General features: G+C 39.1%; 2 protein-coding genes and 1 long non-coding RNA gene across 4 annotated transcripts; 2 read left to right on the top strand and 1 right to left on the bottom strand.

Moving 5' to 3' along the window:
* Positions 1 to 16,720: 16,720 nt before the first annotated feature.
* Positions 16,721 to 17,154, bottom strand: LOC127526119 (uncharacterized). Its single transcript, XR_007933738.1, has 3 exons — positions 17,081 to 17,154; positions 16,861 to 16,944; positions 16,721 to 16,779 (listed from the first exon to the last, which is right to left on the bottom strand). It is a non-coding gene; the product is annotated as an uncharacterized LOC127526119 (long non-coding RNA).
* Positions 17,155 to 41,391: 24,237 nt separating this feature from the next.
* On the top strand, positions 41,392 to 49,835 carry LOC114667733 (cytochrome c oxidase subunit 5A, mitochondrial-like). Its single transcript, XM_028823154.2, has 5 exons — positions 41,392 to 41,591; positions 43,389 to 43,505; positions 43,699 to 43,820; positions 46,385 to 46,503; positions 49,703 to 49,835. Exons 1-4 carry the CDS (start codon positions 41,519 to 41,521, stop codon positions 46,496 to 46,498), a joined length of 426 nt encoding a protein of 141 aa, XP_028678987.1. The 5' UTR covers positions 41,392 to 41,518; the 3' UTR covers positions 46,499 to 46,503; positions 49,703 to 49,835.
* A 9,880-nt stretch (positions 49,836 to 59,715) lies between these two features.
* Positions 59,716 to 71,820, top strand: scamp5a (secretory carrier membrane protein 5a). 2 transcript variants are annotated; one of them, XM_028823389.2, is made up of 7 exons: positions 59,716 to 60,030; positions 60,549 to 60,601; positions 61,486 to 61,614; positions 62,511 to 62,667; positions 66,456 to 66,557; positions 67,830 to 67,947; positions 69,189 to 71,820. In XM_028823389.2, the coding sequence occupies exons 2-7, from the start codon at positions 60,595 to 60,597 to the stop codon at positions 69,381 to 69,383; spliced, it is 708 nt and encodes a 235-aa protein (XP_028679222.1). In that variant the 5' UTR covers positions 59,716 to 60,030; positions 60,549 to 60,594; the 3' UTR covers positions 69,384 to 71,820. The 2 variants fall into 2 exon arrangements, with proteins under 2 accessions (XP_028679222.1, XP_028679221.1); XM_028823388.2 differs by having other exon boundaries at positions 59,716 to 60,129.
* Positions 71,821 to 72,089: the final 269 nt, after the last annotated feature.

The raw sequence follows: 72,089 nt of genomic DNA, 5'->3' as shown, positions 1-72,089 counted from the left end.
AATCAGTTGAAAAAGAAGGGTTAATTCTGGACATCAAAAATCAGAGGAAAAAAGGGTTAATGCTGGACATCAAAAATCAGAGTGAAAAAGAAGGGTTAATTCTGGACAGCAACAATCAGGGGAAAAAGAAGGGTTAATTCAGGAGAGGAAAAATCAACTGAAAAAGAAGGGTTAATTCAGGAGAGCAAAAATCATGTGAAAAAGAAGGGTTAATTCATGAGAGAAAAAATCATGTGAAAAAGAAGGGTTAATTCAGGAGAAGAAAATGAACTGAAAAAGAAGGGTTAATTGAGGAGAGCAAAAATGAACTGAAAGAGAAGGGTTAATTCTGGACAGCAAAAATCATGTGAAAAATAAGGGTTAATTCAGGAGAAAAAAATGAACTGAAAAAGAAGGGTTAATTCAGGAGAGCAAAAATCATGTGAAAAAGAAGGGTTAATTCAGGAGAGGAAAAATCATGTGAAAAAGAAGGGTTAATTCAGGAGAGAAAAAATCATGTGAAAAAGAAGGGTTAATTCAGGAGAGGAAAAATCAACTGAAAAAGAAGGGTTAATTCAGGAGAGACGAAATCATGTGAAAAAGAAGGGTTAATTCAGGAGAGCAAAAATCGTGAAAAAGAAGGGTTAATTCAGGAGAGCAAAAATCATGTGAAAAAGAAGGGTTAATTCAGGAGAGGAAAAATCATGTGAAAAAGAAGGGTTAATTCAGGAGAGAAAAAATCATGTGAAAAAGAAGGGTTAATTCAGGAGAGGAAAAATCAACTGAAAAAGAAGGGTTAATTCAGGAGAGACGAGATCATGTGAAAAAGAAGGGTTAATTCAGGAGAGCAAAAATCGTGAAAAAGAAGGGTTAATTCAGGAGAGGAAAAATCATGTGAAAAAGAAGGGTTAATACAGGAGAAAAAAATCAGGGGAAAAAGAAGGTTTAATTCTGGACAGCAAAAATTAGGGGAAATAGAAGGGTTAATTCTGGACAGCAAAAATCAGAGGAAAAAGAAGGGTTAATTCTGGACAGCAAAAATCAGGTGAAAAAGAAGGGTTAATTCTGGACAGCAAAAATTAGGGGAAAAAGAAGGGTTAATTCAGGAGAGGAAAAATCAACTGAAAAAGAAGGGTTAATTCAGGAGAGCAAAAATCATGTGAAAAAGAAGGGTTAATTCAGGAGAGAAAAAATCATGTGAAAAAGAAGGGTTAATTCAGGAGAAGAAAATGAACTGAAAAAGAAGGGTTAATTGAGGAGAGCAAAAATGAACTGAAAGAGAAGGGTTAATTCTGGACAGCAAAAATCATGTGAAAAAGAAGGGTTAATTGAGGAGAAAAAAATGAACTGAAAAGAAGGGTTAATTCAGGAGAGCAAAAATCATGTGAAAAAAAGGGTTAATTCAGGAAAGAAAAAATCATGTGAAAAAGAAGGGTTAATTCAGGAGAAAAAAATGAACTGAAAAAGAACGGTTAATTCAGGAGAGCAAAAATCATGTGAAAAAAAGGGTTAATTCAGGAGAGAAAAAATCATGTGAAAAAGAAGGGTTAATTCAGGAGAAAAAAATAACTGAAAAAGAAGGGTTAATTCAGGAGAGCAAAAATGAACTGAAAAAGAAGGGTTAATTCAGGAGAGAAAAAATCATGTGAAAAAGAAGGGTTAATTAAGGAGAAAAAAATGAACTGAAAAAGAAGGGTTAATTCAGGAGAGCAAAAAATAACTGAAAAAGAAGGGTTAATTCATGAGAGGAAAAATCAACTGAAAAAGAAGGGTTAATTCAGGAGAGAAAAAAATCATGTGAAAAAGAAGGGTTAATTCAGGAGAAAAAAATGAACTGAAAAAGAAGGGTTAATTCAGGAGAGAAAAAATCATGTGAAAAAGAAGGGTTAATTCAGGAGAGGAATAATCATTTGAAAAAGAAGGGTTAATTCAGGAGAGAAAAAATCATGTGAAAAAGAAGGGTTAATTAAGGAGAAAAAAATGAACTGAAAAAGAAGGGTTAATTCAGGAGAGCAAAAATGAACTGAAAAAGAAGGGTTAATTCTGGACAGCAAAAATCATGTGAAAAAGAAGGGTTAATTCAGGAGAGCAAAAATGAACTGAAAAAGAAGGGTTAATTCAGGAGAGCAAAAATCATGTGAAAAAGAAGGGTTAATTCAGGAGAGGAAAAATCAACTGAAAAAGAAGGGTTAATTCAGGAGAGAAAAGATCATGTGAAAAAGAAGGGTTAATTCAGGAGAGCAAAAATGAACTGAAAAAGAAGGGTTAATTCAGGAGAAAAAAAATGAACTGAAAAAGAAGGGTTAATTCAGGAGAGCAAAAATCATGTGAAAAAGAAGGGTTAATTCAGGAGAGGAAAAATCATGTGAAAAAGAAGGGTTAAGTCAGGAGAAAAAAATCAGGGGGAAAAAGAAGGGTTAATTCTGGACAGCAAAAATCAGGGAAAAAGAAGGGTTAATTCTGGACAGCAAAAATGAGAGGAAAAAGAAGGGTTAATTCTGGACAGCAAAAATCAGGGGAAAAAGAAGGGTTAATTCTGGACAGCAAAAATGAACTGAAAAAGAAGGGTTAATTCAGGACAGCAAAAATCAGGGGAAAAAGAAGGGTTAATTCAGGACAGCAAAAATCAGGTGAAAAAGAAGGGTTAATTCTGGACAGCAAAAATGAGGTGAAAAAGAAGGGTTAATTCTGGACAGCAAAAATCAGGAGAAAAAGAAGGGTTAATTCAGGACAGAAAAAATCAGGTGAAAAAGAAGGGTTAATTCAGGAGAAAAAAATAACTGAAAAAGAAGGGTTAATTCTGGACAGCAAAAATCAGAGTGAAAAAGAAGGGTTAATTCAGGAGAGAAAAAATCTTGTGAAAAAGAAGGGTTAATTCAGGAGAGGAATAATCAACTGAAAAAGAAGGGTTAATTCAGGAGAGAAAAAATCATGTGAAAAAGAAGGGTTAATTCAGGAGAGAAAAAATCATGTGAAAAAGAAGGGTTAATTAAGGAGAAAAAAATGAACTGAAAAAGAAGGGTTAATTCAGGAGAGCAAAAATGAACTGAAAAAGAAGGGTTAATTCTGGACAGCAAAAATCATGTGAAAAAGAAGGGTTAATTCAGGAGAAAAAAATGAACTGAAAAAGAAGGGTTAATTCAGGAGAGCAAAAATCATGTGAAAAAGAAGGGTTAATTCAGGAAAGAAAAAATCATGTGAAAAAGAAGGGTTAATTCAGGAGAAAAAAATGAACTGAAAAAGAAGGGTTAATTCAGGAGAGCAAAAATCATGTGAAAAAAAAGGGTTAATTCAGGAAAGAAAAAATCATGTGAAAAAGAAGGGTTAATTCAGGAGAAAAAAATGAACTGAAAAAGAAGGGTTAATTCAGGAGAGAAAAATAATGAGAAAAAGAAGGGTTAATTCAGGAGAGAAAAAATCATGTGAAAAAGAAGGGTTAATTCAGGAGAAAAAAATAACTGAAAAAGAAGGGTTAATTCAGGAGAGCAAAAATCATGTGAAAAAGAAGGGTTAATTCAGGAGAAAAAAATGAACTGAAAAAGAAGGGTTAATTCAGGAGAGAAAAAATCATGTGAAAAAGAAGGGTTAATTCAGGAGAAAAAAATGAACTGAAAAAGAAGGGTTAATTCAGGAGAGGAAAAATCAACTGAAAAAGAAGGGTTAATTCAGGAGAGAAAAAATCATGTGAAAAAGAAGGGTTAATTCAGGAGAAAAAAATGAACTGAAAAAGAAGGGTTAATTCAGGAGAGAAAAATCTTGTGAAAAAGAAGGGTTAATTCAGGAGAGGAAAAATCAACTGAAAAAGAAGGGTTAATTCAGGAGAGAAAAAATCATGTGAAAAAGAAGGGTTAATTCAGGAGAGAAAAAATCATGTGAAAAAGAAGGGTTAATTAATGAGAAAAAAATGAACTGAAAAAGAAGGGTTAATTCAGGAGAGCAAAAATGAACTGAAAGAGAAGGGTTACTTCTGGACAGCAAAAATCATGTGAAAAAGAAGGGTTAATTCAGGAGAAAAAAATGAACTGAAAAAGAAGGGTTCATTCAGGAGAGCAAAAATCATGTGAAAAAAAGGGTTAATTCAGGAAAGAAAAAATCATGTGAAAAAGAAGGGTTAATTCATGAGAAAAAAATGAACTGAAAAAGAAGGGTTAATTCAGGAGATAAAAAATAATGAGAAAAAGAAGGGTTAATTCAGGAGAGAAAAAATCATTTGAAAAAGAAGGGTTAATTCAGGAGAAAAAAATAACTGAAAAAGAAGGGTTAATTCAGGAGAGCAAAAATGAACTGAAAAAGAAGGGTTAATTCAGGAGAGAAAAAATCATGTGAAAAAGAAGGGTTAATTAAGGAGAAAAAAATGAACTGAAAAAGAAGGGTTAATTCAGGAGAGCAAAAATGAACTGAAAAAGAAGGGTTAATTCTGGACAGCAAAAATCATGTGAAAAAGAAGGGTTAATTCAGGAGAGCAAAAATGAACTGAAAAAGAAGGGTTAATTCAGGAGAGCAAAAATCATGTGAAAAAGAAGGGTTAATTCAGGAGAGGAAAAATCATGTGAAAAAGAAGGGTTAATTCAGGAGAAAAAAATGAACTGAAAAAGAAGGGTTAATTCAGGAGAGGAAAAATCAACTGAAAAAGAAGGGTTAATTCAGGAGAGACGAAATCATGTGAAAAAGAAGGGTTAATTCAGGAGAGCAAAAATCGTGAAAAAGAAGGGTTAATTCAGGAGAGGAAAAATCATGTGAAAAAGAAGGGTTAAGTCAGGAGAAAAAAATCAGGGGAAAAAGAAGGGTTAATTCTGGACAGCAAAAATGAGAGGAAAAAGAAGGGTTAATTCTGGACAGCAAAAATCAGGGGAAAAGAAGGGTTAATTCAGGACAGAAAAAATCAGTTGAAAAAGAAGGGTTAATTCTGGACAGCAAAAATCAGAGGAAAAAAAGGGTTAATGCTGGACAGCAAAAATCAGAGTGAAAAAGAAGGGTTAATTCTGGACAGCAAAAATCAGGGGAAAAAGAAGGGTTAATGCAGGACAGCAAAAATCAGAGTGAAAAAGAAGGGTTAATTCTGGACAGCAAAAATCATGTGAAAAAGAAGGGTTAATTCTGACAGCAAAAATCATGTGAAAAAGAAGGGTTAATTCAGGAGAAGAAAAATCAACTGAAAAAGAAGGGTTAATTGAGGAGAGCAAAAATCAACTGAAAAGAAGGGTTAATTCTGGACAGCAAAAATCAGAGTGAAAAAGAAGGGTTAATTCTGGACAGCAAAAATGAACTGAAAAAGAAGGGTTAATTCTGGACAGCAAAAATCAGGTGAAAAGAAGGGTTAATTCAGGAGAGGAAAAATCATGTGAAAAAGAAGGGTTAATTCAGGAGAGAAAAAATCATGTGAAAAAGAAGGGTTAATTCAGGAGAAGAAAATGAACTGAAAAAGAAGGGTTAATTGAGGAGAGCAAAAATGAACTGAAAGAGAAGGGTTAATTCTGGACAGCAAAAATCATGTGAAAAAGAAGGGTTAATTTAGGAGAAAAAAATGAACTGAAAAGAAGGGTTAATTCAGGAGAGCAAAAATCATGTGAAAAAGAAGGGTTAATTCAGGAAAGAAAAAATCATGTGAAAAAGAAGGGTTAATTCAGGAGAGAAAAAATAACTGAAAAAGAAGGGTTAATTCAGGAGAAAAAAATGAACTGAAAAAGAAGGGTTAATTCAGGAGAGAAAAAATCTTGTGAAAAAGAAGGGTTAATTCAGGAGAGGAAAAATCAACTGAAAAAGAAGGGTTAATTCAGGAGAGAAAAAAATCATGTGAAAAAGAAGGGTTAATTCAGGAGAGAAAAAATCATGTGAAAAAGAAGGGTTAATTAAGGAGAAAAAAATGAACTGAAAAAGAAGGGTTAATTCAGGAGAGCAAAAATGAACTGAAAAAGAAGGGTTAATTCTGGACAGCAAAAATCATGTGAAAAAGAAGGGTTAATTCAGGAGAAAAAAATGAACTGAAAAAGAAGGGTTAATTCAGGAGAGCAAAATTCATGTGAAAAAGAAGGGTTAATTCAGGAGAAAAAAATCATGTGAAAAAGAAGGGTTAATTCAGGAGAAAAAAATGAACTGAAAAAGAAGGGTTAATTCAGGAGAGGAAAAATCAACTGAAAAAGAAGGGTTAATTCAGGAGAAAAAAATAACTGAAAAAGAAGGGTTAATTCAGGAGAGCAAAAATGAACTGAAAAAGAAGGGTTAATTCTGGACAGCAAAAATCATGTGAAAAAGAAGGGTTAATTCAGGAGAAAAAAATCAACTGAAAAAGAAGGTTTAATTGAGGAGAGCAAAAATGAACTGAAATAGAAGGGTTAATTCTGGACAGCAAAAATCATGTGAAAAAGAAGGGTTAATTTAGGAGAAAAAAATGAACTGAAAAGAAGGGTTAATTCAGGAGAGCAAAAATCATGTGAAAAAAAGGGTTAATTCAGGAGAGAAAAAATCATGTGAAAAAGAAGGGTTAATTCAGGAGAAAAAAATAACTGAAAAAGAAGGGTTAATTCAGGAGAGGAAAAATGAACTGAAAAAGAAGGGTTAATTCAGGAGAGAAAAAATCATGTGAAAAAGAAGGGTTAATTCAGGAGAGGAATAATCAACTGAAAAAGAAGGGTTAATTCAGGAGAGAAAAAATCATGTGAAAAAGAAGGGTTAATTCAGGAGAGAAAAAATCATGTGAAAAAGAAGGGTTAATTAAGGAGAAAAAAATGAACTGAAAAAGAAGGGTTAATTCAGGAGAGCAAAAATGAACTGAAAAAGAAGGGTTAATTCTGGACAGCAAAAATCATGTGAAAAAGAAGGGTTAATTCAGGAGAGCAAAAATGAACTGAAAAAGAAGGGTTAATTCAGGAGAGGAAAAATCATGTGAAAAAGAAGGGTTAATTCAGGAGAGGAAAAATCATGTGAAAAAGAAGGGTTAATTCAGGAGAGGAAAAATGAACTGAAAAAGAAGGGTTAATTCAGGAGAGAAGAAATCATGTGAAAAAGAAGGGTTAATTCAGGAGAGCAAAAATCGTGAAAAAGAAGGGTTAATTCAGGAGAAAAAAATCAGGGGAAAAAGAAGGGTTAATTCTGGACAGCAAAAATCAGGGGAAAAAGAAGGGTTAATTCTGGACAGCAAAAATCAGAGGAAAAAGAAGGGTTAATTCTGGACAGCAAAAATCAGGTGAAAAAGAAGGGTTAATTCTGGACAGCAAAAATGAGAGGAAAAAGAAGGGTTAATTCTGGACAGCAAAAATCAGGGAAAAAAGAAGGGTTAATTCTGGACAGCAAAAATCAGAGGAAAAAGAAGGGTTAATTCTGGACAGCAAAAATCAGGGGAAAAAGAAGTGTTAATTGAGGACAGCAAAAATCAGGTGAAAAAGAAGGGTTAATTCTGGACAGCAAAAATCAGGGGAAAAAGAAGGGTTAATTCAGGACAGCAAAAATCAGGTGAAAAAGAAGGGTTAATTCTGGACAGCAAAAATCAGAGGAAAAAGAAGGGTTAATTCTGGACAGCAAAAATCAGAGGAAAAAGAAGGGTTAATTCTGGACAGCAAAAATCAGGTGAAAAAGAAGGGTTAATTCTGGACAGCAAAAATCAGGGGAAAAAGAAGGGTTAATTCTGGACAGCAAAAATCAGGGGAAAAAGAAGGGTTAATTCTGGACAGCAAAAATCAGGGGGAAAAAGAAGGGTTAATTGAGGACAGCAAAAATCAGGTGAAAAAGAAGGGTTAATTCTGGACAGCAAAAATCAGAGGAAAAAGAAGGGTTAATTCTGGACAGCAAAAATCAGAGTGAAAAAGAAGGGTTAAATCTGGACAGCAAAAATCAGAGGGAAAAGAAGGGTTAATTCTGGACAGCAAAAATCAGGGGAAAAAGAAGGGTTAATTCTGGACAGCAAAAATCAGGGAGAAAAGAAGGGTTAATTCTGGACAGCAAAAATCAGGGGAAAAAGAAGTGTTAATTGAGGACAGCAAAAATCAGGTGAAAAAGAAGGGTTAATTCTGGACAGCAAAAATCAGGGGAAAAAGAAGGGTTAATTCTGGACAGCAAAAATCAGAGGAAAAAGAAGGGTTAATTCTGGACAGCAAAAATCAGAGGAAAAAGAAGGGTTAATTCTGGACAGCAAAAATCAGGGGAAAAAGAAGGGTTAACCCCTTAACCGCCCTCTGCCGGATATATCCGGCATCGTAGCTTTATTGCTGACGCTTTACTGCCGGAACTATCCGGCACATTTGCCTGTGGTTATGTGAATGCCTTGCGCGTAGTATAACTGACAGTTTGGCGTGGGTATTATTACTACATTGTATTTCGACAACTCTGCGGTTGTATTGGCCGCTCACGTGATGTGATTCGAAAGTGAAAGCTGTGAATATGGCGAAACGTAAACTGACTTCAAGTGAGGTTTTGCAGGCGATTTTGGACAATAATTCTGATCATGATTGTAGCAGTTCTGAAGAAGATTTTAGCGACAATGATGATCAGCAACGTGCACTGCATGATACTGTGAATGACGACGCATCGGATGATGGCGATGAGTGGGTGTATCCCCAGCATCTCAGCTGGACTGCTGCCCGTTATCTGAGCCAGATGTGAAAGATCCAAACCGTGACCGCTTGTTCAAGCTACGTCCTTTGATTGACCATTTATTTCAAACATTTCAGCAGGTATTTCAGCAGGTAAATACTGCTTGAATAAATGTAAAGTAAAAAAACGAAAATTGTTCAGATTTCTCCTGGCATGGGGAATATTTAGGGAGTTGGCGGTTAAAGGGTTAAGGAGACTGTGGAAGATTTTGAGAAGGGTCCGGCTGCAGGTCGCAGACTTGGCCTTCCACGCCCCCGGCCTTCCACGACACGCCCCCAACATTTAGCGTCTGTCCTCTGACACATTGATTTACTTGCAAGAAAGTAACGTTGATTAACCCTGTAACCCTAAAAGATGATAAAATCGTTATTAATATGCCTTCGTCAGATCATGAGACCAGAATCCGACTTTCTGTTAATATTATTATTGTTGTAGTTCTTTTTAGAGTGAAAAAACTCAATTTCATAACACGATTCAGGGTTCGATAGTTAAAGAAAGAGGACATATTTTTTTAGATTAAGGTAACACCATACTAAATATCCATGTGGTTGTTCTAACTTCTATTATAGTGAATTGTATCATTTAAAATACTTGAAATTATTGTTACATTATTTCTGGAACCTCCTTCAATAAAAGGGAAAGTTCCGTTAATGACATTAATTTATTATGTTGCAAAATGAGTGATGATCAAAGCCATGTAAAAGAAAAGAAAAACAAAAACGCTTTTAAAATTGTTTGTATTGTACATTGTTTAAAATAATACAGCATAAGTGGGGACCTTCGTCCTCTAATGTCTGTCTTGAAATGTGTTTTCTTAATTTTATTCTACACTGCAGTTACAATACTGATAAATTTCAAGTGGTGTTGTTAAACTTTCAGACGTTTTCCTTGTTTTTAACTTTAATGCATAATTGTTTTCCCTGTGAATATTAAAGGAGCGTCAGAGACATACTGCATAAAAATAAATGCATGTTTTGGTAAATAGTTTTAAAATTATATCACATGAGTGAGTAAGGTTTTTTAATACTTGAAGTATGATTCTGTATTTTGAAAACCGTTGGTGGCATCGCTGCTGGCTCGCAGAAAGGAGACCCCAGGTTTATATCTCTTGTTCTCCCTGAGTGGAATCAGCATGCTCTCCTCGTGTCTGCATGGTTTCCTCCTGGTGCTCTGGTTTTCTTCCTCAGACGTAAAGGTTAGGTGTATTGGTGTTGCTAAAAATTGGCACTAGTGTGTGTTTGGTGTGTGTATGTCCGCCCTGCAATGCAAGGGCTCCCTGACGAGGGTTTGTTCCTGCCTTGCTGGCTTAGATAGGCTTCAGCACCCTACCCGGTGACCCTGTTCAGGACTGAGTGTTTCAATCATTGAATGAATGAATTAAATCTTGGTTACCATTAAACAATTTATTATGGTTATATATGAATTTTTACAGAGTGTAAAAATATGTTTTAAACTTTTGGTTAAGATGCCTCCATTCAGATACAAGAAATATCCTTTTCTCTGGAATGGCTTGCCTTATTATGTTAGATCTACTCCAATACTGACCATTTTAAGTCAAAGTCAATGAAGTCTTATCTCTTCTCACTAGCACTTGACCCTGTAAGACGCTGACATTATGTTTGTATAAGTTAGGTCATGTACAGTATATGCATGATTATAAATACAGTATGTATGTATGACTGTGGACATTTAGAGTTTATCTTTTATGTAATGGTGATTCTTGCAGTTATGTGATGTGTACATACTGTATATTTTAACTGCTTCTTTTACCATGTTTGTACAGCATTTCAGTTCAGTTTTTGCTGTTGAAAATGCTGTTTATAAATAAAATTTGCCTTGCCTTAAAAACATTATTTTAATGCATAACAATAATAAATGCAGATCTGAGACAATAGCTTAAAAAATAAAGCTGGTTTGCAACATTTATTACGAAAAAATTAAACAAAATATAAAAAAAGAACTAGAATTATAGGTAATAGAACAATGAGGGACATGTACGTTCATGTTACATTTTGTTACAAAACACAGTAATTTTTCTTTTTCCACTCATATTATCTAAAAACAAATGCATATCTTCCATATCTGAAAAAAGGAAGGTCAATGGTTCAAGGACATATTCCCTCTCCTCTTCTTCTTGAACTTCAGTTAACAAATCAGATTTTTGAAGGGCCTCCTCTATGTCGTCCTTCTCCATTGAGAGTAATGAAGGGAGTGAGACTTGCCCTTTGAAGACAGAATTATTCTCAGTACACCACTTCTCTGCCTCCAGAAGATGCTGAAGAATTTTGTGTTGCTGTAATATTTTGCTGAGAAGCTAGATTGCTTACTTTTCTCTCTCTCTTGCGCTGACTATCTGTGATCCTGACGTATGGGGTGTGAGCAGGGGGGCTGTTCGCACACCTAGACGATACGGACGCTCGTCTAAAAATGCTGAAAGATTATCTTCACGTTGCTATCTTTTGTAAAGCTGATTCCTGAAAATACATGCTGCACAGTGCTTCGCATACTTAAAAGCTCGAAGGGCACGTATTGATTTTTGACTGAAAAACAAACTCTCCCTCTCTCTCTCTTTGTCTGCTCCTGACGGAGGGGGTGTGAGCTGCCGCCTTCAACAGCTTTGTGCCGCGGTGCTTCGCATACTTAAAAGCCAAACAGACATATTGATTTGTTTCTTCCTTTGAAGAGGAAGATATGTTTGCATTCTTTTAATTGTGAGACAGAACTGTCATCTCTGTCTTGTCATGGGCACAGTTTAAACTTTTGAAAGAGGCAAATGTTTGTTTGCAGTGTTTGAATAACGTTCCTGTCTCTCTACACAAATCTGTGACCCAAGCATGACAATATAAAAATAACCATATAAACATATGGTTTCTACTTCGCGGATATTCTTATTTCGCGGGTGGCTCTGGAACGCAACCCCCGCGATGGATGTATAAGCCGGATTTATGTATAAGCCGATATTCTATTTTTTCATTTTCACAACTTTTTTCCTTAGATAAGCCGCGGCTTATTGACAAGAACTTAGGGTACATAAAGTCTTAGTTCTTGCAATAGGTAGTTTCAGCACATAAAGTGTAATCAATAGCTTCAGGCAATGTAAGAGTTAAATATGAAAGGCTAATGCCCATATCCTCTCTTTAAAGTAATCAGTAAGGCCACCAATTTTTACAAAACCTGAGGTTTTGGAATGAGCCAAGTAAATAAGAGATGAAGACTTTTGTGGCCAGAAAGCAGCAATATACTTCTTACATTGTAAGCTAATGATGGAAAGGTAATCATGTCCTTTAGGAGATTACCTGTGCCAATAGACTCAAGGACACACTAGCAGAATTTACAACTCAGAGAGTAGGAATGGGACAGTTAAATACACAGATACAGTAAGTGGAAGATGGTGGTCGCTCCTTTGGCAAGATGGCTGATATGACTTTTGGATCAAGGTAATGGCAGCTGATGATGGGGCTATTACATCCATTAGAAACTTAGCAATGTTTATTAGGCATTCGGAAATATTGGTGACTAGGAAAAAACGCAGGAATGCTGAGTCAGATAATGATGAGAAAAATATACAGAGTGAGGTAATCTTGTGATACATTATTAACATTGCTGTATTGGATCACTATATTATTAATACATCCATCCATCCATCCATTCTCCAACCTGCTATATCCTAACTACAGGGTCACGGGGGTCTGTTGGAACCAATCCCAGCCAACACAGGGCGCAAGGCAGGAAACAAACCCCGGGCAGGGTGCCAGCCCACCGCAGGGCACACACACACACACACACACACACACACACACACCAGGGACAATTTAGAATTGCCAATGCACCTAACCTGCATGTCTTTGGACTGTGGGAGGAAACCCACGCACACACGGGGAGAACATGCAAACTCCGCACAGGGAGGACCCAGGAAGCGAACCCGGGTCTCTTTACTGCAAAGCAGCAGCGCTACCCACTGCGCCACTGTGCCGCCCATTATTAATACACAATCCATTTAAAATTTTCTATTTTAAGTGTTGTATTTCTGTGTCACAAGAAGTACTAGGGTGTTGTACCATGTTAGCCATTATGAATGTAGTGAGAAGTCAAGCAAAATGACCCTTTTTATTGGAAAACTAAAAAGATTACACTATGCGAGCTTTTGAGGCAAATCAGGCCCCTTTTTCAGGCAAAATGTAATACAGAAACTGGAGTTCCCTGTGTATATATAGACACCAGGACAAATAACCACATTAAAAAAACCTTTCAGTGAGACATCTTAGATATAAAAAATAAACAGACCACTCCAGACTAAGATTCGTTTAATTAGAGAGAAGAACAGTGTATGGTCAAGATCTTTGACTAAGATAACTGTCGAACAAAGTCTTTTGAAGTTTCTGATGAGTTGAGAGAAAAGCCAAGCAAAATGACACATTTTGTGTACCAACTAAAAAGATTACAATATGCAAGCTTTCGAGGCAACTCAGGCCCCTTCTTCAGGCAAGATGTAATGTGATTTGATGAGTTGAGGTAAAACAGGCTTTAAGTTTTTTAGGCTTTGACTCCTACTGGTTAATGAGTAACAGTATGCATCTGAGACAAACATTACAAGTTTTTTTCTTACATTTTATTCACTATATAGTCAGCATTTTAAGCCAACATCAACAAAATGTAATCCATCTATCTTATGTAAGTTTATAAAATGAGGTGTCTGAACCTGCTCATTGGTGCCCTGTGCTAGATGTTGGAAAAGAGAGGCTGACGCTTCTTCTAAAAGAAAAGATTTGAAACATTCATTAACACAGTGCTAAGGAATAGCGAGACATTTTGTTCACTTCAGATGTAGTTCAAGTCTTTACCCATCTTCTGTTTTTTCATTAATGGCTCCATATAGTCTAGACCTGAAAACAGAAAAAAGCATAATATTTACTTAGGGAAATGTTACTAAATGAACCAAAAGAACATACACAAAAATGACACTGTCCAAGCTGTGCATCATTTCTGCACCTTCTAATTTTTTCTTATGTTCTTGGTCATCATTTAGAAGGGCATTTGCTAAATCAGTCCATCCATCCATCCATTTTCCAACCCGCTGAATCTGAACACAGGGTCACGGGGGTCTGCTGGAGTCAATCCCAGCAAAAACAAAACACCAATCCCGGGCAGGGTGCCAACCCACCGCAGGACACACACAAACACACCCACACACCAAGGCCAATTTAGAATCACCAATCCACCTAACCTGCATGTCTTTGGACTGTGGGAGGAAACCGGAGCGCCTGGAGGAAACCCACGCAGACACAGGGAGAACATGCAAACTCCACGCAGGGTGGACCCGGGAAGCGAACCCGGATCTCCTAACTGCGAGGCAGCAGCGCTACCACTGCGCCACCGTGCCGCCCCTAACTCTGTCCAATATGAGTATTTCCTTCAGTGATTTAAAAAAACAGCATTAAATATAACTGATACAGGTCCCGACCCCTGCAGCTAGGGGGTCCGGGGCAGAGCTCCGGCCGCCAAGCGATTTGCTGCATTCTGAGCTGCAAAAATGCGTTTTCCCCACATCTACAACCATCACTTTTTGACGATTTCTGTTTGACACTGACAACCGTAACCGTAACACACTGACAGGGGCCAAATTTGCAGCCTGTCATCACAGACTGTTGTACAAGGCCCTCAGTGAAGGGTATGAGTGATGGAGGTCGGAATGGGCCCGCAGAATTGTCATTAGTGACGATACATTAACAGATAAAGCTACATTTTTGCCAGCTTTTGCTGTTTCCACCAGGCAGCATGTGGAGGAAAATAGCTAGGCCAAGCACTCTTTTTTTTCCTTTTTATATTTTTTATAAATTTTTTTATTTTATGAAGATGAGATCCAAATTAATTTATTTTTACATTTTTATTCGGTTTTAATGCTTGTTTTCATACTTTCGAGATATTCAGATTTCCGTATAAAATAACTTACCGCCTTGGAGCCGGCAACAGGCGCACGGGCCTGAGTGAAGCGTAATGAAGATTGGAGTGCCGAGTGGAGATGTCCATTAGGTGATGGAATATGTTGCCTGTGAATTATATATATAAAAAAATTAGTAATAGAGGTTGGAGTGAAGGAGTCTGTTGCTCCATTGGGCCCTCCGCAGCAGCGTCGCGCATCACAGGAAAAAAAAAACCCTGGGGTGCAGTGGGCCCCCTCCAGCTGTGGGCCTGAAGCGGTCGCTTCGTTCGCTTCGCCCTAAGGCCGGCTCTGTGGGTAAGCATAAATGCGACATTACCGCAGAACTGACAAAAAAGTTATTAAAGGAAATTTAAACTTCATGTACCCCTTGGGGCTTGAATTCTCAAGCAACATTATACACCACCACTTCCTCAAAGCTGGTATGTAATTATAAAGAGGATCAAGCATAATCAAGTTATTAAAACTAAGTTTTATGTTATAAAAATATTTATGAAACCCATTACAAACATGCATTTAAAATAACTGGATTTTGAAAGGTAGGTATTTCTGGAACATCAAAACCACTAGGGACAGCAGGCTTAAAGTAAAACAAACAAACAAAAAATTATATAAATAAAATTAACGTAACTCAACACAATATCCAACACAAATTGTAGAAGGTTTCAAAAACGGGTACCCACAACCAGATACAATCCTGCCTCCACAAATACTGCAATGAAATAAGAGTGAACTAAAGTTGAAACATACCTCATTAAAGTCAAAGGGGGCCTCAAGGATGATATACAGCGCATTCTATAGAGAAATACTACATAATGTTTATTTAGAAACCTGGACACAACATTATATACAGACATACACAAAAATAATGTTAAAATATGAAATGGTCATACCATCAACATGAAAATTCCACAGTCATTGCTATTCATCTGACTTGGAAGGCCCTAATACAAGGAGCAAAAAATGAATCAAAGAAAAAAAAATACTGATCTAAAGTGTGTCTAAGTATCAAAGAAAAAAAAAGCTTAATTATGATATTTACAATGTCAAATCCTGATCATGATTTCCATTGTCCAGGAGACACATGTTGGGCAATTCTCCTGCAAGAAAAAAATAAGTAAACATGCGTAAGGCATTTTTACATTAACAATAAAAGTTTTCTTCATGAGTATATTAGCAAATATTAAATTACTATAACCAAATAATATTAATATATTATTATATGAGTAAACAGAAAGTAAATTCATACAAAAGGACTTTTTAAAGTGACAAGATTATCTAAAGTTCTTCAACAAGAAACACGTTTTTTGAACTGAACAACATGCTGGATTAGAACCTTCACCAGAACAGAACTTCATACTTCATTTAAACACCAAAATTCTCTTGGCCGCAAACACAAATGAGTCAAATAAAAAACCTGCACACAGCGACATAAGATATGTCACCAAATCCTTCTGGGTCATCTCTCTTCACATAAAAATAATCCAGAAAATATATTTCTTTCTGCTTTGGCTTCAACACCTATTATGTGATAGGCAGAATTTATTGAATCAAGCAGTAAGTCGCAATCCATTCTCTTTTTTCATACATTTTGCAGGTGTATCTGTAGATGAGGATATGTCAATAAAAAATTCTCTTGGCAATCTAAAGCCATAATTATGGGAATAATATAGTTTACAGCTTTGTAATAGGTTTGTATGTTAATCTTAATTGCTATAATGGGGATTATAAATGTTCTGAAATTTAAATGTGCAATGGAGAAACTAACTGATTTAAGGAATGATCAAAGTGCATTTGTTTTAATATTCTTCTGCTGCCACCTGAAACTACATATCTAGCATTATTAGGTGATATAATATTGGTTTGCAATGTCCCATTCTATTTGCTTGTATGACACTAGTACAATAAAATGTATTGCCTATAATCCATATTTGTAGCTGTTTCACCTGCTTATTCCTATATCTGTTTAATCGCCCAAGATTATATATGTAGAAGGGAAGGGGGAAGGAAGTGCTAAACTGCTGTACCTGACAAGAGTGAAGAGTGTTTGGGTTTTGAGGCATTCTGTTAAAGTTTGTGTAATTAAGCATAAAAGGGAAAATAGGGTCACATACAACTGTATGCAGCAAAAATGTCTAGTCAAAAAGTTTAAGATTAATTTCAAAGAAGGTGAATACATAGAAAAAATATATTTACTGTAAACATACACATAGTCTATAATGTCTTGAAGGAGTCCAAATTGGTATTACTAGTGCATCCTTCATGTGAGAATTGGCCTAAAATGAGAACAAATTGGTTAGTACTTTGAATATTGCAAAAATGATGGTCTCATTATATATGAAATGATAAATTCTTACAGGTAAACTTTGCAATGGATCAAGATTTCTTGGAGGCCCCCAAGTGGCAGTGACATACAAATCTCCCATGTAAATGTCTTTCCCCTGCACAGAACAATTCAAAACCTAAATGTATAAATTTAGTTTCTTCTGTATATCAAAATATCAGTACAAACATCAAAAATAGAAATATTTCACCATCCTCAGTGGAAGTATATATTCATTAATAGTAGGAACATACCTTTAGACTCGAAATTTGTTGCACCAAGTGTAAGCATGCATTACCAATTTATAAAACAGAAGCTAAATGTTAAGAATTATTTACAACATGCCATATAATGCAATAATTGCTTGACAACTTACAGTGGATTCCATTGAAGATTTTGGTCCAATTGTCTTAAAATCTGATCTTGTCAACCAGACTCCTTCCACTTCCAAAAGTATCTCAGTCTGTGACAGTTTGGTTTCCATTACAAAGCTGATTTGTGGCAAAATAGCAAATGACCATTGCACAATTTCCATTAAACATACAAATTTCCTTTAACATAAACTGCCCACATCTTAATATTACACATATGCTGTGGCATAGCATGCTTCAAGTACATAAATCCCCAAGATATTCTGTTTGCTTTCACATTCTGCAGACTTGTGAGACCTTCACAATGAATTCCACATTGACCTGGAATACACACAAAACAGTATTAGTTTAGGTTGCAACTCACACTTACACTCACAAATTTGTCATTTTCACCATTAAATGTGACTGCAGTGGCTGGACAGGCTGCGTGAAATGTTCCTGAGTGACTTATTGAATGCACTGGGGATGTGATTGCTTGATGAACAGCTGATGGAGATGGAGGAGAAGGAGCTAAAGAAGCTGCTTGAAGAGCTGCAAAACAATTTTTTCAACTAAAAGAGGACACATTTCAATACAATATTTTTGAACATGACATGATAATAGATAGATAGATAGATACCTAGAACTGCCTTTCCATTAGAATCGAAGGCAATTTTACTTCCTGGACAAATCTTTCTCAGCTCAGCCAGCGCATTCTGATTGACACTCTGATTGTGTTGCTGTATAATGGATCTCATCAGGAACCCATGAGCAGACGGAAAGAGCATATTCAGAAAATAATTGTTTTTCAGCATCTCTGCAAAAAGCTGCTCTGCCCTCTGAGAATTTATCCACCCTTGCAATTCTGGAACCAATGAAATTCTTCTCAGCACATCCTTCTCATCCTTTGTGTTGTATTGGTGGAATGTATCATACAGAGTATAGTGCTCAGCGGATCCTGTGACAGGATGACCATTTGAATCAGGTGTGACTTTTTTTAGCATTGAGCCAAGGCAAATTTATTTTTAATTTTTCTTTAACTGCCATTTCAATGTTGTCACAGGTTGCCTGTGCTAGTTGTCCTTCATTTGAATTAAATAAAGGTCTCTCTGGCTCCCGCAACTTGCAGTGGTTTACCAAACCCCTGGCAAAGTCATAAACAACCACAATTTGGAATATGCATCCAGGACAGCAACATATCAACATAGTCTCTTGGACTTTCTGCCCTGATCTTGAATTTAACAGAGTAGACTACTCCACATGGACACATGATCACTGCCCAGCCAACTTTTCAAACATAAAACAGAATCAACATAAGTATTGCTGTATATAAAATCATCAGATATAAATAGCTTTTAACACCAAAAACAAGACATATTAACAAACCTCCACTCACCTAATGCACCCCAAACCTTCTGAAACACCTTGTCATATGTGCTTCGAGTTTGCATTTTTGCCCTTAAGCGCATGACAAGATCCATTTTTGATCCCTTAGAGTCAAGCTTGCATTGTTTACAAAGTTTTCTGATGGTGTTAACCTTTAGAAATGACAATAATGAGAAAGTAGCACCTTCTAATAACAAAAACTACTCATACTGTTGTGTATAGTAATTTACCTTTAAATTCATGACTTCATTTGTGAGACAATCCTCTGTAATATCAATGTCACCTTCATCTTGGGACTTATTTGACACATGTACTTTAGCATACTCTGTGTTAGCAACAATGTGACTTGATCTGGTTTGGGGTCCTATCCAGGGTGCCTACTAATGGTAACTTGGCAAAATGACAAAAGGACTATCACGGTTGCCTGGAAAAAGGGAAAAGACTTCAAAATGGACCCTTTCGAATTACATTCAGGCAGCTGTTAACAAATAAAAATGTCATGAGCTTACATTTCACAAAGCCTCTACCAAGAATTTCTCTTTCCACGAACTTCCAATAGTCTTCCATATCCACCTCCCCTTTAAAATCTGGTGGGGGTTCTTTCACGTCACTTGCTGAAAAAAAAAAGATTTTTATTATAATGACTCATTGTTGTTTATTGCCATACTATCCCTCGAGCACAGAAACTCTAGGACTGAAGTCCTGCTGTCCTCTGCAAAGAACGGCTCAACCAGGCATGCATGTACTCAGGAAGTCCTTACCAGCCATTTTAAAGACACCCTTTTTGTGTAAGTCCTTGATAACAATAGGAGGATGATGCCCACAGTTCACACAAGAGAAATTATAATCATGGGACATCACTGCCTCAAAATGTAGGTATGTATGCAATATGGCATTATGACTTGGGTAGGGCACTTCATTAGTTTTTTCAAGGCTGCTTATGACCCTTTCAACAGCTGTGAGACTCTAAATGTGGAGAAAAAAAACATGTTCAGGCACTAAGACAAGAATATATATATATATTTCAGAAACTTTTCTAAAATCCAGCAGTCACAATGTACATACAGACAGCATTCCCAGTATGAAATACAGTAATGCTAAAATGTAATGGTAAATTACATATATCTTTATTACATTGCTATGAGAAAAATAATAAAAATAAAACAATTTTGTACTCATACAATCATCCAAGGTTGATATTAAATTGGACACTCCCTCAATGTGAATAAAAAAGTACATGGGCCCCATTGATTTTGGCCCAGTGCATTTATGGGTCCAAGTGGAGTGCACTTGTAATAAACTACAATTATGGGTAAAGGTATAATTGCAAATAATGTGTTTTTGCTTCCATCCATAATTTATCTACTTCCTGTCTTATACTGATTAAGTACAATGTCTAGTATACATTTTGGACAGCACAGGTGAGTGAGGGAGTAGTCACAGTAAGTGATCAACACAGGAAAGTATTTCCATTACATTAAGAATGTAAAACTAAGCTATAATGTGTTTCGACTATATCAGGGGTGGGCAAAGTCATTCCTGGAGGGCCGCAGTGGCCGTTGGTTTTTGTTCCAACCCAGTTGTTTAATCAGAAAACAATCCTTGCCAATAATTACATTTCATGGCTTGTTAGTGCTTTAACTCTGCTATGTCAAGTCATTCTCATATCCTAGATTTTTTTTCCATTCTAAGGATATCATCCAAATATTTTGAAGTGTAAGACGGATGAGTAATTCTCAATCCTTCACTTTTTTCTCTTCTCTTTCCTTCCAAGTATTTAATTAAACCAAATAGTGCACGATAAATACACACAGGTGTAAAGGGTAACAAGCAAAATGGATAACTGCTGGTTTCTTTTGTCGTTTGCATCTTATTGCTAATAAGGAGCAATTAAAAACCAAGAATGCAGCTGTTTAAGACTTAAATAAGCAATAAGAGTTCAAAAACTTAACGAGGGACATAACTAAAATGAAGCAGAAGTGTTTCTAGAGCAATAAGTGCTTCTTATTAAACAATTGGGTTGGAACAAAAACCTGCAGCCTCTGTGGCCCTCCAGGAATGACTTTGACCACCCCTGGACTATATGGTTTTGGTTTTAATTATTTTTAAAATCTTCTGTGTACTAAACTCTACCTGGTAAAATCTACTGAGATGAATGCCTTTATTTAGATTGGTAAAGAACCTGAATTGAATTAAGCAAAAAAAGACACAGATATGATATGGTCATCAAAATTATGTAAGCCATCTTTTCATTCTTGATAACAGAAGAAACTGTCACAAAGTCCACATCGTCTGTAATATGTGGAAACATCTAAAAAAAAAAGAAAGAAAATCAAGCAAAAATAATTCAAAATAATAATAATAATAATAATAATAAAATTCATTACATTTATATAGTGTTTTTTTCAGTACTCAAAGTCAATGTAAAACTACAATATGAATATGCTAGATAGGTAGCTGTACACATGGAGGTGCTATAGTTTTGCACATCACATCAAATAAATAAGAAATCTTATTTTATGAGATCAAAGACAACAACAGAATACAAATAATACTTAAAAAACACTTACATATTTGACAAAAAACTGTTTACAACATAATATGACAAACCTGTAACAATACCAGAGAATATGATGACCTTTCCTTTATGGGTAATAGGAATTGGATCAGACAAAGGAACCTTCCCAGGTCAGTGGGCAAAAAATGTCTCATATGGAATCAGGTGCATTGGGAAGTCACCCATTTTTGGTGTGGCACAAACTTCACAAGGCAAACCATATGGGATTGTTTTATTCCTCTGAATGTACTGCACAAGTCTCACAAGTAAATTGCCTCTAGGAGGATAGCAAACATCTCATGACTGTTGTTCAGAATCATAGGAGCCACTGTAAATGGTGACAGAGTCAAAAACATCATTTCCTGTTGTCTTAACTTTTTTAAAGTGTTCAGGGCGTGTTTGAAATAAATGCCATTTAGATATAGCCTTGTGTATACATGACGATACAGGCTTGCAAAAGGCACAGTGCCAGGTATTCAATTTCTTGTTATAATGGACCATCACCCTTCCCAGGCGAGACCTGAATGATATATGTGGTTCAAACACTGATAGATATATTTGTGATTTTTCTTCTCCAAGAGAAATGTCTTTACTTAATGGCGTCTGCTGTGTTTCTGCCATCGGTTTACGATGTAAACATGTTTTCATTATCTCTTTACCAAACCATTTTGCTTGTATCATTCTAGTTAATACTTCTTCCTGAAGTGTAATGTCTGGCATAGCAGTAACTGGAGAGAGGCCAAAGACCTCAGATGGAAGCATTCAAATCCCATGAATCCACTCCTTTGAGAAAATTCTGATGCTCGTTTGCATTTCTCTAATTCGCAGATCATAACATGTTTAGCTCCCCATGTGCACTTTTGAACTTGAATGGGGTATCTAGGTCCAGTGGAAGTTTTTGCCACTGCAAAAATGCCCCTTCTAGAATCAATACAATCTGAAGGAAGCCTATTATATTCATTTATTTCAATGTTTGTTGAGGAATGTTGTCTTTTTATATGTAACTTGAGATTTTTTTTTGTACAACCTCACATTACAAAAGGAACAAAATGTCTTCTTGTCTTTTGCATATTGTAGAATTTGTGATCCTCTAAAACTAGTGACAGGTGCTGCTGAACTGACATTGATGGTAGCAATGGAGGGCACAGTCTCTTAGGGAGAAGTACTGGGGATATTCTCTCTGGTGGGCACAGCTGTGATAGTCTCTCTGGTTGGCACAGCAGGGGAAGTCTCTCTGGTGGGCAAAGTGGGGGCAGTCTCTGTTGCGGGCACAGCGGGGGAAGTCTCTCTGGCAGGCACAGCGAGGGCAGTCTCTCTGGCGGGCATGGGTGTGACCAATTTTTGACATTTTTGTAAGTGAGTTAAAAACCTTTGTCTTTTGACAATGATGCACCAGAACTCTGCTCACATCGCGTCGTTTCGTACCGCAAGCCGCAAGTAGTAAGTCTGTGATAAGTGGAATACCGCTACACTTTGCACTCACTGGACGGAAGGACAAGCCCGACCGCTTTTATATAGTGTCTTGATGATATATATATAAATATATATATATATATATATATATATATATATATATATATATATATATATATATATATATATATATTGTGATATGTGGCCGGCTTGGCATTCCGGCCAATACCCCCAGGCCGCCAGGTGGAGCTTCACCTGCAGCATGGACATGCCCCGAGTTCCAGCAGGGACTCATGGACTATGTAGTTTTTATGCGCAGCCCTGCTGGATGCCTTGGGGACCACCAGGAGTCGCTGTAGGGAAACCCGGGGACTCTTATATACCCTATGATCCGGAAGTACGTCATAATCCCAGGACAGGAGGAAACGATGTACTTCCGGGGTAAAGAAAAGGACTGTTTACCCTGACCCGGAAGGAATACGGACTTGTGGGTTGTGCCAGGAACCCCTTCCGGGTCAGGGAGTATAAAAGGACTATGGGTAAGCCCAGACACTGAGCTGAGCTGGGAGGTAGGGTGGCAACGTGTCTGGGAGTGGTGGTATTGTGTATGGATTATTGTTTATTGATTAGATATATGAGTGTTGTAGTATATAGGGTGCTTAGTGCACATATTAGTCTAATTAAACGTGATATTTGGACTTTTATATGGTGTCTGATGTCTGCTCAGAGGGTTCAAGGGGTCACGGAGGCCTTAATCTCTCACAGTGGCGTAGTCGGCAGGATTCTCTGGCCGTCCGGTTTTGGCAGAGGACCTGAATTCAAATAAATTTCTGTGGGGAGAGAACCCTAAGCAGATAACGTCGGAGCACCCGAAGGTTGAAGAAACACTCCAATTTAAAAGCGCTGCTATAGTGAGCCTTATACAGATCATGATGGGGAAGAAATCGGGAAAGAAGAAGGGCAATCCCGACTGGGTGAAAAACATGACGGAAGCCGAAATGACCTGGACTTACCTGACTGGGAGTGAAGAAGATCGAGCAATAATAAAAGCGGAGCAAGCTCGAGTGGCCCAGCAGCAAGAACGCTATCGGCCATCGGTCGTGTCTGAATCCCAAAAAGGGTTAGGAACCCAGCTGCCAAGTGTGGAGGTATGTGCAGGGAAAACGCCTGAGGTTTCGGGGATGTTTTCTTATTTTACAGAGACATGCTTCCAGAAAGCAGACGGTGCATTGGATACCTGCGTCGTACCTTGGCTAGATGGCCGCGATACTCGGAAGGCAGGCCAGGCTGGGAGTAGGCACTTCACAAGCCCATTCGCGGATCCTGACCACGTGACCTCACGTGATGGATTGTGGGAAGGAGAAGGTCAACTCCAGTCCATAGGTGAGGTCGTCGTTTCCCCAGTGGATCAAAGCTCCCTGAAAGGGAAGGGGGTGGCGAGCGAAGCAGCGCCGAAATTAAAAAAAGGAAAGGAGGAGAGGGACGTGACTGAACGGGCTGCAGATAACTTTGAAAACGCAGACCGCAGTCGGCCGCTGGAGGCTACCCGATCCTATTTTGACTCCAACTTCCCAGGAGTCTTTGCGGGACTCTGAGCACGTGCCGACAACGGACGTGCCCATTGGCTCTCGGCCGGTAGCAGCGCCCAGGCCATCTGAACTGCAAGACTCCAATGACCAGAAGCCTCCGCGAAGCCCAGCAGAGCACGTGATCGGAATGGACGTGCTCATTGGCTCCCGGTCGGCAGGTGAGTCAAATACGGAACCGAACTTACCTCCGGTCGAAATAAATAATGTTTTGGACATACGGGATCTCGAGAAGTTGCTCGGATCCGTGAGTCTGTTTTTACAGGACTTAAAAAACTTAAAAGAACGCGTGGAAGAGCTGGGAGCTACAGCCGAGGCGCCGCTAAAGGGACTGCTGGAATACCTGCGACGATTAGGCCGAGAAGCCCCGTTCTCGTGTGATGCAGCGGTACAGGTAAGCCCGAGCCGTACCGTATATATTAAAGGGACACAGTGCGATCCGGCACCGCGGTTAATAAGTAGCGGTTGCCAAAGCGCTGTTTGCCTGACAGTGGAGAATGGCATGGTGACTGAGTGGACGGGTGAAGGTCCGATCGAACCGAGACAGCGGTACGAGATGGCTTACCGGAGCGATACCGACCTCGAGACCCCGTCCCGCGTGAAGAGGGAGTTGTCGCTGGTTAATGGAGGGGCGGAAGAGGTGCCAATCAAACCGGGGCGGCTGAAAAGTGCTGTTACCCGGGGCGAGGGGTTACCAATGACGCCGCCTCCTATATTGTATAGGACAACGGGCGTGCAAACAGCAAAGAGGCTTTCTCTTTTCCATAGAGAGCCTCACGCTGTGCACAAGCCCCAGAATAAGCAGGAGATCCACAAGCTGGTACGCGGGTCTCCTGACAAGATAGAGAAAAGGGCAGAGAGCAACGAGGCGGCCATAACACCCTCCTTGGCGGAGAAATGGGCGGATAAGGAGCCGGACGTTCCATGGCGGTTCCAGTCTCACAGAGGAAGGCGACCAGGAGGACGGCGGGTGTGCTATAACTGTCGTCGGCCGGGACACCTATGGCGATGTTGTCCTCGGAGGACAGGGGATCAGAGGGATTCTCGTTATGATGTTCCCCCAAGGTTCTCCGGGGAGGCTAGACAACAGAGCCATGGCCCGGAGTCCGTGTCCTCTTGGGGGAGGATGTCCCTCGGGGGACTGGACGCTCCGCCCCAGTTGGCTTCGCTAAAGGGAGGGTACTGTGATATGTGGCCAGGTTGGCATTCCAGCCAATACCCCCAGGCCGCCAGGTGGAGCTTCACCTGCAGCATGGACATGCCCCGAGTTCCAGCAGGGACTCATGGACTATGTAGTTTTTATGCGCAGCCCTGCTGGATGCCTTGGGGACCACTAGGAGTCGCTGTAGGGAAACCCGGGGACTCTTATATGCCCTATGATCCGGAAGTACGTCATAATCCCAGGACAGGAGGAAACGATGTACTTCCGGGGTAAAGAAAAGGACTGTTTACCCTGACCCGGAAGGAATACGGACTTGTGGGTTGTGCCAGGAACCCCTTCCGGGTCAGGGAGTATAAAAGGACTATGGGTAAGCCCAGACACTGAGCTGAGCTGGGAGGTAGGGTGGCAACGTGTCTGGGAGTGGTGGTATTGTGTATGGATTATTGTTTATTGATTAGATATATGAGTGTTGTAGTATATAGGGTGCTTAGTGCACATATTAGTCTAAATAAACGTGATATTTGGACTTTTATATGGTGTCTGACGTCTGCTCAGAGGGTTCAAGGGGTCACGGAGGCCTTAATCTCTCACAATATATATATATATATACACAAGACTATAGAATCCGCTGACAAACCCAATCTGTTAATGCCAAACAATAAGAGTTTAACAGACGTCATTAAACTTTATTATGAGTTTGTAGAGAAAAGCCAATCAAAAAGGCCCCTTTTATTGGCTAACTAAAAAGATTACAATATGCAAGCTTTCGAGGCAACTCGAGAAGGGTATTGCTGCAGACAGGAGACATTATGGGTGGATCTGAAGGCGGGATAACTGTAAATGGAAGTGGATAGTATTGGCTAATTCAGAATTTCAACGCATGAGATTATTGTTAAAGTATTACAATCAAAAACTCACTCAACGTTTGAAGTTGTCTATCAAGTGTAACTTCCACCAATCTTTTCTCAGTTAGTGATCCCTACCGCTTTGAGGTTCCACCTCATAGAGTTTCTTTTGAAATAGCCTTGCGCTGTACTAAGCAACGAAACTCTGTTAAAGAAAAGAAAACAAAGACGAAGCAGCAGCGAAGAAACTCTATTAGACCAAAGAAGAAGCGACGAAACGAATTGTTTGTTATTTCTGACAATGGAAGTAAGTTTGCTTCTAAATTAAAACGTATGAAAATTGCAATTGCTAAGTTTTCTTCAAGTTTTTCAAATAACCTTTTGTTTCTTTGTTGTGATTGTACGTTTGTATAAATAATAATATATATTGTATTCACGTTTGTAGTAATAATCATTTTCGCTGTAGTAATTGATGCATATTCAGTGCTTGAAGTGGTCCGGCACTCAGCGGTGCCGGCAAATCTTCAAACGCCGCAAAGCAAGTTTCACGGGCAACATCCACCCACACCCACCCCCTCTCCGGTGCTCAGTGGAATGCTAGTTGATCACCGCCAGTAGTTTGGTTCCCTATTAACTCTGTGCATATTTACATTTATGAGATGTTTGATTAAAACGCTGTAATGTTATTTTACATTTTTTTAAACAGGATCATATCATGATCAAAAATACCACAGACATTCCGTCCGTACTTCAATCTTCAGATGTGTTTTTGTGCCCTTTCTGTCATCCGCGACTGTATTCTTCACGCTCGTATATACGAGCAAATGAACACTTGCGAGATCACCGCAGAACAGCAGTTTCCTACAGAGGTACGTTTATCCCACTTTTCCCATTAACTCAGGCTGAGTATGGGTGGTAAATATTCAGTGTTTCCTTTTTATTTTTTAACAATTTATCCCATAATTTTATGTGTCCATCTCCTATGGTCTGGTTTAGTGGGTGCCAAATGACCTGTGCCTTGTTAGAATAATTTACAGATATTGGTACTTGTTCTGAGTGTACCATTGCTGAGTGCCGGTGCGGGTACCCTGCTTTTGGAGATGCTCCTTTTTGGGATGCTTGGACAATCAAATGTGACACCTCACATCCAACCAGGGGAAAACAGTTTAAATAAGCTTGGAATTTTACATTTTTTAATATCTAAATAAGTTCATATAGTGTTACTTTAACTACACCAGTATGTGTTTTGTTAAACGAAAAAGGTAAACTTTTACTGGCACTCTTTTTTTTCTGTTAAATGAATAACATCAATATTTTAATGTCTAAAAGTCAGGACCAAGAAGATCATGGCAGCAGTGAACTCGTTGAGGAATATACTGATACAGCCACACCAAGGTATTAATGTAGAACTTAGTCTACCACTGTGGTTTGATACTTGGTTCAACTTGAGTAAAAACCTTAAAATTGAACATGGTATGAAGGATTGTCATAAGCTTTTTGACCCGTTGTCACATGGGGAGTGTTAGATTGGTTATTTTGATTGTTAGAATAAAAATATCTTCAAAGCTTTTCTATGACTTGCATATTACTTTAGCCAGTGTCTGGACTGGTGCAATCATAATACTCTGAAGTAATGGATGTATTCAGAAAAGCTATTGAGATCACATCCAACAGGAGTTTTTGTAGTGATCCACAGAGTAATCCTCACAGTTCCAGCTGTCTTCCAATGTGTCTACTTTTCCGAGAAAACACAACTGTTCCGACCAAAACCAGACAGCTTGCATAAGACAAATACTACATGTGACAGTCTGATGCATTTATTGGTGTGTGTCCACAGTGTAGGAGAGCAGGCTGGCTGTGTGGCTGCAGTGGGGCAGCTGACTGAAGAGCAAGTGGCTCAGGTTTTTGCAGCTGCAGAGATCAGCAGGGCCTACAGGAGGACTCAACATGAGAAACTGTTGGAGTTCATAATAAAGGACCATGGAGCAGATGATCACTTGCTGGTAACTTAGTTCAGATGACAAGTAAAACTTTGGTATTGTAATCTATCTGGCAGCAAAGAGCTATGATAACTTTATAGTGCCAAACACTTGTATTTTCTTGTCCAACAGGCTGTTGTATCTCATAAGGTATCGTCCAAATGGTTAAAAAATTATGAAAATCCTAAAGGTCACCAGGTAATGACTTATATAGAAGACTAGCAAAATACCCGCGCTTCGCAGCGGAGAAGTAGTGTGTTAAAGAGGTTATGAAAAAAAAAGGAAACATTTTAAAAATAACGTAACATGATTGTCAATGTAATTGTGTTGTCATTGTTATAACTGTTGCTGTCTTTTATATATATATATATATATATATATATATATATATATATATATATATATATATATATATATATATATATATATATATATATATTATATTATATATATAATATACACACACACATAAACATTTATATACATATACATATATATACATATCTACATATACACATCTACATATATATACACACATACATAAACACACACATAAGACTTACTGACTGAAACGGGCTGTCATTGACAATCATGTTACGTTATTTTTAAAATGTTTCCTTTTTTTTTCATAACCTCTTTAACACACTACTTCTCCGCTGCGAAGCGCGGGTATTTTGCTAGTATATATATATATATATATATATATTTATTTATATATATATATATATATATATATATATATATATATATATACATATACACACATACATGTAGTTTTAATAACACAGAAATCAATATAAACATTAACATCATTATCATATGAGAATATGAAGTAATATATAAGAAGCACATTTCATATAAATATAAATTATTAAACAGTAAAATCTTCTTCTGTAATTTGCTACCGTGGCAATTTGTGTGTCTGTCCAGGATTTTAAATGACCTGTAGTTCGCAAACCGTTTCACCTATACACTTGAAATGTGGTACACATATAGTACGTCACGTCTACTATCCGCTTTATGGGTGATGATTGTTTTACTCTTTTTATGTTTATTTTATTTTATTGTAGAATCAACTCCTATCTGCGCACAGCAGGGCAGCCGTGGGCGGATGTGTATGGTGTATTCACTCCATGTTATCATGCATTGCGCTGTCAGTGGTATTTTGATAAAAGAATTTGAACAACATATAAGAAGCGTATAAATTATTAAACAGTAAAACATTAACATTTAAGAAGTAAAGTTACATTAAGTACTACTGCAGTGCCTTCGGGTATACCTCATTTTTTGTTTGCCCATTACATGCTTAAATGTATACATTTTTTGGTGCACCTACCCGAGAACACGCGACATATAACCGAGCGTGGGAGAAGCATGGATTTTAAACACGCGTTGAGTTGATCTGCTGGTCTCCCTCGTGGAACAACTGGTAATGTTTGACTAAAATCTACAGCGAGTAAAACGACATTACCTCCTATTTTTTTTTTTACGATCTCTGAGATCTTGCTTTTTTCGGTTCAAGGCTTCATAAGCTCTTTTATGTTGTATGGTGTACTTATCCCAAACCATCATATTTGAATGTTGCAAGACTTTCGCCTTGTATGTAGATCGGGGTAATTACATTCATTGCATTCCTAGTCTGAATCACAATGTGATTGTATGGGTGGTTACCTGGCACTGTAGGGTTGCCACCCGTCCTTTAAAATACGGAATGGTGCTGCGTTTGAGAATGAAATTGCGCGTCCCGTTTTGAATCAATACTGGACGGGATTTATCCCGTATTTTTTTTATAATTTTTTTTTTAAAGCAGCGTCTCATGCAAATCATCCCACACGCATTTTATGAAGATGCCTCCTTTCCTACTTTTGATTGGGTAATACTTGATGTCATCGTTACTTTGATTGGTCTTTTTAACTGTCCAGTGAGGAGGGCATGTCTTTTAAGTACAGTCTGCAAAGTGTTGGCACTGAGATGTGGCGTCAGCGCCATAGTTGAAGCCCCTAACGTTGCGGTCAGCAAGTCGGCTAACATCCACCATGTGCCGTCTTTCAGTTGCGAGAAGCAGATCATAGAATGGTTGAAACTGTTGCCCCTAACGTTGCGCCACGGCGTGTGGTTCGTTTATACCTCGTGTCTTCTCATTAAAGTTTTATCTCGCGAATATGTTATTGCAATCCGCAGCGGGAGCGTTTCTATAAACTTAATTTAAACTTACGTTTTACACCGTGCTTTGTTTCCCTTATGAACATGCTTGTATGCTTAAGTCGCTCCGTTCTCAATTGTTTAATTAATTTTTTGGTGTTCGCTGTTTGCGGCTCTTCCTCCATTTCCCCCTACTTCGTTCTTTTATCTCACGAATATGTTATTGCAATCCTTAACGGGAGCGTTTCAATAAAGTGATTGAAAATAGTTTTGCATTTACCTTTTTAGTAAAAGGCGAGCTTTTAAGCCTGAGAAATCACCCCGTAAATGCACACGTTTAATTGCACATGTGTTAATATGTATGGTTACACAGTATTAAAAGACAGTGAACAACGTCAGTTACCTTTGTTCCCGTGTTTGATAAAAGGTGAGCTTTTAAGCCTGAGAAATCACCCCGTAAATGCACACGTTTAATTGCACATGTGTTAATATGTATGGTTACACAGTATTAAAAGACAGTGAACAACGTCAGTTACCTTTGTTCCCGCGTTTGATAAAAGGTGAGCTTTTAAGCCTGAGAAATCACCCCGTAAATGCACACGTTTAATTGCACATGTGTTAATATGTATGCTTACACAGTATTAAAAGACAGTCAAAAATTAACGTCATTTACCTTCGTTCCCGCGTGTGACTCGTGCTGTAAATCTCTTCCTTGTTTTTAGTTCACGTGATTACGTAGGAGGCGTGATGACGCGATACGTGACCCCGCCTCCTCCATTACAGTGTATGGACAAAAAATATGTTCCAGTTATGACCATTACGCTTTGAATTTCGAAATGAAACCTGCCTAACTTTTGTAAGTAAGCTGTAAGGAATGAGCCTGCCAAATTTCAGCCTTCCACCTACACGGGAAGTTGGAGAATTAGTGATGAGTCAGTCAGTGAGTGAGTGAGTCAGTCAGTCAGTCAGTCAGTGAGGGCTTTGCCTTTTATTATTATAGATGAGGAGCTGATAGATGGCCTCTACAACTTCTTGGATAAAGTGCTGTCAAAAGCTGTATGGAACTTTTGAGAGGATTGACAGAGTTCGCATCATTCTGGATGTGCTGATGCCAGAGGTTAATTAGCCTTCAGTAAATCTCTAATGAGTACAGAAAGTGTGTCTATGAGTAACATCCTTTCTTTTTCTGTGTTTTTGATAGGCTCTTCTTAAAGCTATACAAACAGTTGAGAGGATTTCTCTGCCAGAGGCAGAAAATCTGCTCATGGATGGACCAGCAGACGGTGACTGGTACGTCATGTGGAAAATAAACAGTCCTTTCTTTTTCTTTTCAGCGCCATTATTCTGTTAAACAGAATACCCTATAGTTGTTGTGAATTGAGACAAGAATATAAACTAAATATATATATAACTGTGAATATATATGTTTAAAGTGACATTTAAACTATACATTAGTACATTTTTAGTATTGGTAAAATTACATTTAGAAGTATGCCATATGTAGCATTTATTCTAAACTGTACAAGGTCAAGAATTGTGGTTTCAAATGACAAATGCAGAAGTGTTTCTGGTTGGCATGATTAGAATTTGTTCATTTGTGTGGTTGTTTTTGTTTTGTTTTTTTAGTGAGAGGGAAGAGTTTGACAAACTGTACTTGTTTTACAACAGTTGGAAGCACAAGGAAAGCACCACTGAGGAATTTAAACTCGGGATTACATCTCAACCCTACTCAAATAAATGTGTCTCTTTCTTTACTTCTCTTTTGCCTTTTTTATTTCTGTGTGTTAAAATGAATGTGCATAATAAAGTATATATTTAATGTAACTATTGATGTAAATAATAAAGGACACTATGTTATTGTTAAAGATTGTTGAATAAGTTCTGTATATTTGAAATTGCTTGTCTGTTTTTAGACAATTGATGTCATCTGGATTTTTTCTTTAATTGTTATAACTGCTTTGTACAGTTGTTATGCATTTTACATTGTTGTTTTATTTATATATAATATATAGAAGCAGGCATGCTGTTGTTTTAGTACTTCAGTATATTCCTTGATCAGTCTGTTTGTTAAATTTAATCTTTGTGCATTCTTTCTTTCAATTCAACTGCAATCATTATTGATAATTGTAAAAATTTCTTGAAATTGTTGCACAATTTATATTGAATAATTATTAATAAAATCTTGTTTTTGGTAGTGATAATACTGAGTGTTCTATTTAAGTGGTGCTGGTGCAATCACCTTGTGTATTAACACTGTTAGAACTGATAGATATGACCAGAGCCTCCACTTGTATCCACAGGGTTACAAATGGTGTGCACTTTGCTAGTAATCCCACAAGATTAAAGAGCTTGGAAACTGAGCATCCTGATCAAGGCTTTGCTGTTCACTTACAAACTTACTCCAGAATAATATGGTTCTTACTTATCTTTTATTAGGAGTCAATTTTCAATAACACTTGCATTTTTAACTTAAAATACAGGTTTAACATATGGGAACAAAATTAAAAGAAAAGGATTGTATATGCCTGATAAATAGTCAAAACTTTTGAAGCTCAGTATTCTAAAACCATGACTCACAGCTAGGACCTTGTTGTCCTAAGGTCTTGACATTCTATATATAGATATATATAGATAGATAGATACTCGTATATCTTCTCAAAAAATGAAAGGAACCCTTTTTAATAAGAGTACAGCATCAAGTCAGTGACACTTGTGGGCTATTGATCTGGTCAGTTAAGTAGCAGTGGGGCTTGTTCATCAGTTTCAGCTGCTTTGGGGCACTAGAGGGGTGGGCAACAATGAAACGACCCACAAAACAGGAATGAATGGTTTAACAGGTGGAGGTCACTGACATTTTTCCCTCCTCATCTGTTTTGTCACTCATTTTGCATTTGGCTACGGTCAGTGTCGCTACTGGTGGCATGAGGCCATACCTGGACCCTACAGAGCTGGCACAGGTAGTCCAACTTCTCCAGGATGGCACATCAACACGTGCCATTGCCAGAAGGTTTGCCATGTCTCCCAGCACAGTCTCAAGGGCATGGATGAGATTCCAGGAGACAGGCAAGCAGTTACTTCAGGAGAGCTGGACAGGGCCCCTCGTAGAAGGTGTAGAAGAAGAATGTTCTCCTCAGCACCATGTATTTTGTGTGTTTAGTAAATTAGAATTTTTATAATAACTATTTTGTAACTTGCCAGTGAGAGACGCTTTGGCTTATGAACTAACAAAAATATGTTATTCCAGGGTTCAGGAGAAATAGTGTCCACATAAATAAAATCTAAGCTGTTTCTTGTTTTCCCTTTCTCAGAGTGAATGTTTCAGGGACAAGGTCACAAGGCTGCAGAAAGTACATGTAGTTTATGCAAAGGCGTCTCTCCTGTGCTTAGCTTTGAGAACACAGATAATGCTTAGCTCAACAGACATATTGTTTAACTTTACTGTTTTGATAAGGATGTTCTTTCTGTCTTATTAATCATGAAATGCTGAATTATAAAAACCCCTCCTAATTTTTTCTCGGTGTTCAATTGAGCTTTGCGGCAATAAGTTATACTCTTTTGAATCTCTACTTACTGTGACTCCGAATGAATAAAAAAGAGAATTGAGAAATATTATCTGCCTGCTTTTCAGTGTGCCTTTTTCTTCCACAAAGGTCCTTAACCCATCAGCAGGACTCACCAGTTTCTGCTCCTTTGGCCAAGGAGGAACAGGATGAGCACTGCCAGAGCCTATAAAATGACCACCAGCAGGTAGGCCACTGGTGTGAATGTCTCTGGCCAAACAATCACAAACAGACTTGAGGAGGGTGGCCTGAAGGTGGCCCGACATCCTCTAGGAGCACCAGGGAGCTTGATTGGCATTTGCCATAGAATACCAGAATTGGCAGGTCTACCACTGGTGGGCACCCTGTGCTTTTCACAGATGAGAGCAGGTTCACCCTGAGCACATGTGACAGATGTGAAAGGGTCTGGAGAAGCCACGGAGAACGTTATTCTGACTGTGGCGTAGTTCAGCATAACCGGTTTGGTGGTGAGTCAGTGATGGTCTATGGAGGCATATCCATGGAGGGACACACAGACCTCTACAGACTAGACAACAGTGGGCACCTTGACTGCCATTAGGTATCTGGATGAAATCCTTGGACCCATTGGCAGACCCTATGCTGGTACAGTGGCTCCTGGGTTCCTTCTGGTGCACCACAATGGCCGGCCTCATGTGGTCAGAGGATGAAGGAATTGATCCCATTGACTGCCCCAAGAACACCTCTGGGTGGGACATTATGTTTCAGTCCATCCAACGCCACCAGGTTGCACCTCAGACTGTCCAGGAGCTCAGTGATGCCCTGGTCCAGATCTGGGAGGGTTAGGCTTAGGGTGAGTCCTGCTGATGGGTTAAGGACCTTCTACGAGGGGCCCTGTCCAGCTCTCCTGAAGTAACTGCTTGCCTGTCTCCTGGAATCTCCTCCATGCCCTTGAGACTGTGCTGAGAGACACGGCAAACCTTCTGGCAATGGCACATGTTGATGTGCCATCCTGGAGAAGTTGGACTACCTGTGCCATGGGTGACAGGGCCTTCAGCTGTATAGCGCCCAGACTCTGGAATGACCTACCAAAATTAATCAGGTCAGCTGACTCCATGAATTCTTTTAAAAAACAACTCAAAACTCATCTGTTCAGGAAGGCTTTTAGCTCTATATGAGTTTATTACCCTTCTCTCAGTTTACTTCTCTGTCAAGATGCTAATGTAACCTGTGTGTGTGTGCGAGACCACCAATTATGTTGTCTGTTTCTTTTTTTTTTTCAGAATTCACTGTCTTAATCTTCTTTATTTATTTATCTGGTTTGTACGATGCTATATACTGTATACGCTGCCGTTCTTTATTATATTCTGTAAGTGCCTTGAGCATGGGAAAGGTGCTATATAAATAAAATGTATTATTATTATTATTATTATCCCCCAGGACACCATCCTTCATCTCATTAGCAGCATTGCCCCCCCCCCCCCCCCCAATATTGTCAGGCATGCACACAAGCACATTGGGGGCCATACAAATTACTGAGTGCTATTTGGAGTTGCTGCAATGACATTTCGGCAAAATGGACTCGCCTGCCTGCCGCATAGTTTTTTCCCTTTAATTTTCGGGGTGTCTTTGAATTCAGCCCTCTGTAGGTTCATCATTTTCATTTCCAACAAACGATGTGCCATCCTTTTGTTCCTAACACATCAGTCCACAACAGTAGAGACAGCCAGCAAGATTTTTTTTCCCATTAAGGTCTCATGTGCTTTCAAAGTGTTCCTTTAATTTTTTTATATAATATATGTATAATCCATACTATTGAAAACTACATTGATGTAAACCAGATTTTCAGTATAAACCAATGAGAAACGACAATATAAAAATGCCTTACCAGAAATATCATTGCCAAAATAAATTTCCAGCTGTTCAGATTGAATTATTTAATGGCTATGACTTGACAGACTCAGTGCAGTGTGTGCTAAATGACCAGTTAAGTGGAGTCGTTTACAGCTGTGCAGGGTGTTATGTCAGGGCTATACTGGAGTATATAGACTCGGTGTGCTCTTTAATTTTCATGTAGATAATCAATGTGACCAAAAAGTAAAAGAATTTATGAACCTCCTGGACTCTTTTGATTTGAGACAGCTCGTTAATCAGCCTACACATAAAGCAGGTCATACGTTAGACTTAGTAATTACTAAAGGACTAAAAGTTGATATAAAGCAGGTCATTGATACGGGTCTTTCAGACCATTTTCTTCTACTTTTTAATATAGAAATAATGATAGAAAACACTCATGAGAAGCATATTGTTAAAAAACGCTTCTTTGACTCATCAGCAACTTTAAAACTTACAAACATTCTAACCAATCAGTCCGTTTATAGTGCCAACTATAATAGCGAGGAGAATGTAAATAGTAAGGTGGAAAGATTTAATACTAAAGTGAGGGCTGCTGTTGACATAGTTGCACCTGAAAAGACAGTTAAAAAATCTTCTAGCATTGTTATACCTTGGAAGACCCAAAGAGTGTCTGATTTAAAGAGAACATGCCGTAGAGCTGAGCGTAAATGGAGGAAGACTAAACTAACTATTGACTATGAGATATTAAAAGTTAAAATAACAGAATACAATAACACAGTCCGTCTTGAGAGGCGCTGCTATTTCTCTAAGATTATAAATAACAATGCTAGTAATCCCAGAGTGTTATTTTCGACAATTGATCATCTGTTAAACCCAGGTAACTCAAAGGAATGCCTTCTAAGTACTTCCAGTAAAACCTGTGAGGCTATCGCTGTATTTTTCAATCAAAAAATTAATGATATTAGAAATAACATAGTATATCTCCCCAACACTAAGGATCCCCCGAAACCCCAGTACTCCATAATAAATAAATTAGAGTCTTTCACTAGGATAGATTTACCTGATTTACATAAAATAATTTCTCAAATGAAACCATCCACCTGTGCCCTTGACCCAATACCAACAAATTTTTTCAAAGAAGTATCGGGTGTGCTTATTGATAATGTTCTTGACATAGTAAATTCGTCATTAGATACGGGGGTCTTCCCAGACTGTCTTAAGACTGCGGTAGTTAAACCCCTACTTAAGAAAAATAATCTCGACCCCTCTTCTCTTGAAAATTATAGACCCATCTCTAACCTGCCTTTCTTAAGTAAAATTCTAGAGAAGGCAGTCATTATGCAGTTAAATGAGCACCTCAATAAACATGCTATTCTTGATAAATTTCAGTCAGGTTTTAGAACAAATCACAGCACAGAAACTGCACTCGTTAAAGTAGTAAATGACTTGCGGGTAAATGCAGACAGAGGCCATTTATCTGTTCTCATCCTCTTAGATTTGAGTGCCGCATTTGACACTATTGATCATAATATTCTTAAGAATCGCCTTAGTCAATGGGTGGGCCTCTCTGGCAGTGTCTTAAACTGGTTTGAATCCTACCTGGCAGGGAGAAAATTCTTTGTTAGTTGTGGTAATTATAACTCAAAGACACATGATATTCTATATGGTGTTCCACAAGGCTCTATCCTGGGTCCGCTGCTCTTCTCAATCTACATGCTTCCATTAGGTCAGATTATCTCGGGACATAACGTGAGCTACCACAGCTATGCTGATGACACACAGCTGTATTTATCAATAGCACCTGATGACCCCAAATCTCTTGATTCGCTAACACAATGTCTAACCTGTATCTCAGAATGGATGAATAGTAACTTTCTCAAATTAAATAAAGAAAAAACCGAAATCTTAGTGATTGGCAATAATGGATACAATGAGGCTATTAGAAATAAACTGGATGCATTAGGATTAAAAGTCAAATCGGAGGTAAAAAGCTTAGGGGTAACCGTTGATTGTAATCTGAATTTTAAATCGCATATTAATAAAATCACTAGGACAGCATTTTTTCACCTAAGGAACATAGCAAAAGTTAGACCTCTTATATCATCGAAAGATGCAGAGAAATTAGTTCATGCGTTTGTTTTCAGTCGGCTAGATTACTGTAATGCACTCCTCTCAGGACTACCCAAAAAAGACATCAATCGTTTGCAGTTAGTGCAGAATGCAGCTGCTAGAATCCTTACCAGGAAAAGAAAATCCGAACACATTTCTCCAGTTTTGATGTCACTACACTGGTTACCTGTGTCATTCAGAATTGACTTTAAAATTCTGCTTATGGTTTATAAAGCTTTAAATAATCTCGCCCCGTCTTATATATCGGAATGTCTGACACCTTATATTCCAAATCGCAACCTCAGATCCTCAACTGAGTGTCTCCTTAGAATTCCAAGAGCAAAACTTAAAAGAAGTGGTGAGGCGGCCTTCTGCTGTTATGCACCTAAAATCTGGAATAGCCTGCCAGTAGGAATTCGCCAGGCTAATACAGTGGAGCACTTTAAAAAACTACTGAAAACACATTACTTTAACATGGCCTTCTCATAACTTCACTGTAATTTAATCCTGACACTCTGTATATCCAATTCATTATAATAACTATTCATTCAAAATTTGTACTAACCCCTACTCTCTCTTCTGTTTTCTTTTCCGGTGTCCTATTGGTGGTGGCTTGTGCCACCACCATCTACCCAAAGCACCATGATGTTCCAACAATGTTGGATGGATTAAAAGCCAGAAGTCTGTATAACCATCAGCATCAAGTGACTCCGTGAGAACCCTAACTACAAAGAGGACTATTTCATTTATGTTAGGTAGAATGCCCAAAGGGGACTGGGCGGTCTCGTGGCCTGGAACCCCTACAGATTTTATTTTTTTCTCCAGCCTTCTGGAGTTTTTTTTTGTTTTTTCTGTCCACCCTGGCCATCGGACCTTACTCCTTTCTATGTTAACTAAGGTTGTCTTATTTTAATTTCTTATTTGTCTTTTATTCTTCTTTTCTTCATTATGTAAAGCACTTTGAGCTACTTTTTGTATGAAAATGTGCTATATAAATAAATGTTGTTGTTGTTGTTGTTGTTAATATGCTGTTTACTTGGATACTCATATAGGATTATGTCCAGCTCAAATATCTGTCATCTCTATCATGTTACCAGTCGTGATGCTGATGCCCATCAGTGCCTGCTGTACAGTTGGACTCCTGACCTCCTCCAGTCTCAGAGACCCTAAAGACAGGCTGACGTGTTCAACACACCAGTAGGACCTGATGGAGTCAAATAGAGGATAAATGAGATATGAACTACAAACATCTGTCATGTTTTAATCTCTAAATGTAACTTTTGCATAAGTAATATGTATTATAATAAACACATATTTGATGATCTTAAAGAGGTATTTAAAATCCCAAAAGTAATAAAGGTCCAATTAAGTCAAATAATTGAATACCCTGATTAACAGGTGCACAGTCACAAAAACTGCAAAATTATTAGTCTTTTGAAGGCATAATATTTGCTCTTCACAGATCGTTTAACATAGTAAACTTCATTGTAAAAGTAATAATTGAAAGGTGACTATTAGCACTATGACAACTGTGTTTCTTACATTTAACATTGATAACATAGAGACAGCCAATGGATTCTTTAAAGTCACAATTTTATTGCCAGCTTTCTTAACATTTTATATTCCCTGATACCTGAACATGATAGTGTCAAGTATTTGATTTGTAATAATCTGTAATCATAATACAGCTAAAAAAACAAACTTAAATACGTGATTCACAGGCAAGAAACTCACTAAAGCTGCTGGTATATTGAGAACAGACATGAAGACTGAAGAATATTGACATCAGCAAACAAAGAACAGAGGCTGATCTGCAGGCAAGAAGGGGCTACAATGGAATATTAGGAACTCTGACAGTTTATTCAACGTTTAAAATTGTAATACGTTCATAGCCTTTAAGGTCTTTAAGGTGACCCGTTAAATGTAGGCGGCTATTTCATTTGGACATTCGAGTAAACACCAACAGTCAAACATTTGTTTTAATCTGACTGACTTAATCAAGTAGAGCCCACACTTAAGTCCACGTCAATCCATTAAAATTAGGCGGACACAAATTTATATTGTTATGTTCATTTAAATTTTCTTCAGACGTTGTTCAGTAACGATAAATAGGCTATCTCATATGCAAATTTTTATTATTATTTTTTCAGAACCGCTACTTCATAAATGACTGTGGTAAAAATACACTGCAGTCTTAATAATGCACTCGACAAAGTGCTATAGTGTAAGACAGGGGTAGGCAATCTCGGTCCTGGAGTGCCACAGTATGTGCAGGTTTTTGTTCCAACCCAGTTCCTTAACGAGAACTCAATTATTGCTGATGAAGCACATATTGCTTAAGTGACATTTTAATGCTTCATTTTACTGGTCTCGCTTGTTAAGGTTCTCCAACCTTAATTGCTTATTTCAATCTTAAACTGCTGCATTCAGTGTTTTAATTGCTCCTTATTAGCAAGAAGATATAAAAGATAAAGCAGCCAGCAGTTCTCCAGCTAGCTTTTTTCCAATTACATCTGTGTGTGTTCATCATGCACGGTTTGATTTAATAAAACACTTAATAGAAAAATGTGACAGACTGAAAATGATCTGTTTTAGGCTTCAAATCATTTGGATGATATCCTTGGAAAGGAAAAAAATCTACGATATAAAAGCCTTACATTGCACAGACTAACAAGCCATAAAATTAAATAAGGTCTGAGATTGGCAATGATTGGTTTCTAATTAAGCAATTGGGTTGAATGAAAACCTGTAGCCACTGCGGCTCACCAGGACCGACATTGCCTACCCCTGTTTTACATCTTATTGCTAATAAGGAGCAATTAAAACACTGAATGCAGCAGTTTAAGATTGAAATAAGCAATTAAGGTTGGAGAACCTTAACAAGCGAGACCACTAAAATGAAGCATTAAAATGTCACTTAAGCAATATGTGCTTCATCAGCAGTAATTGAGTTCTCGTTAAGGAACTGGGTTGGAACAAAAACCTGCACATACTGTGGCACTCTAGGACCGACGTTGCCTACCCCTGGTGTAAGATATTGACACTAGTAGACTATCGTCGGAGAGGTATTTTATGAATATACACTCCGTCTCTTACAGTCACTTTATCTTGACCGTCCACCTTTAGAAACTATCTTAAACGTCCACCTTTAGGAATTACACCCACCTTTCTTTTTACGTATCCAAAAGGAAATTGGCTAAAGTGGCCGATGAATGACAAATAACACCGATTGGCGATTTGTTGAATAAAACGGTGATTGACAGCGATGTTTAAATTTGCGATTGGCTGATTAGTGACTGACGTGCGCAAATTTAATATATGATTGGCTGAAGTCGAAAATGATATTAACGCCCATTTTACTCCGGTCTGTATAGCAATATCTACTTGGGCAACTCAGGCCCCTTCTTTAGGCAAGATGTGATCAAGCTTGTGTAACGTTAAAACAAATGGCCAGGAGATGTCACTACAGAGCTGCGTGTCAAACGCTTTGAACACTCGACACGAGTCTTCTCTCCGCCCATCACTGGCCGGTTCTGCCCTCTTCTGTGGCAGAACGCCAACTTCTTGAAAACGCTCTACTGCTAAGTCGATGCAAATTGCATTTTCTGGTTGCAGGTGATTTGTCCTTTGCTGCTTTCCATAGACGACGGCCGCATACGCATGCGCACTTTTGTATCTTATTCCTTTTAACGCGCAGCCGCAAGGTCTGTCCTTCTGTGAGTGCTTGTCGGTTTCTGTGTCCTTTTGGCTGCTTTTATTTCCGCCTTTTCTCCTTCAACGTCTCCATCATGTTTAGTGCGGCCGTCCGATTCACTGCCTCAGGGATTCGCAGTCTGACAAGAAAGCCTCCTGTGTATTGTGGTGAGTAACCGACACGGGCAGCAAAGGCCTAATTTGACGGTCAAACGGAATGAGGACTCGCGGGCTCAATCGGCTGGGGAGGCGGTGGACGATCTCTCCTGCGCCGTTTTCTTTAAATAGCATTGCGCTTTATACTGTCTTACTTTTAATTCTATAGCGTGACGAAAAGTTTGGTTGTGATTGTTAATGTTAAAAGACGTGATTGTGAAACGAAATATTTCAAAGTCCATACTTGGTTCGCGCTGTAAATGCGCACCAATGCACCGTTTGGTCTTTGGGTTCAGATTGTTGAAATGATTGTTCGATATTTCCTTACTTCGTGTAGACTGAAGTAGATTCCGTCGGTTTCTTTCCACACATGTCCTTGCAGTGACCGAGTGCAGCTAGGCTTTGGGCCTACCCTCCTGTTTCTGAAATGCAGTAGAAGAACACATATCTTGTAGCACAATTATTTGTTTAGGTGTGAACATCAGTGGAGAGTTTTTATAAATGTTTGTTATTGTGCCCAGTTTTAGTGGCTTCTGCTTTGGGAATACACGATTTTGAAGACTGTTTTGCCTTTAAGTTCTCAGTAACCCCAAAATTGCATTGTTTCACATTCTGATGATAATCTCTATTCAAAAAATGGAAAAGGAACAAGACAATTTTATTGTCTTTTCCTTTGGCCCGGTGATTAATTATAAGTCAGCTCGTGTAATGTCTGTCCTTCTCTTTGCCCGTTTCCCTTTTTCTCGCATAGCACCTGGTGCAATGTCGCAGATGAATATGCCTGGCAGTATTTCTGACAGTCCTTCTCTGGGTTTGTCTCGATAAAGAACACAAATAGAGAGGTGCTGAAGTTACAGTGAAGAAACTACATGTAGTATTTTTATGTTGTGTGCCTTTTCCAAAGACGAGATAGATTGGCTTGCCTTACTGCATACATTTAATCTCTTCTCAGTGGTGCACCATGCAGAACACAGACATTTAGTGGCAGAACCAAATCCGAAGTTACCTTTGTGCTGGAGTGTTTTGATAAGGCAACTTCATTTTTTTTTATGGATGTTCTGCTTTTTTTTTTTTTTTTGTGTACAATGATAGCTTAATTTAATTTGCTTGGGAAAACTCTACTTCTGGTTGTACTGGTAAATTTTCAAGTAAGGTTCCACATACGTGTAAAAAAATTTTTTCCTTGTATATTCCTACGAAGTAAACCTGAACAACAACAACATTTTATTTATATAGCACATTTTCATACAAATAATGTGGCTCAAATTGCTTTACATGATGAAGAGAAAAAAGACAAAATAAATAAGAATTAAAATTAGCGAACATTACTTAACATAGAATAAAAGTAAGGTCTGATGGCCAGGTAGGACCGAAAAAACAAAAGAAAACTCCAGACTGAAGGCCCGTTTTGATTGGAAATCTGTCTAGGTGTGACAATGAGCACAAAGACCAACTTAGTTCTGGCCTGGTCACACAGATCTTGAAATCCAGTTGAGTAGCCATTGACTATGGTAAATAGAATCCTCTAGTTAATCTGAAGGACATTTTAAAGACCGTCATTGTAGTATATAGTTTTTGTAGAGTCTACAGGGTTTCACAACATGTATAGTTTTTTTTTTTTTTTTTTTTTTTTTTAACAAATGGGTGTTACAAATTGGTTAGGAAGGTAGGCTTGCTCTTGGGACTTTGGCACACATTCAGTAGTAGTGCTTAAGGAGAAACCGTTTATCCTCCAAATGATGCTGTGTAGTGGCTTAATAAAAATAAAAACTGATTAATTTTTTTTAATGTGTTTTTTTATATTTGCAGCACCTGTGCCCACACGTTGTTATTCCCATGGCAAACAAGAGACAGATGAAGAATTTGATGCCCGCTGGGTTACCTACTTTAACAAGCCAGATATTGATGCTTGGGAGCTTAGGAAAGGTAATCCAGTGGTGTATTACTAAACTTCCAATGGCATTTTGCTCTAATTCTCCTTATAACATTATGTATTACATTTTCGCTACCTGACCTCTGCTTCAGTCTGTAAAAACCATGCACATATTCAGTATCTTTGCACTTTAAGATTTCTTTTTGTAGTCCATCATCTGTCTTAATGTGGTTTTTTGATTTGTAGGAATGAACACCCTCATTGGCTACGATTTAGTACCTGAGCCAAAGATTCTTGATGCAGCACTTCGAGCTTGCCGAAGGCTAAATGATCTTGCCAGTGCAATCCGGATTTTGGAAGCAGTTAAGGTGAATGCTATTACCTGTAAAAGTAACTCTCGTAGAATAATTTCAAATGTTTTGTTTACAATTCAGTTAGGTATTTATGTGTATATGAAAAAGTATTTTTTACAGTAGGTAATTTGATTTCCAGTCTTTGCCTGCAGCTTTTCACAAGGGTAGACAGTAATCCCAAGTTTGCAGATTCAGTTTCTGCTGGCCGAGTCTCCATGGATGGCTGTAATTTTTTTCTTTTGTAAGGTACTTTGCATGAAGAAGTACCAAATATTAGATGATAAATGTCTTTGTTAAGTCATACAAATGCATCACTGCTTGTTATTTTTAAAAAGGTTTCTTTTAATGTCAGATTTCACAACTGTTTTCAACATACTTCAATAATTTGTACCATCATTAGGATAAATATAATTCTTTTGCTTATATGTGTTTTGGAAATTTTAAGGTGTCAGACATTTTTGAATGTATCTCAGTAAACTAGTTACAATTTGAAAACTGAAGAATTTCAAAGACACACCATTAGAGTTTCAAAAATAAGCCTTTGAATATACACTTAATCATAAGTTTAAAAAATGGTTAGTAAGTTAAAATAAAGCTTTATGAAGTGCCCTATGGTGAGATACTGCTGGGGTTTGATTCTTTAAAGTCCATGGCCTTAACCATCATGCCACACTGCCCACTTGTTCCATGTAATTTTTTAGACTGTTGCTCTATTATGTTATTGACCGTCCTTAAAAACAGTCACACTGATGCAGGCAGGTGTTTCTTTTTAAATCTGGTATTTTGAAATGTGAGTCATATATTTAAATATTCAATCTTATAATGTTAGAAACATTTAAGGCTCCATTTGAATTGATTAAACAAGATGTTAATGGGTAAGGCCTTAAATCAATTAGGAGATATGATGGTGCAGTCTAGCTTCAATTGGAACCTACCCTAAACATTTCAGTGGTTGTCTCTAGTGCTTTGAGTCCAAGCATCTCTTTTAGACGTGGTGATCTTGGAAAGGCTAGGTAATTACAGTGAAGGTGGTGTATTTCACCTCTAACCTCTCTACAGAGGATACCATTCCGATTGCATTTCATACAGTTTTGGCTTACATGGAAGATTATACTCTTATGCCACAGTCCCATTTATAGACTACAGTCCAGCTTTTAGCACGGTAATACAATTTCTGATGCAGTCAGACAAGTAGAAGTTGCATAGCCTTTTTTAATAAAAACATGATTTAGGCAGAAATGTCTTCCATGTGACTTAACAGTTAGGCAGTCTCAATCCATCTATTAATCGTCATATCATCATTAGAATCATTGTGTGCCAGCTGACTTTCTGTAAATGCCCATACATCTTTGTAATGTAACTGAAACTCGCTCATGTTTGTTCCCCCCCCCCCCCCCCCCCCATAGAGGCTAAATTTTATATTTGTCATAATGAAAGTCGGTAATGGAGTTAATTTTACCTGCAGCTTCCCCTAAGTCTACCTTGAACACTTTTGTGTATCTTTATGTGGTAAATGTGTGTGTTTCCATAATTTACATTGAAACATATAGTATTTGCTTTACATATTCAATTTTGACTTACTAGGTGGATAAGCATTGGCACTGAAGGCAAAATGAAAAGAGATCTAAATTACATGAAAAAAATTGTTAAAGATTCTGAACTTAACCTTACTACAGTCAGAACAAAACTCAGAAAATAAAATGTTGGAGCAGAGAGCATTTAAATAAACATTAATGCACAGAGTAACAGGCTTGCTGCCGGTTTCCACAAGTGCAGTGTCCAAGATACACTTGTATAAGATTGTCCACCTTCTAAAGAAGAAAAAAATCTGATTTCAATTGTATTAACATGCGCTGTAGGCAAATACTGGATAAAATGTCATGTTTAAGTTAATGTCCCATTATGTCAGAATTTGGCTGTGCAAGTGTGACTTACCATTTCATATGTGGTCTTTGGTTTATCCAAGCATATAGCAGTAATTGTGCCATGAAGTGAGTAGCTCTTCAAGTTCTGTTCATTTCAGCTCATCTACTCTGGGTGGACACAAGGGGCATCTATCATTTTATTATGGTTTTATGTCATCTTGTGTTCTTCCCTAAAGTATATAACAATATGAGTTTATCTTGCATCAGTTTCTATAACTATGTATTGGCGTAATGCTGTTAACTGTAATTGATTTAGTAAATTGTACATAGGAGTGAGCCTCACATACATTTATTCCAGTTGTTATGAGTAATCCAGGGCTGCTTTAGGTAGAATAGGGAACAATGTTTGGTAAGTGTTAACTATAGTTGCCATAATCTGGACTATGTTTTTTTATATTTTATATTTTTATATTTAATCTGTTATAGCCACTCCTAACCAAATTAAAATTTCTCTTGCCAGAATCAAAATTGGGTAAAGCCTTACATGTGACTAAAGTATTTATCATAAGCTAAAGATGGATATCTATGTAAAGATCTATAGAAATGCCAATGTGTTGTACATTAACTGTAATACTTAACAATTTTGTGAAGGTAAATGTGTAATTAAAAAACTGAAAATTATTTACTTGAACATTTTTATTTTCATATCAACAGGATAAAGCTGGCCCTCACAAGGAAATCTATCCTTATGTCATTCAGGAACTTCAGCCAACACTTAATGAGCTGGGTATCTCTACACCAGAAGAGCTTGGCATTGACAAAGCATAGAGCTGGTGAGTTACGTAACAAAATACAAGTTGTAAATACAGTAGAAGCTTCCTGTTCAGTACTGCTGATGAGGACATTGGTGCCGAGAAGCTGTAGTTTCATGCAAGGCCACACTTTTCAGTTCATTACTTGCATACATCGATAGCTCTGTTTCTGTCATCTATAGCAATGTTTTTCAACCAGTGTAACAACTGAACAGCCGTGCACCGTGAGAGCTACCCAGGTGTGCTAGTGAAATAATAGTGTAGAGCACCTGGATCTGAGCCTAAGAGGCACAAGTTGTGTTGGTGGTTCAGACCTGTCTGAGGAGGATTGGCCTACCTGGAGAAGATGGCAAAAAAGCAGCTCTGCAATCGCTGTGTTGCAGACACAGCACTTGGAACACTTCAGATGTGTCTCATGGCTGCTGGAATCCATCTGCCTGGGTATATGGTCAACATTGAGCCTCACAGAGCTGGTGGGAACCTGGCATACGATGTGCCTCTGAGGCAGAGAGAGCTGGACAACGGGTTGAAGTAGCTTTGAGATGTCACCTAAGTGCCATGTCTGTGAACACTGATCTTGGAGCTGCTTGTTTACCAGCTTCTCCTGTAGTCCTACCTCTTCGGACAGTTGAGCACATTTATGAGATGTAAAGGGGTTGTGGTTAGTAAAATAGTGGTGTGTCTTGGGATGGTTTTAGTTACAATTCCATATAAACCCTTTCTTTCCTCTTTTACTGGAATAAACTGATAACATACACAAAAAAATAACATCACTCCACTTCCTTTCCCTATTTACATAATACATAAATGAAAGGCCTGCAAACTGACATTTGTCAATATTTGCAAATTGTGAGAAGACATTGTAGGAGGAGGAATGGGTTTTAACTTTGGTTAATTATCAGTCCTGCCTTTAGATAGATACTTTATTAGCAATAACAGTAATTTAATAATTTAAGGGTCCTACTTTATTTACAATTGCTTTTTTCTATAGAAGGTGGTCTGTCCGTTGGACTTGTTTTCAGCTATCTGAAACACACATTTTAATGAAGACAGCATTGCAATTTATTGATAAACACAATGATTATAGAAATTTTAAACTAAAATATATATATATTGACATAGATGACAGGTCAAAACAGATGAGAGGCTGTTTACAGTTCTAATTTATCTTGGCACAAATAAACAGTTTTATGATACCAATCTTTAAGAAGGTATTGTGTGATGTTGTTGCAGTTTTTTTCTGGGTTCAACTGTAGGATTCTTCTTGAGTTGGAGTAAACTCTTTCTCTTTGTGGTGGGGTCCTTCATATGTGGTGTGCTTTTCTCGGGCTTTTTGCCGTGTCCTTTGCAACTTCATGTGGCCTAAACTTTCTGGCACAAGCGTTCAGGTACTGAAGTGACCTTCTTGAATTAATGGTTACTTCTCAGTTCTCTTGATACTGTACTCAGTCTCTGGCACTGAGCATTTATTAGAAGAATGGATCTTCGCTTTCAGGTCCAGAAAGAGCAGAGATTGTAGGCTTTCTGATAGGGTTTGGTATTGTTTAGATTTTATCAGTTCCAAATCTAATTTTGAATCTTATTGATTCCTGGTTCCCATTCTGATGTTGGGAAAAAAAAAAAAAAAAAAAGTCAAAATATTTCAATATCAAAAAACTGGCTTTATTCTCTTTTAAAGAGTTTGACTTAAAGCTTTACAATAAAAGTTACTTGAAACAGTAAAACAAAAGCAAGTTTTTTCAAGATTAAATAATTATAAAATAACATTTCTTCAACCAAAATATCACAAATATGTAAAGCAAGTGTTTTCATGAGTGCTGCAATAAAGTCCACAGTTCTTAAGAAAAATCAGCATAGCAACCTTTCCTGGTGGTATGTGTGACACCTCTGGGCATATTGTCTCCAGCAGTGGAGAAAACCCTCAATATGAAAAAGCCGTCCCTAATAGTAAAGGATATGTAGATCTTTTACCTTGTCGCCAGGCAGTAGGGTTTTCAGACGTCATTGTTCAGGGCATTTGATGCATCTTCACCACTCTGTCAGCCTGGTCCTCAATGGACATGATTCAACACTGGAGGTGAAGGACAAGTGGCAGAACTACAGCTCTACGAAAGATCATCAAACATTAGTTATATGGTTGATTGAAAATGCACATATAGTAATATAGCACTTGTAGTAATCGATAAGTTGGAACCATAATTCAAATGTGTCTCTGATTCCCCGGTTCTTGGAAATTTTGGAACCAGTTCTGGAGACCCAACCCTCCTTTCAGCTCCCTAAAGATTGCAAGACTCGTCAGCTTTTGGTTTCAGAGTGTAAGCAGGTTTCAGTGTGTGCAACAGAGAGAAGAGATGAATGCAGCCAATTTTTAAAGAAAGATTATTGTAACTTCCAGTTGCCCAACCAATGTCTGCTTATAGGACCATTATTTTGTCCTCCACGTTTGCCACACATTGAATTAGCTGTTTGTTCACACTTGGGTTTCCATTTGGTGCCTTTACTGTATGTCTAAAGGTGTTTGCACAGAGGTGATGTCAGTTCAACACTGATTTACACCTTTGTCATCAGAAGAAGGGCTGATACTGGTGTATGGTAATAGCTGGTCAGCCATTCATTCAGGAAAGTAGGTTGGAGGGGCTGTTCCTTGATTAATGCATCCCTGTTTAGTCAGCTATCATAAAAGGCATTGTGTGCCACTAAAAGATTAGCAAAATGGGCAATGCTCATTTTGTTCTACAGCATTGTGAGTTTTGCAAACTTGGAAGTGTAATCGAAATGACCTGATTGACTCTTGATATAATTTTAAGGCACTTTCAAGAATAAATTTCCCACATCCATCTAAAGTATGTCCAATTGTCATTTTTGCAAGTGGTAAAATGTTTTTCTCTCTTAACATGTCACTTACCTTATTCTTAACAAATGTTACTTGAACACCTCTTGATTTAAAATAAAATAATAAAAAATGAATTCAAATGGAGCTTTTGTAGCGTGTTATTTTCTAATATCCTTCCCAGTAATAATGAAGTACATCAAGTAATACTTCATTTACAAGTATTTGTCATTATGGTCTTGTTTCATAATTTTAATGAGCAAATGTGGGTAATTGAGTTATTTTTTAAATTAAAATCAATGTTCTTTGTTTAAAAAAAAAAAAAAAAAAAAAATCTGATTTTTAATGGTTGTAATTTTTACTTTTTGTACTTTTGTTTTTCCTTTTCAGGTGTTTCTGAGGGCTGAACTTTCTGGTTTGACGGGTCTTCTTTGAAATGTCCTTGGAGATTAATGTGTGTAATATTTAAAGTTGATCTTTATTCCCTGCAGTATGTATTAAAAACAAATAAAATGATACTGTTTCTAATGGTATCACCAATTACTTAACTGTTTTGTAAATTTAAAAATTCTTTTTCTACAACCCTTTCTCAATTAACCTCAATCAGCTGAGAATACACTTTTTGTTACCAAGTGTCCTACTTCAAGGTCTGCCTGCCTGTAATTGTCGGACAAAACTTCTTCAGAACAAACAAGCAGTGTCTTTTAAGTTAGTTAGTTATTGGACTTTATTGCAGAGTTTAGGAAACCAATGCCCAGTGGGTTGGGCGCGGCTCTTCATTTCAGTTCTAATCACACAAACATCTCCGCTTCATACATTTTTCTCATCATTCACTTTACATTTTATCTTTGTAATAATGACCTTGTGCTGTACCTGTTTTCAAAGCTGTTACTTTGCCTTGTAAATTTCCTTCCCCTAATCCTCAATCTTTTCATAGCAATCATTAGGACTTGCACACCTCCTTCATCTTCTAGTGATTGCCATGGTGGTCTTTAGCCCTTTTATCTTCATTGAAAATGTATATTTCTAGATTTTTTTTTTTTTAATTCTTTTTCCCCATTCATTTTTATAAATGTAACTTTGTGGTTGCAACTTGTATCAAAAGTAACAGCAAACTCTGAACAGAATTCTGATAAAGACTCGTGTTATATATATATATATATATATGACTGACTGACTGACTATTCAAACAATACTGCAGGTTTGTCAAAATATAACCTTTTCTCTGGTGCCCTTTCCTCTGTTTTCCTCACAGTCCTTTCACAATAATCCTCCACTTTTTGTACAGTCACTTATTTATTTATTTATTTATTTTTTTAATTGTTCTTTGTAGCTTATTTGCCATTCACATTATTAGCTGACATTGTTTTGGGTCTGAATGGAATGAGCTGGGGACAACAAGAGCAGGATTCAATCTTGCCTTACCATTTGTACATTATAAACAAGCTTTTGGGGGCCTTTTTTTGCTCTCCACCACCATATTCAAGTGTTATTACTCATCTTACTGCTTTTCCCTCTCACCCTCAATGTTTCTACTGCTTTTTTTGCTCCTCATGTCCTGTTCCTCTCTTCTTAAAGAAACTCACAATTATTCCAGTAGTTAAGGAAAAGTTGTCAACCTGCCTCAATGACATTCACCTAATGGCATTCCCACCAACTTTAATGAAGTCTTTTTTGGGGTCTTTTACTCCTTTCTCCAGCTAGTCTAAACTCCGTGTAATGTGCTTATCTGGACAGATCTGTTGAGGACACCATTTGCCATGTACACACTGTTGTGTCTTTCTGATATCCGACTACGTTACTAGGTGTATAGCTCAGCATTTCATGGCACTTGCCCATTTCAGTACCCTCATCTCTGGCACTGCAGCGGTCCCCAACCACTGGGCCACACAAAGAATAAACTTTTAATTTTTCTTTCCAGTTAGTTTACTTTGTTCTGTTGTTTATGTACCTTGACATCCACTGTAGTTAAGGAAGTATGAAGGCTGGCAGGGTCAAGTATTTTTCGATGTGCATGCAGACTGATTTGTTTGTGGTGTACAATAGACTGTTAACTTGCAATAACCGTCGCCACTCATCATTCAACATGGTGAAGAAGTCATCAGCAACTAAGTCTCGTCGAAGTGCAATGAGTGATTGAAGTGTGCAAGGTACAAGAATATACATTGACATCATAGCAGAAGGATTTCGTAGACCCGAACTGTTGGTGTCTGATGGCTGTTTTCCAGAGAAGTCTTTTGTGTGTTTGAAGAATGTGATATTTTCATAGTGGCTGCACATTCTGACAAAGATGTGCACAGACACACAAACATTTATACTACTCCGTCTGACAGGCTATGTTTAACTGTTGATAGAAAATATTTAAGCAAACGTGTTTGTGTATTTTGACATAAGGAATAGAATAAAAAGGAGGGATGCAGAGCAGTGACATGTTCTGCTGTTTATGTACCTTGACAGTCACTGTAGTTAAGGAAGTAGGTGTGCTGGTGGAATTAAAAAAAAGTTTAGATGTGTGTACAGATTGGCTTGTTTGTGGTGTACAATAAACTTGATTTATTCGCAATATTTGACCTTCTCCCCATCACTTCTGTCTCTCTCTCTTTCCTGCACTTGTCTCTGTCACAGTTTTGCTGCCCAATAAATTAAGTCCACAATCTAACCCTACCTAAAATGAAGAAAAAACAAATGTCTCTGGAGATTGCCACAAAAGAACAGAAAAATCCTGCCTCTGTTTGCAACATAATATCTTGCAACCAAAACCCAGTTACGGAGTTGACTGGGCACAAGGAAGACACTTTGGGTGTCTTTGTCTCCCATTACAGTAATCCCTCCTCCATCGCGGGGGTTGCGTTCCAGAGCCACCCGCGAAGTAGGAAAATCCGCGAAGTAGAAACCATATGTTTATATGGTTATTTTTAGAATGTCATGCTTGGGTCACAGATTTGCGCAGAAACACAGGAGGTTGTAGAGAGACAGGAACGTTATTCAAACACTGCAAACAAACATTTGTCTCTTTTTCAAAAGTTTAAACTGTGCTCCATGACAAGACAGAGATGACAGTTCCGTCTCACAATTAAAAGAATGCAAACATATCTTCCTTTTCAAAGGAGTGCAAAGCAAGCAGTCAAAAAAAAAAATCAATACGGCTTTTAAGTATGCGAAGCACCGCCGGTACAAAGCTGTTGAAGGCGGCAGCTCACACCCCCTCTGTCAGGAGCAGGAAGAGAGAGAGATAGCGAGAGACAGATAAAAAAAATCAATACGTGCCCTTTGAGCTTTTAAGTATGCGAAGCTCCGTGCAGCCTGTCCTTCAGGAAGCAGCTGCACACAGCCCCCCTGCTCACACCCCCCTACGTCAGCGCGAGAGAGAGAGAAAGTAAGCTGGATAGCTTTTCAGCCATCTGCCAATAGCGTCCCTTGTATGAAATCAACTGGGCAAACCAACTGAGGAAGCATGTACCAGAAATTAAAAGACCTATTGTCCGCAGAAACCCGCGAAGCAGCGAAAAATCCGCGATATATATTTAAATATGCTTACATATAAAATCCGCGATGGAGTGAAGCCGCGAAAGGCGAAGCGCGATATAGCGAGGGATCACTGTACTACCTAAGATGGGACTGTCTCGTTGCAGAGAAACAAACTCAGCGCTCCCGCTGACTCTGTGTATTTATTAGGCATGCATGGTGGCCGGTCCCTGGATAATTGTCTTACATGAACGTGATCTGTGGTGTAAAAAAGGTTGGAGGCAACTCTTGTTATTTTCATTGTTGAGTGTGCCATGAAATGATTGAGAGTTTCCTTTGTTTAGATTCTCTTTTCAATAATTATCTGAGTTGGTCCAAACATGTACTGCACCATAAAAGGAGGTTCATTGGCAATGGTGGCAGAATATTCACACATTTCGTTGTGTGAAGGTCAAGTGATGAAGTATGTGAATCCACATTGAATCCTGTGTTATTACTTGTCAGGACCTAAGTTTTATGAAGTGTAACATGTTGAAGTTTACCTGGAGAATACACGATGTAGCTTTTTCTTTTGTTTCTTAGAAAAATTCTTGGGGATCATACGCTGTCAAGAATTCCACTGTACTCTCGCAGTATACGTGACAATAAAGATCGAAGGGAACCTAAACATGACATGACTAACTCCTGCCAACACCCTGATGCTCTGAATTAGTAAGTCCTCCATCTGATGCAGAAATGATGGACGCTAAATTGTCTGCAAATTGTCTTACACATTTAAGAGTTGCCACAATTGCATCCACAGTTGTCCTGTTTTGGCGTGGTGTTAGCCCAGACCTGAATGGACAAACGTTCTGCTTTAAACTTGGGTTTTAAGAATAGCAGCACCAGGCCCAAATTGACTTCTTAACTGTAATGGAAGCAGGATGGGTAGATGTAATAAGACTTACACATGTTGGCTTTAGGAAAAAAAAAACATGAGGTGCTGCTTAGGCCGTTTTCACCAAACACTTAATAGTGAGACGCTATTCCAAAACAAGTGACGGACAGTACAGAAATGCCTGTAAGTGCCTTACTCAATTGTCAGTTCCTGGCTAATGGTTATCATAAGGAAATGACAGTAAATTCAATAAACGGTCAGTGTTAGTTGTGTGTGTGCTTCTTTAGCATATGGGACAAACTCCGCGTATGTATTTCAGTATGGTGTATGTTTCAGTGTCGGGTGCACTTACTGGGAAGTGAGCCTCCACTACTACACAGAAAGCTTACAGCTCACCTACAGCAACCCCAGGTGTCACTGTCCACAAGGGGGGAAAAAAGGACAACTAGACACAGTCTTGTTATTTACAATTGAATAAATAATAAGAGGAAGATGACAAGCTTTGAGGCTGAACTGACCAAGTGGCCTTCTTTGGAGGTCTGCATTTGCCACATGCCAGTCTGTGGGAGACCACCAATGAGATTTGTGGGCAATAGTCAAATTGTCCCAAGTGCAGCATGCATTGAAATTTTCACTTGCTTGTCCATCCAACATTTAACATAAGCAGCAACAAAAAATGAAATACAACAAAAAATAACTGAGGTGATCAGGAATGTGCCAAAGATGAAGAAAGATGGTAAAGTCCAAGAGATACAGGCAAATGTGCAATGCTTTTCCAGAGATGCCACACTTCATAGAGTGGGCACAGCAGCCATTTAGGCAGGCAGAGAAGCTGTGGGAGTCATTTTTACTTTGTGCTCTCCCTGTGTTCATCCTTTGCTCTAGTTTATTTTGTTTTAATAAAGGTGCCATTTTGGTATTTAGGTTACATGTTTTTTCAACTTGGGGTTTATTAGGCCTATCAGAAGAACCACCTTCAAATTCACCTTTTTATTCATTAAAATTCAACTCTTAGCATGAAATACGAAAATGGGAGGTGACAGGAAACATCCAAGTAGTTTTGGGTACTTGGAGCAGCCACAAGTACAAAGGGGACTTTAAGTGCAGTGACGCTCAGCAAACTCATATGGACTGTGGAGCATTGTGGGGCTCTTTTGTGTGCTCAATTACAGCAAACAAAACGTCTCTCCATACTTCACTTGTCCGTGTCGGCCCCTGGGCTGCATGCTGCACTTGAGAGGAGCTGGGCTGCTGTCCAGGGGTGTCCACTTTATGTGTAACTCGTGCTCAGACACTGACGCTGGGCAATTCATACAGAGATGACTTAAAAAAACACCACCAGCACTTTGCAATTGTTTGAAAATTTGGTAAAAGGGCAAAGAGACCATTTTTTAAGTCCTTATTAGTCTCTTATTATCTCAACATTAGCATGTCACCAGAAATTTGAATTCAGGTTTAAATATATTTCAGTGAGACAATGTGATATTCCAAACCAAGTTATTTGAAAAATACAAAACTGGAAAAAGTGTTAGCAGACAGGCCGTGGAGGTTTAGATGGGCTGGTTGTAATTTTTGAAATCATAGACTGAAGCATGAAGAGGAAGAAACAAAAGCATTTGACAACAGTGGAGCTGATAGTCATATCAACATTGATGTTTCACAGAGAACTTCATGAAAGGGAGTGAGTTTGTCGAGCCACAGGGGACTGTATGCATTACTCATGGTTCAAACTGGAGCCTCTGTTGAAATCAAAGTCTTTGCACCAGTGCCCAAGATAGAGGAAGAAATAAAGCACTAATAGAAAGTGAACACTTAAAATATTTTTGTATTGATTTGCTCTCCCAAACAAAAAAAGGCAAAGGAAGCCCATAGGAGAAGCTGATGACAAGTCAAATCCCCACCAGTGTTGTTCCATTCATTGTAGAGTTGGCATTGCCTATTCTGCTAGGCTTTAGTGGTGCACCAGGACTGCAGATCTAACAGGGATGAAGGCATCCAGCTGCACAAAAACCTTCACTTGCATTCAAAACTAAGTGACTCAACTTCAGCGTACATCACAGATGAACTGACGTCTTTCCAGAAGGCGCAAATGGACTCAAGTGAGGACAAAAGACCTATAATTCAAGTGTGACAATGAAGATGGGCAGAAGAACCCAGCTATTAGAAGATCCTGATTCTGCTACTGGAAGTGAGTCTAATCCAATCAGGAGAACATTCAACCTTCCGTTACATCCACATGCACCTTATCTCTTAAAGTAGCAAGAAATAAGTGAAAGGAGACAAGTTGAGAAAACTTCAGGAGAGGGAAACTGTCCAAAATGACTGAAAAAATCTGAATCCAGAAGCCAAAAAAACTTGTCACTTTGTGCCAGAGAGCTAAGGTCCACTCCGCCAAGCTAAGCATTGAGCTCTATCTGCTTAGGAGCAGCCAACACTTCAGGGAGGGAACTTCACCATCTAAACTCTTCAGCTGCTGGACTGGCTCGCTAGACTCATCTATATTACTAAATGAAGGTTGTATATATGCACGGACGCTGGACACCGGACGCCGGACACACCGAAGCGCACACACACTGCGACTCAGCACCCCAGAGTCAAACCCAGTGGCTTCCCAGACTCAGTAGGTAGCGCCCAAACAACACAACACAACCTGTAACCTAAACTTCAGGTCACAATACAACCGCTGCCCGAATGCGCACACCACCGCTTATAAAACCTTTGTTTAGTAATGTTTACAAAGGTTGTATATATGCACGGATGCCAGATGCAACCTGTGCCAAAAGCGCATGCGCACTCGCACAGCGCCCAAGAGTCAAACCCAGTGGCTTCCCAGAGTCAGTAAGTGGCGCCCAAACAACACAACCTGTAAACTAAACTTGAGGTAAAGCGTGTACACCAACAAGTTGCCATGGTGACATATTTAAACAGACATAGAATAACTAGACGCCTCATGACTAGCAGAATCGTACGTCAACGTCACCGCCATATTGTGAGTGGCACTGCTGTGGAGTGAAATAATGAATAATGTGCTGCTTGGGATTGTACAAACCGCTGGGCGCTCCACACCAGATCCCGGGGGATTACATTTCATAGGTAAGGATGAACAATTGTTTTGGTTATATTTGGCCGTTAGAAAATCCCATTTTATAATCTTTACTTTAGCTACGCTAGAAAAGCTATCCATTTATGTGCTCAAGTGAGCCTCCAAACAACGTTTTGGCTAAACGTATTTAGTCACTAACTATGTAGATTGTTGTTAGCTGTTAACATTTCTCAAACTTGATGATGTTTTTTCTCAAGGAGCACATTGAGGAAACACAGTTTGAAATTGACAACTATCATTTTATGCTCATGTCTTTAGTTGTGTCTGTCTTCCACAAACTAAGGCTGCACCATATTGCCAGACTGAATACTCTCAAATTACAAGATCTGAGTGAGCGAGAGGAGTGTAAGTCTGGAGGAGATCAGTGAGGTGGTGGGGAGCTTTAAATGTTAAGAGCCGTATTTAGTATTGTGTTCTGTAGTTAACAGGGAGCCAGTGAAGTTGAGAGAGAATCGGTGTAATATGTTCAGTGGATTTACAACAGCAGGATATTATCCTAGCAGCAGAATTTTAAAGAAGTTGTAAGCGTTGAATAAGTTTTTGTGGGATGCCAGATAGAATAGCATTACTATACGTGAGGTGACTCGGGCATTAAAGTATCTATCTATCTATCTATCTATCTATCTATCTATCTATCTATCTATCTATCTATCTATCTATCTATCTATCTATCTATCTATCTATCTATCTAAACAATACTTCAGTACTGTGTTGCGTAAGAACAGGACAAAGTCTGGAAATGTTTTGAAGATAGAAGAAGGCAGTCCGAGAAATGTTACTTATATGGGAGGAATGATTAATAATAATAATTATAATTATTATTATTTAATAATTACCATTATTAGTGTATAAATGGATATAAATAATTGCATTTAAATGATTCGCCAATATCTGTTGTATGTAAACAATACTGTTTTAAACATTGTTTTTTCATCAGAAAACCCGGTTTCCATGTCTACCTGTATTAGTTTAAATGGCACTTTTGCCACTTGCAATAAGGCTGACGCGCTGACGTATCGTGTCTACTGGGAAACACAGTGAATGCACCGTCTATCTATATATGTCTATGTATTTAAACTTGAGGTAGTGGTGACTACTGACAGTGCCAGCAGTCAGCTACTCCACAGTGCCAGCGGTCTGTATTCTCCACTCCACAGTACCAGTAGCTACTCCACTACACAGTGCCACCAGTCAGTGTGCTCTAATCCACTGTGCCAGCACTCAGTGTGGCAGCTGTCAGTATGGCTTATTTGAATCACATTATGGTAATTCAGTGTTAAAAGTAAGTTCAATTATGATTCCTAACAGCAAACGACTTCTAACTAACAACACACCCATAGAAAAACAAAAACGAGACTGCATGGATAAAAACAATGAATGAAGGCGCCTACAACGCGCTACTGAAACACCAGAACCAAAGGAGTCACGGCTCCAAAAAGAAACAGCTTTACTACACATATATTTATTTAATTAAATGAAAACTTTCCCAGGACGCTCCCACCCTCCATGATTTTTCATCTCTACAAAGATTGGAGGGAACAGAAAGTAATTGCCATTCTTGGATTTGCGATTCTTTAGAGAATTGGGGATTTACTGGTTCCAGAGACCTGGACTGTAAATAATTAAACGGCCCAAGTTTCCCATCTTAAGCAATGGCAGAATAAGAGGAAATGTACCTGCAAATGAAATGTTTCAAATCTGGAAAAAAAGTTTCATGAAAGTTGTTTGTTTACAAATTGTTCTTTGTTGAGAAGAAGGCAGTCCTGTTGGATGTTAGTTAAGGATGAGTTGTATGCACATGCTACATATTTATTACATCTCTGTGGGTAGCATACAGAAAGCAGCACTTTGGAGACCTGCAGATATTTTGAAAGTGGAAGATCAAGAAAAGATAATGGAGTTTGGTTGAATGACGTGTTCAGGCCCATATGGTTATGTTCTGAACAAAAAGGGCTCGCCTCAGACATATGGGCAGTGAGACAACTGTGTACTTCTACTCACGCATGTGCACAGTGAGGTCAACTTTATTTAACGAATTTGTTTTAATTTCACATCTTACCAACATAAAAATTATGTATTTAAAATCTAAATCATTTACTCTTAGAGTTTGCTGTTAAAGTCTGTGTATACGGACAAAAAACAATCTGGCATTTATCAGTCTTTTAATTTGAAAAGGTAGGCAGCTTATAGACATATCTGTTCATCATTCTCTTTGGCCATTTTCATATACAGAGAAAGGCTTTCGTTTTTGGGGATTTTCAACAATTTTCCTATTCACTTTAATATACTTTTATTATATTAATTCTTAATCAAATATTTTAGGTATAGGATTAGTAACATATCATATACACTACCTTTTCTTTACTTATTTCTATTTCAAGCAATAGAGGTGTTTTTTTTTTTTGGTTTTTTTTTGCCTTGTCCTCATACTGTTTGCCTTACAAATTTATATCTCCAAATCGTCCACCTTCTTACATTTAAGTTTCATTCATTTGTCTCTCTGGTCCGTTTTTCTTTTCATTAGATTTTTACTTGACTTCAGTACACCTTGTGCAGTTCGCATGCCAGGTCTGTCAGACTAATACTTTCTTGGCCACATAATTGTCATCACGTCCTGTTTTGCCTCTAGAATTTTCCTTCATCATTTCCAAATATCCCAGGACTTACTTTCGTCTCGTTTTAAATTGCATTGTTCCATACATCTTAATAATAATAATAATAATAATAATAATAATAATAATAATAATAAATGTATTTATTTAGCGTCTATCTTTCCTTTCTTTTCAACTTTTTCGGTATTTGCTAAGCTGTAGGCTTATTTTATATGAATTTTCTCAGTAATGACCCAGCTTTATGATGATAATTACGTTATTTATATTTCCTCTAGGGCGCTCCTTGTGGCTCTTCAACGACGTCCTCTGTGTTACCGGAGTCGTCTTATTTCTTTGGGAGACTTCTTGTATTTCAATTTGGCTGTCCGGCACTTTTTATATTGTTTGAATCTGAGGCGTGATAAGGTTTCTCAACCAGGTACCGAAATTCGAAAAGTCCGGCTTCGACTTCAGCACCTCGGAGAGCACAACTAAGACCCGCATCCTTTTGCTCTCGCGAGAATGTGGCAGCATCCGTGAAACATCTCGCGAGAGTCCAGTCGTGAACGCGCGCAGTGGGTGTTCCAGAAATTGAGGAGCCAAGAATTGGACCGAGAAACCTTGTGAAAATCTGAAGACAGTCGCGGCTTTGCTGATAGTCACAGGACAGCAGTCCAAAGGCGTACGTTTACTTGAGCAAAAAGAGTCATTTAAATCGCCGAAGCTGGGAAAATGCAGTCCAGCAGATAAAGCGCATTCGCGAAAATTAGGAGCAGCGAAGGTAAGATGCTTTGCAGGCGATCTGTTTCAGGGCCGAATCCACCAGAAGGGCGCATGTTCGCTGCTAGACCTTCGTTCCAAACTGGAAAGGTCAGCGGAGCAGATCCGAGCCACGAATGTCAATACCCAAGCAGGCGGTGCGCGCTCGAGCGCATTCGTTCACGTCGGCCTTGGGGGACTATGACCTCCTCACAAGTCCCCTTTTCTGTTGAGATGACGAAGGGTTGCTTTACCTGCTCGGGTCGTTATGCCGTTATTTCCGAGAGCCAGTTCAATGTAGACTTTTCTATTTGTTTGTTTTTTAATTTTTTGTATGACGGACGGTACTCCCAAAGGTTACTTGAAAAATGGCTGAGATTCATTCCTTCAGCTCTCAGTATGCCTTGTCTTGTGATCTGACTGCGCTTCATTTTTTTCCAGAGAGAACAAAAGAGTCTTGTCTACATCGTAAATAAGAGAGAGAGAGATGGGAGGTAAGGATTTGAGTGTTTCTCCTTGTGTGCATTTCTCATGTTGTTATAAGTCCACCTCTAGTGATAAATACATTCCTTCACGCTTTTGTTTCTTCTTATTCTGGACCCACATTTCTTACATGTGACACCGGGGTGCCGGAGCCGACCAGTCAGCACAGGGCAAACAGCAGGAGTCGACCAGTAAAGTGCAGGGCACACCCACAAATCCCTCTGAAGTCATCCTAAGAGTGTGGCTTCAAAGTGGCCTAAATATCAAGGAATCAAATGCACAGCCTGCATTTACTTCAGCTCTTCTTCTCTTCTACAGTATTTTATTTCTTCTAACTATCCTGTGCCCGTCCAGCAGCATCTTTCCTGTTTACCATTTTCATATCTGATTTCTGCATCTGCCAATTTCTATGACTTTAGTCCTTATTTTATATATTGGCTGTTTTTCTGGTTGCAGAAAATGCAAAAGAAACTTGAACATCCAGTCTGTCATCTTCTCACTCACCATTCATTCACAAACCAAATGTGCCGAGAAGCAGACATGATGTGTTTGCATCAGAAGCACAACATCATTTGCTCAAAGATTTCAGACCCATCCTTGTAAATATGTGCTCGGCCTGCACGCTCTGAAGGTGCCCTGCATGTTTGTGCCAGAGACATCTCGGCTGCTAGTGAGGTTGAGTTTATTTTATGTGTGTGTGTTTGATATTTATTTGTATTTGTTTTTGGTGTCTTTTAATCCGATACTAAGAGCTACTTTCTTCTGTTCATTTGAAAGGGTGCAGGGCTTAATCAGATTTATGACAGATAGGAATGTGGGGTTCTAAATGCTTATTTTAATTGTTAGTTTGTGATTTCAGCAAGTTGTTCAGCTGTTTTACATTTTATCATTTCAGACAAAGCCAACAACTTTCCACCATTGCCAAGATTTATTCCCTTGAAGCCATGTTTCTATCAGGACTTTAACGAGGACATTCCTGACCAGCACCGCACCATGGCCAAGCGACTCTACTATCTGTGGATGCGTGAGTAGTTGGCACACTGGTACTTTCTAAATTTGAGATGCGTTACATGGAGCGAGACAGTTGTGCCAGCTCCCCCTTAACCTCCTGTAGTCCTCATTCCTCTTTACCTGAATGCCTGGTGTCAGAGTTCCATTCTGTCTCGTGTCTTGCTGTCAATCTTCATGGCAGTCCTTTCCTATATGAGGGACGAAGCCCTGGTCAATGTAAAGCACCTTGCTTCTTGAGGATGGGGAGTATATTTATTCAAGATACTCTTTTCACCGCCAAGGAGAACCCCCTATGTTTTGGTCTTATTCTGTGACTCTGCCACTCCCTACCCCTGATTTTCAGGTTGCTGTTTGTTTTCTTTTGTTTTTTTGTTTGTTTATTTCTGTAAAGTCTGATGTTTCAGGAGGTTCTTAAAGAGCACCCTCAGGTTTCTGTTGTCAGAAGTTAGCCTTGTTGAAGAGTCTGTAAGGTCAACATTTGCAAGCAAAAAATGTGGGCTTTTTAACATATGGCCCTCCAGAAGGACAAGTGGCAGATCTCGGTCCCCCAATATCTTTTATGTGACAAGTGTAGGCAGTTGGGAAAGCAAAACCAAATGAATGCTGCTTTTGTGTTTTACTTTCACCCGGCTTTGATTTTCTCAAATGTGGTACGGCAGTCATTTAAAATAAATGAAAACCATTCTGATGCTAGAAAACTTGGCGAGACTGTGACATGTTGGCACAATGGACTGACCCAAGGCCCATGGCCATGCGATGTCTGAGGTGACTTTTCTGGCACACTGGCCCAAGGACCATGTCAGTCTGTTACATGATTTGAGATTGGAGTTACTGTGTATGAGGAGCACAGGCATGTAGTGCCAACTGTGTTGTTTGCCATCTCATTTTTGCCTCTGTCTGTGTTTGCAGTGAATAGCATCACTCTGGCTGTCAATCTGATTGGCTGCCTGGCATGGACAATTGGCGGAGGTGGATTTATGAATTTTGGCTTGGCAGTCGTCTGGCTCCTCCTCTTCACTCCTTGCTCGTATGTGTGCTGGTTTCGGCCCATTTACAAGGCCTTCAAGTGAGTATGTGTGGGTCATTGAATTCATCGTGTTTTAAGTAACTTCCTGATATATGAAAGTATTTAAATCTCACCTAAGAGATAACCAAGATCTGCAAGAGTATGAACTTTAGCACTGACTTGCTGGCAGATGTTGGGAGCAATAGTGGAGGGTAAGAGGTGCCACGTCTCTTATTTCGGTGCAAACATATGAATTGAAAGGCCCAAACAGCCTGGCTATTGGGGCCTCAGAAGTGCTTTTCACCAACACCATCAAGCATCAGTCCAGGGTCAGATGGGGCAGCTGTCATAGCCTTGTTAGGACTCACATTTTTGAGTGTGCATTAACTGTTAGACGTGACAGGAAAGGTCTTCATTGTGAACATACTTTACTTTAATCAGACTCATAATCTTAGATTAGACTCATAGACTAGTAAGAGGAAATTGATGTTAGACCCATGTGCACTTTCCACATCTTCATTTAATGTCCAGTACTGTTTGAAAATGTACCTTGCAGAAAGTCCAAAGTGTAATTTGTTTCATCTGAGTAGGTAAAAATATTTGGTACAGAAAGCCCGATGTTGGTTGTGACCTGATGACTTCTGATGCCACCAGACTTGCTTATTTTGGCCTTCGTTTTCCTTGCACCTGGTAAATGCTGAAAATCAAGCTGCCTTGGACAGCTTCATTGCATCTTCCAAGTGGAAGTTGGCCACCACCAACTTTCCAGGTGGATGGATGGGCAAGTTACCATACAAGACAGTACCACTTATTTTTGTAGTGCGCTTTTCGTCGAGTTCAAGTGATGAGCTCTGTGAACAATTGTCAGTAAAAATACAAGTTTAGATTACACTGATTGCTAAATATAGAACTGGTACAAGGAGAGCAACCTGGCAGTAAAACAGTGGCAACAAGTGCCACATCCAGATACCGGAAAGAGAAACAGAATAGAGGAGGGTTAGTAACAGTGTAAAATATTGTGAAATCTGCTCTAAGCTTAACTGGGAGCCAGTGTAAGGACTTGAACTGGAGTTGTGTTCCCACTTTCTGGTTCTTGTAATAATTCTTGTAACAACATTTTGAATTAATTGAAAGCTGCATAAAGAATAATCAGAACAGCCAGTGAATAACGCACTACAATAGTCAGTCCTACTAGAAATAAATGCATGAATTAGTTTTTCAGCGCCTTGCATATTTAGAAAATGTCTTAACTGTCCAACATTTTTAAGAATGGAAGAAAACATGTTTTGGATAGTTTGCAATGCATGTTTTAAGTGACCTGCTAGTATCAAAGACAACACCTAAAGTGCATGCTGATTCAGTAAAGCTAATGGTGACCCCCAGCTGAGTGACAGAATGTTGTTGTGGTCAATATCATTCCCTCCAATAATTCACATTACTGTTTTTCTGTGTTCAAAGAGAAATAGTTCTCATCCATCCACTCCTTTAGCTCACTGACACAATTAATTAAAGACGGCACCGGAGAAATGTCATTTGACCTAAGAGAACGGTATAACTGGGTGTCATCTGCATATGGTCAGGTCACTACACACTGACTGCACCGCTGTGGTCTGCATTTGAACACTACAGGTCAGGTCAGGTCAGGTTGGGGAGCATGCACTGGTACAGCACACCACCGCACCCACCACACAATGAAACAGCTCAGGATCCTGGTCGGCAACACCCCAGGCAGACACGCAGTCCAGTCCCACCCTCCGAAAATGACCCTCTGCATACTAGTGAAAATGATTTATAGTTTTGTTATCTAATGAGAGTTCATAATGAAAGTATATCAAGTGAAAACAGTAAAATCCCCAGGATTGAGCCCCACGGGGCACCATATTTAAGTTCTGTGTACAATTATGGAGTCCTTTCAGCATATTTATGTACATACTGGAATGGATCTGATCAGTAAGAATTAAACCAGGCAAGGACAGTGTCTGTGAGCCTAATGTCATGTTCCAGCCTCTGTAATGTAATCAAAATAGAAATTGTGACAAGGCTCCTGAAAGTAGTGTGGCATTGTATATAATGAAGTCCTGATACTGTGGATGAGGGCACAGAAATGTATCTCATCAATCAAGTGGGGTAGGCCCGAGTGTTCAGATGTCAGTTCTTCTGTGGCCACTTTAAGTACATATGGCTCTTACACTTTGACAAAGTTCCTTGCTTTTCACTTTTTAATTGTCCAAGCATGGTGTACAAGAAATTCAAAATGGTAATGATTGGTTCAGTTATAAAGTTGAATATAAACCAATGGTTATTATGCGGAGTCTCTTGGGGGTACTGTTGGAAATGCTTCTGGAGTCCTGTGTACAGCTAAAAGAAGTAGGCGACTGAAGAGCAGCCAAGTGATTCTGGAGTGGTGGACACATCCTGCTCAGACAGACTAATTGAGCTGGACGCAGACACACATATGGGCATCAAATTCAACGCCCTCGGGAACATGAAACACAATTCTTTTTTGCAGTTGTGATTCTTGTATTCAGTGACACCTAGCAGAGAATAAATGGATGTGCATTTAAGACAAAAGGGCTCTGGGAGGCTAGAAAAAAAGTACCAAGTCATGGAGCAGAAGTGAAATCCTTTCTAACGTATCAAGGGTAGTTATTGGGACCACTTAGAAAATGGGTTGAATTTTTGTCCTATAAACTTACGGCCAAGCAAGAGACTACTCACTTCATCATGATCATCTGGTTAACTCCCATCTAACATAGTTGCCATCTGTTGTAGTTGTGTGACACACGTCATAATGGCAGTGCCAGGTCAACAAAGAGCAGCTCAGGATGCCACTGTGTCTTGCATGCTGACAAGACCAGTTCAGTGTGCCTTCAATTCCTCGTAAACTCTCCGTGTGGGTTGCCTGCCAGGTCCTCTCATATGTGCACATTTTATGGTCTTGGCCCTTTATTATACTGGTGTTCTTAGTGGGGTGTGTGCAAAGATTATGCCAGAAAATAATTATTGAAAAGACAATTTTCTTTAAGGTCTCCTTTTCCTGCAGAAAATATTGAATGGTGTCAGGCTTCGTGTTAGTGGACTTTCGCCTGCCGAAGCACAGGTGTTCACATCAGGTTCTACTGGACTGAGGTAGCCAAGTGAGAGGTATGCCAGTGATACTTTTTCAATCCTCAGACTGTTCCAACCCACTGACTTTTTGGGTTTTCTTCTGTCGCTTCCAGCTTTTCCTCCAACTGTTGGTAACATCTCCCCCTGTCCATCTGCTGTGGCTTTTACTTGGTCTAAACTTTGTGTTCAGGATTTTTAAAGCCAGTATGAAATTCATCAGAAAAAGTCCCTTAGTCAGGCGAATATGCAAACTTGAATCTGATGTCATTTTGTGTCCTTCTTCTACCATTCTGGACACATTGTCCTGTCTGTCTGAATTCTCTACCGGTGTAACTTCTTTCAACTCTTCTGCTACTCCATGCTACTTTACTTATCAAGATGGTTGGAAGTCCTCTCATATTCCTATTACTGAGTAGATTTTGTATTCTGTTCAACAGCACTGTGCTCGTCTCCTTGACCGTGGTCACTGTCTGAGCCTAACCTATACTGCTTGGCCATTGGCTGCATTTCGTAACTGCCGGGGATGGGGTGGCTGCTGAATGGCTCTTTCTCCATGATGTAGAAGCATAGCCCTTTAAGACCCACTTTCAGTGTGTTATCATCTCTTGCTTCACACTCCTTCTTGGTTGCTCACTCTGCTCTTGCAATTTTTTCTTCCCTTTAGGTAATTCCTCACGTCTGCTGCTGAGCTCTCCATCTGACACCATTTCAAACTGTGTCTTTCTTGTTTCCTTCTTTAGGACGGATAGTTCCTTTAACTTCATGGCATTTTTCTTCACTTTTATTGCCCAGCTGGTGCTCAGCATCATCCAGGCTGTGGGGATCCCTGGGTGGGGTGTCTGGTAAGTGTGGCCGCATCGCGTCCTCCTTCACACTTAGATGCTCAGCGTGATGCACAATGTCCATACATCCAAGTTTTTCCTGGCCCTGCATATTATGTGACAATATCAGAGTAGCTTTGTGTGCAAACATTTTTGACTTGCTTGCTCATTTTCTTCTTTTTATTAGATTTGCTTTATATACTTGTGCTTTAGGACAAACTGCGCAAATCAGACTTTCATTTATTTTGTACTGAGGAATTAATTAAAGTAGAGGAAAAAAATTCCATTCACTTATAAAGAAAGTAAGAAGGAATGATTGCTTTCGTACCACAAAGCTGTCCTACCATACCCCTCCTTGGTAAGGACTTCATGAGTGCAGACAGTCTTCTCTTTGCTGCTGTTTTCATGCTTTTGATTGGTGGCCACCCAACTTCGTTCCTCACTAGCTATGCTATACTGCAAGTGTGCTGGCTGAAAATGCTGCTGGCATTCCCCATTATAGAGGTTTGTGGTGGTATTGCTCTATTTATTTTTTGTGACATGTCAGGCCTATTATTCAGGTGTCTGGCTGCGAGAAAAGATATGCAATTCTCAATACTCACCCAAAGATTTACATCTGGTAAAGAATTACATAGACATGTGGACACCTTTCTTTTTGAAAGCAGATGAGCCCAGAGACACTAGAGGTGCAAACCTGGATAATCCCACCTGTCCACCAAAGGCAGTTAGACTTCTTGGGTCCTTTATCCAAGAATGAGCCAGCTTCACACAGGAGGAACAAGACAAACAATTCAGAATTCCCAAAAATGCCAAATATGTCCATAGGGCCAATAGAGGATTGTGTGCTGAGCCAATGGAGCAGAAGACTAACATAAGCAATCCAAGGAGCTGAAGAAAGAGATCTGTCAAAAATACAACTGCCTAATGAGGGGCCAGTATTTTGAAGTCTTAAAGATGTCTGGAGCTTAAAGCCAGTATCTAAACACATGATAAAGAAAACACGATTTGAAGAGCTATGGCACTGCATTGAAAGCACCACAGGACACCAGATCATTCTCAATAGCATCCCGAGAGACTGAGCATAATGTCTCTTGATTTATACTCAATGGTTTTTACAACTTATAAAGACATTAGTATTTTTGATTGCTTGTGCAGAATGCCTGGACAATGAGAATCTTAGCTCAAAGTAAACCCACCAAGCCGTAGGAGTAGGAGAGACAAAACAAACATGGTTTGGTGAGACTTGGGTGAGCGCCAGGGAGACTGAACTTCTTCTTTGCTTCTTTGCTGCAGTGGCTGGGTGGCTACCATCCTCTTCTTTGGCACTAACATTGGCTCCGCCGTGGTCATGCTGATCCCGACTCTCATGTTCACAGCTGTGGCAGTGCTTTCCTTCATAGCACTCACAAAGGTATGGAAACTTCTTTTTGACACTTGTTTCTTGTCCCACTAGATGATAGCTAACAGATGTGATCTACTGATGTTTAGGACAACTTATTTCAAACATTGGAGGGCTGCTCTCTATACTCTTCACAGCTGAGGCTCAAACTGCTTGCAGATGACTTTCAGAAATGAGCCGCACTGTGATATCTCATGCATTAGGTTACATCACAATTTCTCTGAACTTCTTTCTGCCAAGATCCAGCTGGGTGAATAAAAATCGGTTATGCCTGGCAAATCATTGGCATTCAATTTGACTGGAACAAATCAAGTGTGAGGCAGAGTAATGGAGACAAAACAAATAAGAATGTGTGAACTGAGAATGCTTTGACCAAAACTTGTGATCTTAAAGGACAATAGCACAGGTCTTAGTCTGGATTCAAATCCGTACTCTGATCCTGAACAACAGGAGATGTACAAGGAATTAAAGCAGGGGAATCAGATGGGACAGTTTAAAGACAAGATAAAAAGAAACCAAGCAGCAGTGACTTAAGTTGGGTTGGGTGGCTGTGTAGAGAGGACAGGAGCAGAGAGCAGGGGGCCACTAGCAATAATAATGATTTACTTTGGCCACATTCAACTGCCTGCCATTAACAGCTCGAGTTTATAGACTGGCATTGAAAGATTCATCAGCTTTTATTTAACCAAAGCATTTAAATTTCAAACTTTTGAGGAGGCTGCTCTGTGACCTGCAGGAAAACCTAAGATAAATGTGTATGTCGACTTATTTGGCTGCTTTGGTAAGGCTGGATTCTCATTTTGCTGTCACTGTCAGTTTCAGCTACATGGAAGGCTGATGGCTCAAGCACAGAGCAGCTTTTATGTATCACCTGTTTGCGATTTTAGCTTAAATATTCAATTTTCTTCTAACATCGCTCTGAAGTTTTTTTTAATAGACTGGTTTTGCAGCTGACCCAGTGTCCCCCGTAGTTAAGACCTATGAGCTGGGACAAGCAAGGTTAGGCATTAGCTAGCTGCACATTTAGTAAACAAGCCGGGCAGCTGCCAACTAGAGTGGGAGGCTATTAGCTACACAAACAAACAACGAGGGGCTACCAACTAATTATGAGTAAGGCAGCTCCATGCACCAAGTGAAATAGCTGTCAGGGGCTCAACTCTGGCATTGCATACGGAATGAACGGCAGCAGCGTCAAGCCAGGGTCAGAAACGCAGTCACTCATCAGCGCCTTTTATTTATTTACATTGTTTTAGGTGCACAGCTTTTACCGAGGCAGCGGTGGCAGTCTGAGCAAAGCACAGGAAGAGTGGACGACGGGGGCTTGGAAGAATCCTCACGTCCAACAAGCTGCACAGAATGCGGCAATGGGCGCCGCCCAGGGTGCCATGATGCAGTCGGAGCCTCAGTACTCTGCCACTCCCAATTACTCGTACGACAACCAGATGTAGGGTCTGGCCAGTTTAGTATCTGCACAGCGTGGAACGCAAGGCCCAACCCTTAATCTACTGAAAACCTGCCTCTCAAAGATCTACTGACAGCATTGGTGTAAAACTTGGCCAGATATTAAAAACAAAAAAAAGCCTGCTTCACATTTAGGCCTGTGAAACATGAGTCTTCTTCGACACCTTTTGGGCCTGTTACTGGTTTGGATGGCATGCCCAATTACGCAAGCAAAGAGTGAAGATAAGAGCGGCGTCTTCAGAAGAGGCCAAGTGGCACCAATGCGGCATGTCAGCCAAGCGTCCAGGAACCTGAGTGCGAGCTCGGGCCGCGTTCTCGCTTACCTTAAATGGAGCCTCTCAGGGCCAGGCTGGCGGGTTGGGTTTTCAGTAGGTTTTCGTTTGATGTCTTCATCCCAAGCTTCATGCAGTAACCATGCTGGCCATTTTCTGTTTGGCTTCTTTTTTTTTTTTTTTCTTTCTTTCTTTTAAATGAAATCTCCTGATAGTGATGTGCAATAGTGATGACGTTCCTGGGACGATGTCGTTGCTTTGAGTAAGTGTTATTGTGCACAGGTGTCTGAGAAAAGTGCATTGTTCTTTTGACTCATTTTGCCCTATCGTGAAATGCTTTTAGGATGTGATAGATGTCAACTGTGTCCAGTGTCCACCTCTGCTGTCACTTCCCCTAATCGTGATTACTTGTCTTAAGAGTCCAAAAGGAGCGCTTTCCAGCAGATTTTATTATGCAAAGCCGTGTGACGGGACGCTTGGCACAATCCCAGACCAATAAAGGCACTATTTCTCATGGGACGTTGTCTTTGAAATCTGAAATATATGCAAAGTGAACAATATGCAGCTTCTCTGAGGAAGCATGGGAGGAGTGTGCCAGGGTAGACTTCTGGAAGGGCTGCATTCCACTTTGGGCAAATATGAAGATATGCTCAAGTAGTGGAAGAAACTGAACAACCCTGGAAGAAAACGCACAACAAATGAAACGAGCTTGACACCTGGTGACGAGTGGGGAGCCTTGTGACATCTGTGTCCGCGCATAAGATCCTTGATCATCCCATAACTTCATCCTTCAAGAACAATCCCTCTAGTGTCAGCCCCAACTCTATCACATGGTGACCCAGGCTGGCCACCATGCAGAATCGGATGAGTAGATGACAGTATGTGTAGGTCCTATCAGATTCCCTCCATCCAGACCCCTCACCACACCGAAGGTTTAGTCTGAATGTGAGATCCTGCAACATAAGTGACTTGACTCAAGCTGCCAGTATTCAAGAGTCAAGAATATAATCGTGCATCCTAAGATCAAGCAAAAAAGTCGATTCCTGGTGCAAGAAACTCAGAAACAGGTGACAGGCATTTGTCGAAGCAATAAAACACAAATCACACCAGGGGTTGGTTTGGTCATTTAGCCATCTTGTGTGGGCAGATGGTGCATTTGTCTGTAATGTGACATGAGATGGCACCCTCCCAAATAAATCCATGTTTAAACGGGCACCAAATGGCATCTGAGGGGATGTGAATGATGGTTATGAGGTTTGTAATCTTCAGGTAATATTTGGCTGTGTTTGAGCATGGCATGACTTGTGCCCATTGCCCATGAAATACTGCTTGGGCACATTAGTGAAGGACTGCAATCCACTACAGACAGTAGTCATTTGGCACAATGGTTTTTGTAGATTTTGTCAGGAGACACTGGTGAGGTCCATGGCTGTTGAATGCCTTACTCCAGACATATGGCCCACCGTGGACCCTGGTACACACTGAACATGTTCTGGAAGTAAAATAAGAGAAGATTGGTAGCACACTGTAGACTGAAATACCACAGAGGTCCAGAGGACATCTCTGTATCGCACCTCTTTTGACCATAGCAGCTGAAGTTGTTGATAAATTAGCTGGCAGCACGATGCTACATGCTCCTCCAAAAGATTGCATCCGGGACAAACTTGCATTGGCTGCCACTGCCATGTATCATAACTTGTTAGAGGCCCAAACTCAAAATGCACACCGGCCTTGAGTCCACTGCTTCCAAAGATTTTACAACACATGGAAATAACGAAGAGCTGAGAGCCATATGTGCCAAGGAGAATGGCAAACAAATGAGGTTTCTCCACTGAACAGCATGCCAGCTGGGAAAGGTTAATGTCCATGGCTTTGGTGTCCTTCATACTTTAGCTTTTTGTCCAAGCAATGTTGCCAACGTGGGGCCTGCACAGGGCTCCTCACACAGTATGTCCATAGGACTCCAGTTCCTGTGATTTTTCCATCTTGCTGCCGGCCATTTTCTAGTGTGATGCGCTGGACCAGCAATCATTACTGTCTTGTTGAGCCCCCGTCACTTGAGAATAAAAGTTGGTTTTGTTGATGTCACGGACAAGCGCATGTTACAGTGTTGTGTAAAGCAAAAGAGTGAAATAAAGTGATGGAGAACAAAGCCAGTCTGCGTGCCAACTTCTCTTTGTTGTTGCTGTGTGTCTCTTTGACTCTCTCTGATAATCGCACGAAGAGGAGAGTCAGTGTGAGGTGAACGGTGCGCACAGGGCACAAGCTCATAACATCCTCTTTTGCCTCGCCTTCCCCTTCATGAGATCCACTCAGCATCCATGAGCACACCCTGAACTCCTCCTCACAGAATGACTGCTGGTATTCTTGGGTCCAGCTCGAGCTCGCTGGTCCCTTTGGTTTCCTAAGGCACATTGAAAG

This window comes from Erpetoichthys calabaricus, chromosome 17 (assembly GCF_900747795.2).
Source record: "Erpetoichthys calabaricus chromosome 17, fErpCal1.3, whole genome shotgun sequence".
Taxonomy (NCBI): Eukaryota; Metazoa; Chordata; class Cladistia; order Polypteriformes; family Polypteridae; genus Erpetoichthys; species Erpetoichthys calabaricus.
This window is presented reverse-complemented; position numbering and strand designations above follow the sequence as displayed.

What these genes read in the sequence shown, in the direction of transcription:
- LOC114667733 (XM_028823154.2), top strand. Translation starts at nt 41,519, where the DNA reads ATGTTTAGTGCGGCCGTCCGATTCACTGCCTCAGGGATTCGCAGTCTG. An exon ending in AAAGCCTCCTGTGTATTGTG is followed by an intron (nt 41,592 to 43,388) that starts GTGAGTAACCGA and finishes TTATATTTGCAG; the next exon opens with CACCTGTGCCCACACGTTGT. An exon ending in GGATTTTGGAAGCAGTTAAG is followed by an intron (nt 43,821 to 46,384) that starts GTGAATGCTATT and finishes TCATATCAACAG; the next exon opens with GATAAAGCTGGCCCTCACAA.
- scamp5a (XM_028823389.2), top strand. An exon ending in CCCATTTACAAGGCCTTCAA is followed by an intron (nt 62,668 to 66,455) that starts GTGAGTATGTGT and finishes TTCCTTCTTTAG; the next exon opens with GACGGATAGTTCCTTTAACT. An exon ending in CCTTCATAGCACTCACAAAG is followed by an intron (nt 67,948 to 69,188) that starts GTATGGAAACTT and finishes ACATTGTTTTAG; the next exon opens with GTGCACAGCTTTTACCGAGG.